Source organism: Ctenopharyngodon idella, chromosome 19 (assembly GCF_019924925.1).
Source record: "Ctenopharyngodon idella isolate HZGC_01 chromosome 19, HZGC01, whole genome shotgun sequence".
NCBI lineage: Eukaryota > Metazoa > Chordata > Actinopteri > Cypriniformes > Xenocyprididae > Ctenopharyngodon > Ctenopharyngodon idella.
In genome coordinates this window covers 26,548,386-26,611,952 of record NC_067238.1, presented here as the reverse complement: position 1 = coordinate 26,611,952, position 63,567 = coordinate 26,548,386, and the positions used below count along the sequence as shown (strand labels likewise).

The following is a 63,567-nucleotide window of genomic DNA, read 5'->3' as shown; positions in this document are numbered from 1 at the left end:
AAAATTTGAGTTAATACAATGAAGGCGATTGATTTAATCAACAGAAACTCAAAATATTATGTTATCTGAACCACATTAATTATCTAAGTTGATTTGACAAAAGAAAAAAGAAAAAATGTTGTGATAAATCTAATCTAATTTTTTGCAGTGTAAATAACACCAACAAAGAGAAAACACTTATTTTAAGGTCAACAGTTAAACAATTATATAAATTTAATGGTTTTATTTTTTTCCTCATCCTAGTCATTCATTAAAACACAGAAAACTAATTACTGTACCTAATTTTATGTTTTCAGCCTTGTGGTTCTATAGTGTGTGTCACTAAAACAGTGTCACCATCCATTTAATATTCCAAAAAACTGAATATCACGCTTTGGGGGGTTCTTTTTTTTTTTTTTTTTATCTGGCTCAGACACCGTTTTGGCAGCGATGAGTGTTATTTTCACAGCCTCTGGTGTCAACTCAGACTCTGTGCAAATGAATGCAGCGTAACTTTGCAGACTTTGCACACACATTAGCAAGCAGGCCTGCGGGAATATGACTTCTTCAAAAACTGCATAAAACATGCATGCCTCTCCAAATCAAAGACTGAAGTAATAAACGGCTACATATCCATGGAAACAATTACACAAAGGAGGACACTATAGATGTAAATTCCTGTTTCTGAAGCATGAGATTTAATTATGTTCAGCACCTTGGCCAGCGACAACAAAAAACGATTACAAAGCAACTGTGCTGCAGTGTATCTCAGATCATCTTGAGCAACCTCATTACAGAGCAAGTTCCACTGACGTATACACTGATAAAACACTGCAAATCTGACAGCCAACAATGATGTCATTGTAATGTTTGCATACTAAATAGTGATTGGTAGATTAAACATTCAGATGACATGGTTCTTATCAACTGTAATTGGAGTCTCTCTCTCTCTCTCTCTCTCTCTCTCTCTCGTCAAAATTTACCACATACAGTAAATATATTCACTGTGGTCAATAAGATTTTTGATGTCTTTTTGAAGAAGTTTGTCTAATCAAAAATACAATGAAACAATAATATTGTGAAATATTATTACACACACACACACACACACACACACACATATATATATATATATATATATATATATATACACATATATATATATATATATATATATATATATATATATATGTATGTATGTTTCATATTTTAATATAAAACAGTTGTGCTGCTTAATATTTTTTTGTCAACTGTGACACTTTTTTTCTGGATTTTTTGATGAATATAAAGTTCAAAAGAACATTTAATTGAAAAAAATTTTGTAACAATGTAAATGTCTTTACTGTCATTTTTGATCAATATGTCAATATTAATATGCATCCTTGCTGAATAAAAGTATTAATTTCTTTAAAAACGAAGGAAAATTTGTTTTGAACAGTAGTGTGTGTGTGTGTGAGTATTTAAAAAAAAAAAAAAAAAAAAAATTACATTTTATAATTACAAATACAGACCCAGCTGACGAGGCGCAAATGACTAGTGCACTAAACCAATAATAAAAATTATATTATATTATAATTTCATATATCCACTAAACGGAATCTCAACATTATAATGCCAGTGAACCACTTAAAATCTACTCTGATAAATACTTTCATTTATGTCATTGACGAATAAGGTTTTTAAAAAACATAATGAAGATAATAATAATAATAACTTAAAATTAATTATAAGTTTTATTAAGTGTTAACAATGAGACTGTGTGTGGTTTAAAAAAAAAAAAAAAAAAAAAATCAATTAACACTGCTTTTGTCATTTTTTACAAGATGGACAAAATTTGTCACCAAAAAAGTTATTCGGTTTAACCAAAATTTCGGTTTTACCGAATGACGATATTTTCAAACAATGCTAACAGGCTTATATCAAGATAGCTAGCTAATTAGCTTGCTTGCTAGCTAGCAAAAGGACAATCAAACATTTTGAGTACAAGTTTTTAAAATATTACAACATTTTCCATGTTTTATAGCGGCTGTACCGAATGACCTGATGTTTCGGGACATGCGTATGAGCAAGTGAAAACATGAATTTTTAAGTTACTTTGCTTCATGACCATGTGATCCTTTGCAAGTGTCTGAATGATGTCCTATCCTGTCACATGATATTGACCGCATGACTGGTCCCTTTATATTGGTTACTCCGAATGACATCAATGAAATTCATTTTTCCGGATATTCTTTCTCATAACAAAACAATGACTTTTACACATAATTTTAATACCATTTTGCATATGTTGATATATGATGTCATAAAATCATGCCAGAATAAAAAAAAATATACATTTATTACATTTTAAGATATTTTAATCACAAATGAAATGGCTGTATTTGGACGGTTAAACCGAATGGCCTTTTGACACTTCAGAATCTTTAAAATACCTTTATATGTAGCAAAATATAATTAAAACCTTTTGGATTCAATAAAAGAGATCTAGTTGTACTACCTTACATACTTTGGATGTCATATCTTTGTTTTTTTATTATTATTAAGGCCTTCGGACAAAAAAAAAAGACCAGTCACGTCATTGACCTTTATACATTTACAAGAATCTTGCAAAAAAATATATAATTTCCCATTGTAAAAACTTCATTAAGCATGCTTCCCATATGAATCTCTGATGTAAGTTTCAGCAACAGTGCTGGAAGCAGTGCAGCACGGTAACATTTTTGCATCATTCATTCTGTACAGATTCAATTAAGCACCTGAGAGACTGTCCCCCGCCACTATACACTATAATTGCAGATGACAGTGATATAAGCTATGCATGAAAGTTTGATTTGTGATGGGCACAACACATCTGGTGGAGGGTAATTTTAGTAAGTAAATGATCATTTAGAAAGGTATTGTGTGGTATTGACTTTAATTTCTCCTTTAGACACGAGTTTGTAGTTCAATATGATAGAGAGTGGATAGAGCAGCCCTATAATTACAGAAGAAGCCACATTTACCATTACATGCTTGAGTAATGACTACTTAGTGTCTGATGCGGTAATAACATAAAGAGGCTTCAACCTCACACAAGGCTCCACACCTTCATAATGCAAATTTCATCAATCATCACAGTTTAGAGCACATCTCATAGAGTTACTTCTAAATCACAGTCAGGCTTGTATTGCACTGGTAAGCTCAAAGCTATTTCATGATTCATAAACTTGGTTATATTTTCATATCATGCTCGCATGTTTGTTTCATGCGTTCATAATTCACACACTCTGGGACAGGCAGCAGGGACATTGATATTTACTCAAGCTATCACATGGCCTTGTGATACACAAGGCACATCACAACACGTCCTGGCAATAGCAGGACTGAACAAAACCGAAATCAAATTTCCACTGAGGCTTGTGTCAAATCACAGCTAAAGGTCACCTCTGAATTTAGTGTGCGGTCACAGCCTCCACCTCCCATGTGTAGTCTGAATCAGAGGACAGGAAAAATGTGCTAGCTATTGAATCCCGGAAATGTGCCCCCACACAGCTGTCCTCTGCCTCTCTCGCCTCAGCCTAAACGATTCTCCAAAATGATTGGTTAATTATATAATGCTTACAGCATTAGTAGTTAATGCATTAGTTCACCCAAGTCATCATCTACTCATGTTGTTCTAAACCTGCTTGACTTTTTTTATAGTGCACAAAAGAACAAATACGGATCATTCTTGTCCACACAATTAGAAGTCAAGGATATAAACGCATCATTTGTATTATTAAAATATTATTATAAAACTGGTTCATATGAATTGTGCACTAGATAAGTCATTTTAATCAAACAATTTTGTGTGAGGAACACAAAAAAAACAAATAGAATTAGTTTTAAGTGAGCTGTCTTTTTGTGACTGAGGCCCTGTCCCAGATGGCACACTTCATGTGCACTTACAGTCTTGTGGACTTACAATGGTCACTACGTATGTGTGATCTCAAAGTCCGCGAGACTGTAGGGTGTTCCATTTGTCATTTTAGGTTTCGGAAGAGTGCTCATGAGCGCCCCCTTGTGGCCAATGTGCGCCCTCGATGCACACTTTTCTGAAGAGAGCTCCGCAGCTTACTTCTTCCACACAATTACGGCATTACGTCACGAAAGTGTGGACTTAGAGGAAGACCGCAAGGGCTTAGTGTTCCATTTGGGACAGGGCCCAAATCATTCTCTGCGTCCAAATTTGAATACTTCCCTTCTATATAGTATGCAAAAAACAGTAGGCGAAAAGTACCTGGATGACCTATTACTGGCCAAGATTCTGAAGAAGCGCGTTCGACGGACACTTTACTATCCCTGTGTCCCAATGTCCATACTATCCATCCTAAATAGTATGTGAGATTAGAATAAGTGTGTCCCAAAGCATAGTATGTTGAAAATAGTATGCCAAAAGTCCCCGGATGGTCTGCTATTCCCGGTAGATTTTCAAAGTGTGGATCCGTGCAACCCATTGTGGACAATATTCGGATCAGAACTACCCACGACTGGCAGATTGAAGTGCTACTTCTTTTCTCCATGGTAGGAAATGAAATTATATGAAACGTGGAGGATGTTAACTGTGACAAGATGATTGACAGGCAAGTTTACGGTGACAGGATGCGTGTCAGGATGCAACAGAGAGCACCCGTTAAAGGCGCAATTGTATGACATGATAGTATGTCCCAAAGCTTGCCTATTCTTCTTCCACACACTCAAAAGTATGTACTTTTTGTTCACAAAAAGAGTACATACTTTTAGGGTGTAGAATAAGTAGGCATACAAGTAGTATAAGTCATGTGAGAGTAACAGTATGTAGTACGTCCAAATTTCATTCATACCACCCATATTCATACTATAGCTCTGTCCCAAATGGAACCATAAGTCCTTGCAAACTTCCTCAAAGTCCACACTTTTGTGACATAATGCTGCTTTGACTGATGCGTAGAAGTTTGCTGCATTGCTTGCGTATTTGCAGGCTTTGCAAAAGTGCGCATCAAGGGTGCATATTGGCCGCAAAGGGGACGCTCACAAGCACGCTTCTGAAACCTAAAATGACAAATGGGACAACCTACAGTCTCACCTTATACATGGCGGCCATTGTAAGTCCACAAGACCGGAACGGTCACAAAGTAAATTCAAATTCAAACGTAGTACCTCAGACAGTATGCGATTTTGGATGCAGATATTTGCGACTACCACTTTGACGATTCAAAAAGTTCCGAAAGAAATTGTAAAACGAATCCATATGAACTGAGCGGTTTAGTCCAAATTTTCTAAAGAGACTCGATCACTTTATATGTTGAACAGATTTAATTTAGGCTTTCATTCACATATAAACATTCATCAATGTACACATCAGTTATAGTAAACAGAAGCTCTCTTTAGAAAATTTGGACTAAACTGGTCAATTGATATGGATTAGTTTTATGATCTCTTTATGAACTTTTTGAATCGTCAAAATGATATTTGTGTAGCTGTCTATGAGGGACAGAAAGCTCTCAGATTTTATCAAAAAGATCTTCATTTGTGTTCCAAAGATGAACAAAAGTCTTACGTGTTTGGAACGACATAAGGGTGAGTAATTACTTTCCATGGGTGAACTATCCCTTTAAGAATCTGATTTGTAAACAAATAAATGAATGTTTTGAAAAATAAAATAAAATAAAATAACGAAGTAAATTTCAGGCTTCAGAAAAATGAAGTTATGAACCATGTAGACCACTTTTATGATTCTTATCATCATATTGATACTTGACAGCCCCAGCTCTCATTCACTTTCATTATATTGGAAAAAAATGGAAAGAAAATCAGATAAATTTGGAACAAAATGAGGGCCAATGAAAAATTATTACAGAATGCTATGTTAACAATAAGTTTATATTATAAAATAATATTTATGTAACCATTAAATGTATTATTAAGCATTATTAATGAATATTCTTCATGACAGTGTTAATGCCTAATGGTAGATAAATAATGTGTTCCAGCATAATTGTTGGGTATCATAAATGTTAGTAGCTTTTACTGCTCGAAGCAAACATTTATGAGCTTGTCAGGGTGATTCACTGTCAGTTTAACCAGCTTTTAGAAATGCTTTCTTGCCTGTAACCTGCCGGCAGATTAAACAGAAGTCTTTATGTCAGTAACCTATCAGCATATTGACAGTTTTTATGGTGCAGCACTGATTGGAATGGTTCACTAGAAAACTGTTTCCTCTTTCTGCGATGCTGAGTACAAGGAAAAGACGACCGTGGGGAATAAACACTCAGGTCGTTAGCTCATATAAAAAATGGAGGGACTCAAGAATAAGAAATAATGTGCCAATATTTCACATGGTTATCTAGGAATTACCAAAGGAGTTCATCAAGTTTTAGATTTCCCCGCTACGCCCTATACTAACTGTAGCCAACTAAAATGTTTTCAAAATGCAGTAAACAAAGGAAGAGGATGAAAAGCATTATAAGAATGAATATTTCATATGTGCATGAATTATTAATATTATTCCTCCAAAAATGTAGGCTCACAACAAGCTCTTCGCTTTAAATTAAATAATCACTTTAAACAGATTGTTTATTCCCAGAGCTATAAACTTAAGGATTTAGTCGAGAAAAAACTAAATCCGTGGGGGCATGATAGTTACCTCAGTAAAAGGATAAACTGTTCTTTTATAACTAAATGCACTGTGTATTAAGAACAGTGGAACGTGGATTCAGCTTACTGTTGATATGAGATTGTCAACTTTATGTCAACCATCTGAAACACTCCATTTATTATGCCTTTTCAGGCTAAGGATGCGCAACATCCCATTTCAAATTGATCTTTAGCCTGCGTGGGGAAGGATGAAGATCAGTTCATGCTAAAATTAACAATTACAGTACAGTAGTGGCCAAAAGTGATGTCCGACTGACATCTTCACACTTCATTCAAATATTATTAAATGTTTGACATGATAAAGAAATGATGAACACATGCAAAAACAAGAGAACCAACAAAATATTAACAACTGCTTATGTTTAGTTAATGTATGCTTTTTTTTTTTTTTTGCATAGTAAAATAAAACCTGTAGTTGCCAAATAATGTTATCAGAAAAATACCTTAACCTATTTCATTTTGTTCTTCTCTCATATTTAAAATATACAAAATATATCAAAATATGAGGAATATAGGGTACAACGGGGCTAAAGGTGCACTGGAGTAAAAGGCGCATTTGATTTTATTTTCCTCTAAACCACTAGATAGCACAAAAAACTTTCCGCAGGACTTTCCAAAACATCCGCATTTCAAGATGCACATGGAAATTTGGCTGATCATGGGCAGCACAGTTGCGCTAATTTGATCTATTTATTTATTTATTTACTTATTTAAATGTTGTAGATTTAAGTAGCAAATGAAAATCGCTAAAATTATTGAATACATTTTGAGACAAAAGTCTTGTTAATGATTTTCAGTTAAGTTAATTAAAGCAACAGTTTTTCAATAATGGAAGAATGTGTAAAAGTATGGTATTTGGGGTAAAAAGCGCCCCTGCTATTGGGGCAAAACTACACTCTAAAAAATGCTGGGTTGTTTCAACCCAAATTTGGGTCAAAAATGGACAAACTCAACTGTTGGGTTAAATTTTTTAATTAAATATTTGACCCAAATTTGGGTTGAAACAACCCAGCGTTTTTTAGAGTGTAAATGTACAATAATTAACATGTAAATTATTAGCTGGCTGACTTTTCCATTTATTGACATGACATGGTTAAATTCAGATGGTAAATATCATATATTAAGTTGGGTGTCTACCTTAGAGATAATCTCCATATTTATAATATTTAAAAATATGATATTAATCATATCATATAGTAAAATATGCATTATAATATCAAAATAAACATTAGTATTAACTTATTCAAAACATATTATTAGCTAAAGTATTTGTGTAAATACTTTGTGCCTTTTGCCCCATGCTGTTGAGGCCCACCTTGCCACCTCATACATTTATAAGATATTTAAACAAACAAACCACTTTAATGATTTATTTTCACACAAAATCTGTTGCGCCATCAATATTCAATAAAAACATTTTTTTTCTCCCTTACAATCATACACTATGCGAGTAGTGAAAAGCACCTTTTTCTTAAGGTGTGCCTTTAGCCCTTTTGTACCCTACATATTTTGATATATTTTGTACCTCATATATCCCCTCTGGACATCACTTTTGGCCACTACTGTAATGAATAAATTTAAACACCTTTAGTGTTTATATTCCACTACGCGGCCATCAACCACTTTATGGCTAGTCTATAGGGCCTCCCTGTGGTAAATGCAGAGAATACACAGACCTAATTCTCCATAAATTTTGCTGTCAGTCTCCTAGAAATTAAATTAAGGTTAAATGGAGTAGCAGAGTTACACACCAATTACATCATTGCTTATTTAATTATTTTAAACCGTGATGTTGGCTTCTGACACACACACACACACAAAAAAGTTTTTTAGGTGCCAATTAAAAACAATCTTTTGTCTTTTGTAAGCTTAGAGATATATGTATATAAATATATAATACAAGTTTGAAATAGGCCAGACTGCATTATGCATGTTCAAACACTGTAATTCTCCATGACGAAATTGGCCTTTGAAAGGCTCAGCACAGAAAATCTATTTTTGAATCCATCCATTCCTTTTCCTGCACAGAGTTCCTGTGGGAGGGCCACTATAAGGCATGGGAAAGTTTCCTTTCCCTCACTTGTTTCTTTTTTTCTGATTAAGTGGCTGTGTTTCGACCACAAGTGCTTTTAAAACTCTCAGCGGCAAAATCTCCTCACACGGATAACAGAAGATAAACATAAAACAGGGTTGACAGGTAAGACAGCTCATATACGATGAACTGTGTTTTAGAGTTTACTGTGACTATGTAATGAGATATAAGCTACTTAATATTAAATTCTAATACAACAATATATTTTACCTGCGCTTCCACAATATAACTTTTTTTAATAACCTAATTACATCACACGCTAATTGTTGACATATCTGTGTGTATCCATATGAAATATTTAGAAATGTTAAGTTTGAAAATGTTATTTCTAAACATATTCATATTTGAATATACATGAACTTCTGAACTGTTGTATAAAATTTGTGAATTATAAATATAAAAAGTGAATTTCAACACTTTTTGTGACAGTTTTAGCTCTAATTTTAGAAGCGACAATTTTTTTTTTGTACATTGTCTCCTACTATGAAAAAGAAAGAGAAAGAAAGAAAGAAAGAAAGAAAGAAAGTATGTTTAGTGCTGTTTGATAAAGATGAATACTGATAACCAGATTTCTGGCAGTGTTCTTTCTGTGAATTCATATTTCTTTATTATAAAAGACATAACAGCTTCAGACAGTTCCTTGGGCTAAAAAGTAAAAGAGCAAAATCTATTTAAAATAACCCCTCAGCCAGGACACAGAAGAATTACTTTTTAGAACAATTTTAAAAGTTTAGAAAAGATCTGACTGGTGTGCATGTAAGCAAAGGCAAACAAACCAGGCCTCCAGCCAAAAGAAATTAGAAAATAAATAAGATAACAGATAAGAAGTTTGCTAACTAGCAATGGGATGTTTACACAAATGCGAATCATTTCAAGAGGGAATGCTGTGGCCAGAGTCCCATGGGCTTTCTGTGGAAAGAGACGGGCTTTCTGGTTAGAAGTACATGCTTGATTACACATTATTAAACTCTCTGTCCATGATAATTCTCATTGCACAGAGGCCAGAGCTGGTCATCCATGCTTCATTCTCGCTAGCATTGTTTTGAGGTTCATTTAGCCTCTATTGCTGGTGTAGCTGGAGTGTAAAACACACACACACACACACACACACACACACACACACACACACACACACACACACATTATATATATTCAAAAGTTTTGTTTACAAATGTTTACTTATAGTCCACAAGACAAAATAAAAGTTGAATTTATAAAAATGACCCCGTTCAAAAGTTTACATACACTTGATTCTTACTGTGTAAACTTGTTGAATTTGAAGTATAATTGTATAATTACAGTGTAACAAGGACACCTTAAAATAAAGTGTAACCGTGAATTCTATAAATTCTATATGTAGGGCGGCCTATGTTAAAATTTCCTCACTAACAATTATAATATATATATATATATATATATATATATATACACACACACACATAGGGCCTAAAAGTAACTTTTTGCCACGCCAATGGCTGATGACTTAAGAAAATTTACCAGCCATAAATATTTTTTACCAACCATGAAACTTTTTTTGCAAAAACAGGCAGTTATGACACCAAAATTTTAGATACCAGTGAAAATTCAGAATTTTCAGGTACAGAAATTTAATAATCAAATGTTAAGTAACACTGCATAGTCTTTACTGAAAAAATTAAACAGATTAATCCTTATTAAAGTTACAAAAGTTACTCAGTCAAGAGCAGTGAGTGATTTTCTTTGTCTTTTGTTGTTTGATTAACAGGACACAGACGGCAGCAGGTATATATTATGCTGCTGTCACTTTAAGAGCTAATGCACAGATCCAATAATACTAATACGCATGTTTTCTTTCTCAACTTTATGTTGACTTGAGACATAACTGACTATGTTTATGAGGATACTCACCAATACAGGCTTTTTCAACCACAAGAAATGAGTTCAATTAAGTATTTGTCTTGAGACGTGGCTTTCTGGGCGTGCTTCAGATGTTTGCGCTCAAAACTTCCCACACAGCAATTAACGAGTAACGAATTGAGTTCCCTTTCGTGTCTGCTTGCATTCGAATATTTAAATTGGCAAAGCTTAAAGGGTTAGTTCACCCAAAAATAAAACTTCTGTCATTAATTACTCACCCTCATGTCGTTCCAAACCTGCAAGACCTTCGTTCATCTTTGGAACACAAATTAAGATTTTTTGATGAAATTCGAGAGGGTTTTTTTTATTTTTATCTCTAATAGAAAGCAACGAAATTACCATTTTCAAGGTCCAGAAAAGTAGTAAAGACATTGTTAAAATAGTCCATGTGACTACAGTGGTTCAACCTTAATGTTATGAAGCGACGAGAATACTTCTTGTGCAAAAACAAAACAAAAATAACGACTTTATTTAACAATTTTTCCTCTTCAATGTCAGTCTTCTACGCAGTTGACGCAGTGAACACAGAGCTTCCGTGTTTACATCCGAACGCCAGCTCAGTATTGGCTGACGCTGTACACGTGAACACAGCGACGCATGCGTGTGATGCTGACACAGGAGCCGGTCAATAATGAGTCAGCATTCTGATGTAGAAGACGGAAGCTCTGCACTGTGTTCACTGCATCAACTGCGTAGAAGACTGACACGGAAGAGGAAAAATCGTTGAATAAAGTTGTTATTTTTGTTTTGCTTTTGCGCACAAAAAGTATTCTCATCGCTTCACAACATTAAGGTTGGATGGGTTTGGAACGACATGAGGGTGAGTACTTAATGACAGAAATTTCATTTTTGGGTGAACTAACCATTTAAACTTTCGTGATGATGCAGCACTGGCCTGTCAACTGTCCTCGGGAACTCACTTAGTTACTTCTTACTCGCTGTGTGGGAGGAAGAATACGGAATTGAACTCTTGTCTTGTGCTTGAAAATGCCCATATTGGCGAGTTCACGTGAACATGAACAAACGTTTACATTTGTTCATGTTCTCAAAACATTGCATTGCTAGAATTTATAAAAATATTACCAGCCAATGGCAATTAACACCGTTTCACATACTCACCAACACCAATTTTTACTTGCATTCGGTGCTTGGCGAATGTTAATTTTAGGCCCTGTATATGTATGTATGTATGTATGTATATATATTTATATGAAAAGCTCATTAATGATTACAGCTTGTTATAAAAAGGTTATACTAACAATGTGTGAGGAAATTTTAGCATGGGCCACACTTCTCAATGGCTTTTGGAATTAGTTTACAACTGATCATTAAATTGTCTCACCTCACCAAATGTACAAATTACCCATGCAAAATAAAAATAAATAAATAAATAAAAAGACTAAATAGCTCAAGTTTGTTGCCAGATGCAACCTGCTATATTTACTGCAGGAAAAACAGTCTGTAACCCATTAAATCTGGACAACCTGAATGATCAGAGACATTATTCTATGAGGTGGTCTTAAGAGTGACTCATGCTGTTTACTGATGTCTATCTGGATAATTTAGAGGAAAACCACCATGTGTTTCTATATATGGTGCACATACTCAAGCCTGTATTTCTGCCTGTGCAGAGGATGTCCAGAGCTGATTGGGGTTTTCTGGAGCACCTGCTAGAGGAAGGTCAGGAGTACTCAACGGGCGTGGGGCGTGTGTGGCTCACCGTGCTCTTCCTCTTCCGCATGCTTGTGCTTGGCACGGCGGTGGAATCTGCATGGGACGACGAACAGTCTGACTTCGTCTGCAACACCAAACAGCCTGGCTGTGAGTCCGTCTGCTATGACAAGGCCTTCCCCATCTCCCACTTCCGTTACTTCGTTCTGCAAGTCATCTTCGTCTCAACACCGACCATTTTTTACTTTGGCTATGTGGCCTTGAGGACTAGAAATGAGAACAGGCAAGAGGAGAAGCCGGAGGAGGAGGGCAGAAAACAAAGACATAGAAAAAACAACGAGTGCAAGTTGGAGGTAATAAAGGAGGAAGATGAAGGGGGCGAGGAGAAAGACACGCATAAGAACCGCAAAGCTCCAGGACCTCTAAAACTCAAAGGGAAACTGCTGTGCGCTTACGCGACTAGCATAGTGATAAAGGTTCTCATTGAAGTTAGCTTCATTTTAGGTCTATGGTTCTTTTATGGGTTTGTAATCCAGGCCAGGTATGAGTGCAAGAGGTTTCCCTGTCCTCACACAGTGGACTGTTTTGTCTCACGGCCCACAGAAAAAACTATCTTCACCATATACACGCAGGCCATCGCCGCAGTGTCGGTTATCCTCAACGTTGTGGAGCTTTTCCATCTCCTTCAGCTAGCGATAACACATCGACTAAAGAAGAGATATCAGGCAGAGGAGGAGATTAATAAACTTATTAGATTGACTTCTTCTAGAACAGCACCAGCTAAAGAGCAACTACCACCATTTGAGGAAAAAAAACATCTCTTTCTTCCTGTAGCACAGGACGGTTACCCTGCATCAGAGATGGACTGGAACAAAAGAGCTCCTCCTTTAGCAGAGGACATGCTCCCTAGTTACTCAAATTGCATAAGCGGTGTGAAACCTGCTGTAAACAAAAAACATCATAAAAAACACAACAAGACAGAAGACAAACCAAGACATTATGTATGAAGAGCACAAAATGAGAACCAGGGCTCCATTTTGAGGAACAGACATGTGTAAATGAACATTAGGGGTTTACTGTGCATTCGAGAGCCATTTCCTTTGTTTAGATAGGCAGGGAAATGGGCTGTGCTTTGGGATGAACTGTCTTTTGTGATCTGTGGCCAGATACGGGAGCCTCTCAAGTAGTGATTAGTTTTGAGAGGCTCAAGGTCAGAAAATACTCAAACCACTGAGCCTAAGAGAAACAAGCACAATGTCTAAAAATGCCAAGGCGAAGGGTGGGTTTAAGTCAAGTGCTGAACTGAATGATTGATATGGTACAGTTAAGGTAGTACATGATTTTCTGTACTTGAGACCAAAATCAAAGTCAAACTATACCAACCAACTGTATTGTACAATATTTAAAATGTATTTAAGAATTATTTTATATTTCATTTAATATTTATTTTCATTACTTTCATTAAAGGATTTGTGGTTTTTAATCCACTTTTTGACTACTAAAAATGATTAGCTCTTTGCTAAAAAGGTCGATATATATGCTGTTGTATTATATGCTATATATGACGCCAATTCCACTTGGAACCATTCATGACATCGGACTCTTCTCTATGTCAACACTATAACAAAAAAATGACTGTAATTCGAGTAATCTTATTTCTCAACAGGAAGTAAGATATTTCCTGTGAATGTACGAGACTTCCGATTACTCACTAAATAACTAGAAGCACAAAGTGCGGTAAACGGTAAAACTCTTTGTGCTAAAATCCAGTGTGATTATGATTAGATAACATCAAGCAGTGTGTTTTTGTACAGCTAAAATAACTGGAAAATGGTACGTTATGTTAAAAATAAGGTTGATAGACAAAACCATAATATAATTCAAATACCTTATTAGATAGGGAGTAGGGACATTAGTTAGCCTATTCTACGCTATAGCCTACTTGAAATTGAATTGTATGCCTTTCATTTATTTTCATAGGCTATTATTATTTATTATTAAGACTAAAGGGTTAGTTCAACTCAAAAATGAAAATTATGTCATTAATTACTCACCCTCATATAGTTCCAAACCTGTAAGACTTTCGTTCATCTTCAAAATATTAAACTCCAACGCGCATTCACGCAAAAACGCCTGCTCTCACGTCAACACAACAGGCATGCGTTGTGGTGCTCTGGTGAACCCGAGTTGAAGACAAAAGTTGCGTCCCAAATTACACACTACACTATGCACTTATGCACTATGTACACATCCATGTAGTGTATGAATTTTATACGTTTATTTTGTCATTAAACATCAGTCTGATACCCCCTCCGCAACGTAATTAAAGCTGCGACAGCTGAGTGCATGAAGTGTCCAACATTCCACACTTAATTTTTTCTGTTAATTTAGTGCATCATCCGGGTATTTAAAGTGCACTTTTTCTTTTTTGAATTTTCTGTGTCTACTCACACTATTTGTACTTAAAAACGTCATAGAATAGTGCATAAGTACGCAAATTGGGACGCATCTATACACTATAGATATAGAAAGACTGTTCAGTCCTATTAATTACGAATGGGAGAAATTGCAACGCGCAATATGGCGGAATATGTCCCGCCTTCTAAGTAAAAGAGCCAATCGCTAATTGATAAAGTCCCTGTGTCACTGAAGCTGCCGTTTGAGGCTCCGGTTCCCATAGAAACCTGAGACTCGCGCTTAGGACTGCACATGCACATTGGCTCGTCTAGCCTGAAAAATAAGCTTTTTTAACGCTATTTGAGCATAAGAAACAACATTTATGGTACAGTTCATGTCAAATTTTGCAATTTTATTATTTGCATTGCAAATATGGCTGCTGAGTGAACAGACTTTCCTGGAAAGGGACTTCGTTGGAGATTAATATTTTGTAGCTAAATAAAGTGGTAAATTATGTTTTTTCAAAGGAGGGACAGAAAGCTCTCAGATTTCATCAAAAATATCTTCATTTGTGTTCCAAAGATGAACGAAAGTCTTACGGGTTTGGAACTACATGAGGGTGAGCAATTAATAACAGAATTTTTCATTTTTGGGCAAACTAACCCTTCAGCAATAGTCAATGATAAGAATTATTAAACAGAAATATTACAAAATAAAGGTGCATTCACGCCACCTCGTAATTCCTGTAGTTACGAGATTCTAGCTTGTAAAAAGCGTTCACGTCCTCGTAGAGCTCGTAATTACAGCTTGTTTTCTGAAAGCTCCCAGGTGTACCAGATGGCCGCTATACCACCTGACCGCTGTAGATTCATTTCGCCTTTGATAGTGGTGCCATGGAAATGCATAAATTCCCAGTCCGAGGACGTGAACAGCTCCGAATATAACGTCATGTGTTATCATCTCAAGATTCCAGTAAATACGAGGTGGCGTGAACGCAGCATAACTGCATGACTACATTTTGCTGCTGGAGCCACTGCCATTTTAAGTGTCCGCATGACGTTGCAGTGGTCAAGTGGTACAAGTCAAAGAAAATTCAGAGTTTACAAGTTGTAATTACAAGTTCTACCAGGTCATGGACACTTTTGTTGGAATCTTGTAATTACGGTAATTTCCGACATGATACGAACGTATCTATATAACCAAGATAAGCTTATTGGAAAAAACATGCCTCTACATTTTTGCAAAACTCCAAAAATGTATACGCATGTACATACAACCAACGTAATAAACAGTTAACAGATTCATGTTCATCAGTTTGGATAAAACTGAACATGCTTGTAAGTGCAACTCACTAGATATTTCACTTTGAAAGTGTCGCAAAATGTACAAGAAGAGTAACAAAAAATTCACCCCAATGAGCCTGGGTTATATATAACTATATCATATTATATTAGCAGTTTAGCAATCACAAACTGTGCAACTACCTACAAAGTTATATATACAAAGTTAGCAGTTCCCTATTAAACACTTCAAAAATACACTGAAAACATTTGAAAATGCTTAATATTATATGAAAAAACTGCTTCATTACCTCACAGTGAAGTTATTTGTTGGTTGTTTCAAACTATTTCAAAACTTTTTGGAGCAGATAACCTTTCTTTATAATCAAGACCTTCACTTTCCTGTTTGCCATGAGTACAGAACATTCCACAGCAGTAATTTTGAGCAATTTTGATAAGCATTTATCTGTAGCGGGAAAAGGGGAATGATGGGTACTTTACAAGGTGGGACAGCTTCTTCTGGAAAGGGTGGAATCAAAACAATACAATAATAAGAAAAACAAAACAGTGCTCAACAGTGCCTCAAAAGGTATGTTTTGCTGGCTAATGGAAATTGTGTTTTATTAGAGGGTGTTATCTACACTGTTGGGCTCCAGTTTATGAAAGATTAATGAGTCTTGAGCTTGTGGGGTTGCCAACCATAACCTGTAGTCTTTGCCCAATACATAGTTCTCTCTATAACAGCTGGCCTGCACTAACAGTTAGCCTGTCATCTCCTGCCAATACAAGGCATCAGAGGTGCTACACGAGATGTGTGGGTCAGCAAACAGCTGGTGAGGACTGACCTCTCAGTTTCCAAGCAAAAAGAGAAAGACAGCGAACAAGAGACAGATTGATGGACTATCAAAATCTCTCTATTAGGGTGGAAAAAAAAGCCCTTGTTCTGGAGTGTTTCCTTTTGTTTTTCTTCAGCCTACCACCTAAAAGTTGAATCGTAGAGTTTCCAGCTGCACTTTAATATGCCCACACATGCATCAAATAGACCAGCAAACTTATTTAACTAGGCAAACAGATGTCTGTCATTTTAGATTTCAAAAGTCATGGGCCTGCTCTCTTCAAACCATTAGTTTGCTGAATACACTCTTTTTTTTTTTCAGACAAAGGTCATTCTATTTGTGAAACCCAGCAGGGACACTGCCTGCCAGCTTGCCCTTAGGTGATCTGCACAGAGTAGCGCCAATGAAAATGAGCTGCCACTCTTGCAGGCCGCTTCCTGCATCCTGATATTGTTGTTCCAACCGCTGATGTGTTCCCTTTTCCCTGCTTACCAACCTCACACAGGACATGCAAACAGGATTTAAAGTACTCTATGAACTGTACGTACCTTAGAAGCTGCAGTCTGTGCTGTGTGCCGTGTGTGGGTGTTTTCTGGATGAAAGGTGGCTTCGAGTGGCCAGTCAACCTGCTTCCCATGGGGACTTAAGAATGAGTGCCAACTTCTGTCTGTAGGGGGTCTAAAGGCCGCAGTATCAGGCATATACGCCAGTGTATGCGGTGCAAAGCGGTCACATGTACTTCCTGCCAGCTGAACTGATTAAAAACCATGTCTTCTCAGCGATAGCCATAACAAGAAGTAAAAAAAAATCCACAAAAGGAAAAAGGAGGCTAAAAATAACAAGAATGCCATTGAAAATTAGTGTGCTTGTGATTCCGAAGAATGTAAAGAAATTACACTACCGTTTAAAAGTTTAATGTTGATTCGATTTTTTAAAATGTTTTTGTTAGACGTCTCTTATGCTCACAAAGACTTCATTTAGTTGACCAAAAATACAGTAATAGTGCGAAATATTAAAGGGTTAGTTCACCCAAAAATGAAATTTCTGTTATTAATTACTCACACTCATGTCGTTCCACACCCGTAAGACCTTCGTTCATCTTCGGAACACAAATTAAGATATTTTTGATGAAATCCAAGGTTGTTGTTTTTTTATCCCCCACAGAAAGCAACATAATTACTATCATTCAAGGTCCAGAAAGGTAGTAAAGTTATTGTTAAAATAGTCAATGTGACTACAGTGGTTCAAACTTAATGTTATGAAGCGACGAGAATACTTTTGTGCGCAAAAACAAAACAAAAATAACAACTTTATTCAACAATTTCTTCTCTACCCTTAAAAACCTCTTGGATTTCATCAAAAATATCTTAATTCATGTTCCGAAGATGAACGAAGGTCTTACGGGTTTGGAATGACACAAGGGTCAGTAATTAATGACGGAATTTCATTTTTGGGTGAACTAACCTATATATTTTTAAAAACGTGATTTATTCCTATGAAGGCAAAGCTGAATTTTCAGCAGCCATTATTCAAGACTTCAGTGTCACATGATGCTTCAGAAAGCAAAAAAAAAAATAATTAATATTAATATTTTTGTAAAAACTGTGATACATTTTTTTTTCAGGATTCTTTGATGAATAGAAAGTTCATATAACACTTATTTGAAATAGAATTTTTTTTGGGGACTTTTGATAAATTTAATGCTTTAGTTACTGCTGAACATTTTAAAATAAATAAATATACTACTACAAGCTTTTGAACATAATATAGATTAAAGGGATAGTTCACCCAAAAATGAAAATTCTGTCATCATTTACTCACCCTCAAGTTGTTCCAAACCTGTATACATTTTTTTGTGCTGCTGAACACAAAGGAAGATATTTGGAAGAATGTTTGTAAATTGACTACCCCATTGAGTACCATAGTAGGAAAAAAAAAAGGTAGTCAATGGGGGGCGAGATCTGCTTGGTTACAAATATTCTTCCAAATATCTTCCTTTGTGTACAGCAGAACAAAGAAATTTATACAGGTTTGAAACCACTTGGGTGAGTAAATGATGACAGAATTTTTATTTCTGGGTGAACTATCCCTTTAAAGTGTCTTTTAAAACATGGTAAAAGTTCAGTTGGGTTCAACATTAGTTAAAGGGATAGTTCACCCAAAAATGAAAATTCTGTCATTATTTGCTCACCTTCATGTTGACAAACCTGTATGACATTCATTATTCCATGGAAGATTTTTTTTAAAGAATACACACAATGAAAGTCAGACTGACTTTCAATGATTTTCTGTCTTTCCCAGAAAAAATAAAGTCATATGGGTTTGGGACAGCATGACGGTGAATAATGAATGACATGCTAATAATAAGCAAACTGTTAAGTCAGAAAAATAAAAATTAAAAGTCTACAGCATATTGGTTTATAGAACAAATGCGCAGCTGTCAGGTGGCCAAATAAACTCCTAGTTAACTGGATCTGGCAATGGCTAAAAGGCTTGTTCACCCTTACAATGGACCAGCGGTGGGCATTGTTACATTGTTTTTGGTGAAATCCCACCTGCAGCGTTCCAGGATGTCATCATGACCAGCTCCTCAAACTGCGAATTATACACAAGAACAATACTAAATGAAAGAATCTGACACCGATTTTTTCTCTCTATACAACAGGAATATTTACCCCGAAAAAATTGCCAATACAACATGTTGCCAAGGTGCATTGCTTTGCTATACGGGTGCTAGGGTGGTCTAAGCAGCCTTCAACCAGTCTCGATTTTTATTTTTTTACCCAATCTATTACCATATGAACAGCTCATCTCAAAGAGAGAAACAGATGAGTCAGAGTACATTGCTTCTTAATTTAGATAAGGAGCTGATCAGATTGTACAGTCACACAGGAGAGACGTGAGTCATTGTTAAAATAACATTTTGACTATAAACCATGACTAAGTTTTCAAGCTTAAAGGGTTAGTTCAACCAAAACTGAAATTTCTGTAATTAATTACTCACCCTTGTGTCGTTCCACACCTGTAAGGCCTTCGTTCATCTTCAGAACACAAATTAAGATATTTTTGATAAAAAATGAATGCGACGAGAATACTTTTTGTGCGCCAAAAAATAAAAAAATAAAAAAGTAACGACTTTATTCAACAATATCTAGTGATGGGTGATTTAAAAAAAAAAACACTGCTTCATGAAGCTTTACGAATCTTTTGTTTCGAATCAGTGGTTCGGAGCGTTTATCAAACTGCCAAAGTCACGCCCCCCAGTGGTGAACCACTGAAATTTCAAAACACTTATGACGTAACGAAGCCTCATTTACTGAAATCACGTGACTTTGGCAGTTTGATACACGCTCCGAACCACTGATTCAAAACAAAAGATTCGTAAAGCTTCGAAGCTTCATGAAGCAGTGTTTTGAAATCACCCATTACTAGATATTGTTGAATAAAGTCATTATTTTGTTTTTTTGGTGTACATAAAGTATTCTCGTCGCTTCATGACATTAAGGTTAAACAACTTTAGTCACATGAACTGATTTAAATATGTCTTTAGTAGCTTTCTGGCCATCTGAAAGTGTTAATTATCTTGCTGGCAATGGAGGCCTCACTGAGCGATTAGATTTTTTTTCCAACCTTCAATATGCCATTCTTTTATTAAAATTGACAATGTTGTAATTAATTCTACAAATGTAAGTATCAGTATTAATAATCAATATTTGAACTTCATGATTATTTTTTGAAAATAATAAGTGCCATAATATCTCTGGGATGAGAATTTTTTCTTACAAATTCGCCAAAGTAAGTGGTATCAATTTCACTTCTCACAGCGTAACATACAGCACATTTTCTGGAATGGGACAATGGGGTATTGATAAGACTCTAGGGACCCATACTGAGGGAAATGGAAGTCGGTCTTGAAACTTTCTTGAAAAAGGTTCAAAGGGGGACAGAGCAAACTGGTTGTGGGAACTGAACAGTTGAGCCCATGGGAAAGGGGAGGATTTTGAGTGTCTCTCCATTGTTTTTGTCGCTGATTGGAATCTACAGTGAATAATTATGCCGTAATTGTGCAGAGAGGCTGTACACATCCTGACTGAAGGGCTGAGAGAGGCCGGCAGGCGTCGTTCCTTCTTCCTATCACTCAGGAACAATAGGGCTGTTTGTCCTCTGGGACAAACTAGCACCTTTCCAGCACCAAACCCACAGTCTCCTACCTGGTTAGGCACAAACAAACCGGACAACACATCCTCTCTCACACAACTACTGGACGTACAGGAATAGGAGTACTCGTGCAAATACAGCAGGGCATGACCTACATAGGCATGACATTCTCATAAGGCTGCATATTAAAATTAACCTCAGAGAGGTTTCGAATGCAGTCTGAGCAATCACAAAGATTGCTTTCGTTGGCCAAAGGAAAACTAAACATTTCAGAACAGAATGACATAAAGTATTCTGGTCGCTTCATGACATTAAGGTTAAACAACTTTAGTCACATGAACTGATTTAAATATGTCTTTAGTAGCTTTCTGGCCATCTGAAAGTGTTAATTATCTTGCTGGCAATGGAGGCCTCACTGAGCGATTAGATTTTTTTTTCCAACTTTCAATATGCCATTCTTTTTTTAAAATTGACAATGTTGTAATTAATTAGACAAATGTAAGTATCAGTATTAATAATCAATATTTGAACTTCATGATTATTTTTCTGCAGTCTGAGCAATCACAAAGATTGCTTTCGTTGGCCAAAGGAAAACTAAACATTTCAGAACAGAATGACCCGAACAGTCCTCTCTAGTTTTGTCCAATTAGCTTACTTCGCTTACATAGGTCAAAAGTTTTTTTGCCAAAGGTTCTGTTAGATAGAATGCCATGTTTGACAAATAAAGCAGTGGTTTTCAACCAAGGATCTGGGGCCCACTAGGGAGTCTCGGAAAACTTCCAAGGGGGCTTTGTGATGACTTAACATGATTTACAAAAAGACAAAACAAGAATTAAAATAGAAAATAAAAATGGTTTTAACGCACTGGAACAAAAAAAAAAAAAAAAAAAAAAAATTATGAATATGCATATTTTTTCCTCTCAGATAAAGATCTAAAATAATTTATCGGGTAGAAATTGTGAGTAAAAAAAATACTTTTAAAAGTTCTTAAAGTCCCCCTGTGGTGAAAATTAAGCTTTTAATGTTGTTTATATGTCTATGTGGTGTTATTAATATGCTTTAAGACAATCCATGTGCAAATTCATAAGTCAACACCATTGCGGAGTATTTTCTCCTTAAAACTGCAGTGTACCAAAGACAGTCTCAAAAACGAGGTTTGAAATCACTGGTGTTTCTGATGTCACAAACTACCTTGTAACCAATCATGTCAAAGTGTGATCGTCAATGAGTGGATCTATGAACTGGTGTGAGTGAGAGGAGGTGGGGCTAATTTGCATATTCATAGAACTGCGTATACTAAATGAGGCAATGGTGTAGAGTTAGTACATTCTAGCTATTTTAAGGCATGATGATTTTTTTTTCCCGAGGAAAAAACGTTTAAATATGTCATTTTGGTGATCAAATATGAGTTTCAAGGAATAAAATTATTGACTACAGAGGGACTTTAATTATGAACAACCTATGGATATATCCTATGGATATTGTTGTGGGGCCTTGGAGTTAAAAAAAATTTGAGAACCACTGCTTTGAAGTGACACACAATTTTTCCCAAAATCAGCAGAAAATAACACCGAACCTGTTAAATGTGGAATCAAAACTTGCATTAAGTTTATGGTTATGTAAATGTTTAGGGACGACTTGAAGCCATTTACTGAGTTCAACTGCAATATTTCTTCAAATATATAACCTTTTATAGAAAAATGTTTTGGGCAGACAAGCTGACGGTGCCTGGTATCAGCATTTATGCTGATGTAAATCTAGATCAGCACTCATAAAGTTTCACTAGCTTGTTGGCAGCATTGAAGCAAAACGTCTGCTGGAAAATGTTAGGGTTACCTCTATTAAGTACACTCTGGGGATTTGTGAAGTCTTGCTCTTCTGGTTTCTATTAATCAAGCTGCGTGCTGAAAGAAAGAGAAAGTGCAGCACAGCAAACAGACAATGCATCAGTCCTATGGAATCATAAAAATTTAAATCAATCTAAATCTGTAATTTTGTTTGGTGTCACAAGGGGTGCACCAATTACACATTCGATTTTAATTATTGAAATTACTGCTCTGATTATGCATCATAAATATAAAAGTTAAAGTATTTAATGATTAGGGGCTTGGTAAAAATACTTATTTAATCTTAATTTTAATAATACTGAATTCAATCCTAATAATACTTCAATTCCAAAGGGATAGTTCACCCAAAAATGAAATTTCCATCATTAATTACTCATCCTCATGTTGTTCCAAACCCGTAAGACCTTCATTAATCTTCAGAACACAAATTAAGATTGGCCGGCTCCTGCGTCAGCGTCACACGCTTGTGTCATGCTGTTCACCTGAACAGCGTCGGCCAATACTGAGCCGGCGTTCTGACGTAGAACCTGTAAGTCTGCACTTTCTATACAATGTAAACAGCGTAGGAGAATGAAAGGAAAGAGATGAAAGAGATGTAATTTGTAGTTTTTTTGCGCACAAAAAGTTTTCTCGTTGCTTCATAACATTAAGGTTGAACCACTGTAGTCACAGACTATTTTAACGATGCCTTTACTACTTTTCGGGACCTAGAATGTGGTAATTACATTGCTTTTAATGGGGGATATAAAAAAAAAAAAAACCTCTCGGATTTCATCAAAAATATCTTAATTTATGTTCTGAAGATGAACTAAGGTCTTATGGATTTGGAAAACAACATGAGAGTGAGATGACAGACATTTAATTTTTGGGTGAACTAAACCCTTTAAACGATTTTAATAAATCCTGAATACTGAAGAATGATCAGCAGCCTCTCTCTTAATATGAATCTAATTTTGCCACATTAGTAAGGTCAGGTTGTAGCTTGTAATGCAATGCAATAAAAAGGCTGTGTACCACAAAATAAATGTATGATATGTCTATTGGGTAATCTAATTCACAAACAACTCTTATGACCCGAAAACATAAACATCCAGCACAGTCAGTTTAGTTTGATTCATATAAAAATGACTCTTATGAGCCGGCTCTTTTATAGCGAGTCAAAAACATACATGACCATTTTTTTTTTCATGACCGAGGAGAGGATGAGTTGAATAGTTTAAAAACAGAAGAGTTACTGGTCTGAATAAATGAAACTGACCTGTGCAGAGAATTTGAATTTTTTTCCCACATGTAAGCAACATAGACATAATAACAGAAATATAGCTAAATGATTTGGAATCAAGGCATTGTGAATAGGAAACTGAAACGGATCAATAAATCTATATCAACACCCAGCCGTATGTATTATTTCTGGCATAAACCTTAGTCAGGGTAGTCCCATATTTAATTTTTGACTGGAATGAAAATGATGCTGAGAGGGAAAGAAGTACAAGTGTGTTCAACAGATTGTACTGTTGTTTATCAACAATTCAATTGTTCAGCTAACGAAACATCTTTCTGTGAAAAAAAAAAAAAAAAAACATACTGACCCTACAAACTCTATGAAACAGTTTTAAAAAACGTGAGTTGTGAAAATTATGAGATCTAGGACATTTATACAGTGCATGCCATTGTAAAGTCTATAGTCTGTCCCACAGCCTTGTTTTCATCTGCATTAAATTCAATATGGCATCTGGTCTATTGTGCAATGTAATGTGCAAAATTTATTTTAGCTGGAAAGATCATCCGACAAACAGTACCAAAAGTAAGGTATATCTTTACATTTATTATGAACACAAGGCAGCCTCCCACACAGCACAAAAGTTAGCAGTGCAATTATCACTGACATTTAATGACGCTTAGGAAAGCACTGCATGCGTAATGAGCCGCAATAGTACAAGTTCACTGTACTGTACATGTAAATGGACTCAAAATGTACAGATAATTTGTTTAAAATATGAGATCAGTCTTCTTACATGAACCGAAAAGATGAGGCAAAACTTCGCTTTCATTCCTCACTATTCACTGTGTCCATGATTATTAATTAGCTGAAGTCACAGTGACGGAGCTTATATGCAATTCTAAGCGTTCTGAATCCAAATCACTTCAGCCAGCCAAAGTTTAAGCATCTCAAGCATTGTCTAGTCCAACTCAAGTGTTGCCTTGCATAGATGCAATTTTATTCACGCAGACAAACTTAACAAAGGTGGTCTTTCTTTGAGCTTCAGTCTCATGAGCATATGACAGGGAGCACGAATGGAAAACTTATTAAAGCTTTCCAAGTTAGGACTTATAGTCATGTGTCTGCATGCCTAAGGGCAGAAGATGAATATTAAGTCTCAAAGAATGAAAGTTGTAAAAAATTCTCTCAGCAGTCAAGTTCCACCAGCAGGCCTGGTAAATATTACAGCTAGACTCCATGTAATTAGGGTGGCATACTGTAGGATAAAGTTCTCGTCCCTGGGGCCGTGGAGGGTGACAAATGAGTCCAAAGTTTGAGAAGTTGTACATCATTATATAGTAATCTTGCAGGACTTCATGACATTTAATAAAACTTAGTTCTTCTCCGGTCGGTTTCTTTCCAGCACTGCCCTCGGTGTGAATTCCAGTTTGTCCTTCAGGCTAAGGACCTGTGTGCTGTCCTTCCCGGTCAGTTCCTCTAATTTTCTATCCTCCCGTAGCTCTGCAATGCCCCTCTCTTCTCCTGGGGCATTTGGGGTGCCCCTGATAAACCACTCAAGGTGGTATCCAACAGCTCCCACCACAAAGGCCACTGGGAAGGTCACATAGGGTGCATAAGTGCGCATGGCAGTCAGGATCACTGGCCACATGATTGCAGACTCAGAAATACACCTGAAAAAAAGTAAGTTCTAGAAGGTTATTTACCCTCGGCAAGCTGACAGTGTATCATTACTCTGGTAACCGGTGCAAAATAAAAAGATTAAACACAGGCTTTCATACAACCAAGGAAACAATATTGTAAATATCTTTTTTTATAGGGTAGAAGGAATCTAATCACATGAATATAATGTTAACGTGTCCAACTACACACACATACAAACATTACACTTATATCACAAACAATTTGAAGAAATAGTATTTTCTCGCAAAGCGTACTTCAATAATCTTTGTTTTATCTACAAACCCGGGGGGAAAATCGTGTTTTATAATGTACGTGTGTAAGAACCTGATTATAAAGTCATGTAACTGTTACAAGGGTACTGGTGTCAAAGCATGAGGTGAGAAATGGCGCAATAAAAATACAATAATACGACATATCTTTAATTGTAGAGGTTCCTGAAAACACAATGAGCGTCCCTCTGGCGATTTAGTGCGTAATATTTCATACATTCGTTAAATCATTCGCGCGTGAGTTAATAAAGTCTCATGACTGTACATACCTCTTATCTCTAGGCGATTTCACTTCCTGGCTCGTTGCGTCAAAGTAAGCAACAATGTGATTGGTTATTTGTGTACGTCAGAATGACGTTTTTAAGTCTCATTCGTTCAGGGAGGGAAAAAAGGTTTTATACATGATGTCCTGGTAAAGCAATGCTGACACCCAGTGACCAATGCTGAAAGACGTTTGTCTTGACAAACAGCTTATGAACAAGTACGAATCAGCGATCAATTTAAACTATATACAGGTGCTGGTCATATACTTAGAATATCAACAAAAAGTTCATTTTTTTATTATAAATTATTTTTAAAAATGAAACTTTCATATATTCTAGATTCCCTACATGTAAAGTAAAACATTTCAAAAGTTTTTTTTTTTTTAAATTTTGATGATTAGAGCGTACAGCTCATGAAAGTCCAAAATCCAGTATTTCAAAATATTAGAATATTTCCTAAGATCAATCAAAAAATGGATTTGCAAAACAGTAAAGTTCAAGTATTTTAAAGTATGTTCTTTTGTGCACTCAATACTTGATCGGCAGGACATATTACAGCAAATGACTTGCTCCTAGCACAAATTACAGCATCAGTGAAGTGTGGCATGAAAGTGATCAGCCTGTGGCACTGCTGAGGCACTATTGAGCCTTCAGATCATCTGTATATTGTTGGATCGACTGTTTCTCATCTTTCTCTTGAAAATATCCCATAGATTCAGGTCAGGCATATTGGCTGGCCAATAAAGCACAGTAATATCATGGTCAGCAAACCACTTGGAAGTGGTTTTTGCACTGTGGGCAGGTGCTAAAGTCCTGCTGGAAAAGGAAATCAGCATCTCCATAAAGCTTGTCAGCAGATGGAAGCATAAAGTGCTCCAAAATCTCCTGGAAGATGGCTGCATTGACTTTGCACTTGATAACACACAATGGACCAACACCAGCAGACGTCACGGCCCCCCCAAATCATTACTGACTTCAGAAACTTCACACTAGACTTCAAGCAGCTTGGATTCTGTGCCCCTCCAGTCTTCCTTCAGACTCTGGGACCATGATTTCAACATGAAATGCAAAATTTACTTTTATCTGAAAAGAGGACTTTCGACCATTGTTCACTGTCCAGTTCTTTTTCTCCTTAGCCCAGGTAAGATGCTTCTGACGTTGTCTCTGGTTCAGAAGTGGCTTGGTAGTCCTTTTCCTGAAGATGTCTAAGTGTGGTGACTCTTGGTGCGCTGACTCCGGCTTCATTCTACTCATTGTGAAGCTCTCCCAAGTGTTTGAATCGGCTTTACTTGACAGTATTCTCAAGCTTGCGGTCATCCCTGTTGCTTGTGCACCTTTGCCTACCCAATTTCTTCCTTCCAGTCAACTTTGCATTTAATATGCTTTGATACATCACTCTGTAAACAGCCACCCCATTCAGTAATGACCTTCTGTGACTTACTCTCTTTGTGGAGGGTGTCAATGATTGTCTCCTGGACCATTGCCAAGTCAGCAGTCTTCCCCATTAGTGTGGTTTCAAAAAACAAAAGATACCCGGAATTTATACTGTAGGGATGGTCATTTAATGAAACTCAAATGTAAATATTCTAATATTTTGAAATACTGGATTTTGGACTTTCATTAGCTGTACGCTCTAATCAACAAATTAAAAAAAAAAAACTTTTGAAATGTTTTACTTTACATGTAGGGAATCTAGAATATATGAAAGTTTCATTTTTTAAAATAATTTACAATAAAAAAATGAACTTTTTCACGATATTCTAATTATATGACCAGCACCTGTGTGTATATATATATATATATATATATATATAAAAAAAATTTTTAATTTAACAACAAAAAAGTAAAAAAGACAAATGACAAAATACTTCACAAATACAACAAAATGCATTTTTTATTATAAGTCTGTTTTTTATTGTAAGCAAAATAACGAAAAATCAATATTCACCTTTTGTCATCTTATAGGAAATAAAAGGCAGTTAAGTAGTGAGCATAAATATTATCATACAAAAAAAAAAAAAAAAGCTTTGGGGAGGGAGAGCTAAACAAATTTCAATTTCAAGCATTCATAATCATAAGCTTTCATATTTTTTGCTAACATTCAAAAAGCACAGAAATGTTCATTTTTAACAAAAAGAAAATCAAATGTATTCATACTTTCATGATATACTACCATTAATTAGTAAATAGTGCTTGTTGCATAGCTAATGGCATTTTGTTCACATGTACCGCTGATATTTTGGCATTAGGTTATCCTTGAATAACTGCATTACATATTTTTCTAAAGCAGACAATCATATCACAATGGTAAAGTCTTGCGATGAGTGCAATATTTGGCTAGTTGGCAATGTTTAATGAACATAGTTTTCAGCTCATTGTGGTGAAATCAGGGTGAGCTGCAGTGAAAGGCACTGTTGAGAGGGTGAAGTGTCGTGCCACACATTCAGAGTCAGGTCATCTTCTGAATTGCTGCTGCAGTTCTTTACATCAGTCTGGTAATGGCACCAGACAGGAAGTCTTCGTAACTCAGCCTCACGTTGCCAGTCATGCTGGTGTCTTTCTCGCGGAAGGCTTGGGTCATGCTCTGGAGCTGAGTGCACACCTGAATGAAGCGGTCCAGCTGGAGAACCCCGTTCACACCGCCTTTAGAGTAACGATTCACCAGTTCCTGAATAAACTGAGGACTCAGATTGTAGCCCATCTGAGATAATGCTGGAAAACAAGAACGTGGGTAAATAAAAATATTACATTTACACTATAACCAGTTAAAAAATTTGGGGTCTATAAGATTTTTTTTGTGTGTTTTTGAAAGAAGTCCCTTATGCTCATCAAGGCAGCATTTATTTAATCAAAAATACAGTAAAAACAGAAATATTGTGAAATATTATTAGAATTTAAAACAACTCTTTTATACTTTAATATACATTAAAATGTAATTTATTCCTGTGATGGCAAAGCTGAATTTTCAGCGTCATTATTCCAGTCTTCAGTGTCACATGAATTGCAACTTTTTATCTCAAATTTCTAACTTATCTCGCAATTGCGAGTTTGCATCTCACAATTCTGGCTTTTTTCTCAGAATTGCGAGATTTAAACTTGCAAATGCGAGTTATAAAGTCAGAATTGCGTGATATAAAAAAATTCTGACTTTTTTCTCAGAATTGCGTAATATAAACAACTGCAGATTATGAAGTCAAAATTGCATGAGATAAATTCGCAATTGCATCTTATAAAGTCAGAATTGCAAGATATAAAGTCGAAATTCTGACTTTTTCTCGAGTTTTTAATCACGCAATTCTGACTTTATAACTCGCAATTCTGGCTTTACAACTCACAATTGTGAGTTTATATCTTGAATTGCGAGATAGAAACAATTGCGCGTTACAAGGTCAAAATTACATGATATAAACTCGCAATTGCATCTAATAAAGTCAGAATTGTGAGAAATAAACTTGCAATTCTGACTTTTTTTGTGAGTTTCTAAGATGCAATTGTGACTTTATCACACAATTCTGACTTTATAACTCACAATTGTGAGTTTACATCTTGCAATTCTGAGAAAAAAAAAAAGTCAGAATTGTGAGATAAAAAGTCGCAATTAGTTTCATGGCGGAAATAAGCTTCCATAATTTAATGCATCCTTGCTCAATAAAAGGATTAATTTCTTTAAAAAAAAATAAAATAATAATAATAAAATAAAAATGTTACTGCACCAAACTTGAACAGTAGTGTACATAAAACAGGGAATTCTTACATTGCTAATCTCTGGTTTGACACAAAAGTTTATGCTTTTTATTGAGCTAGCAACAAAAAAAGTAGAGGAGTTTTGAAAATGAACAATGTTAGAAGGATTTTTGCCCAACAAAACCTCCAAGAGTCCCAAAATCCCAAATTTTCTCTCCACAAGCCCCATTAAACAGTTCTTCTGTTGTTTTTGTATCTATCATATTTTCAACACACTGTCACTCAACAGTAATCAAATGCACTTTCAGACCTATTCACATCTTTGTAATAGCTCCAACTATATAGTTAGCCTGAGGAGCTGACTCGGCTAACTATAGAACAGTCTTCTACATACAGTACAAAATCAATAAGTATAAAAAAGACACTGCAAGATAACGGCTACAATTTTGAGGTTATTTTAAGAGCAATTTTTCATGACGTCTCAACAATGAAATCAGCCCAACAAATAATGCTGCATTCAATCGCACAGGATTAGATGGAAAAAAAAATGGTTTATAGCAGACCAGCTCAGCAACTGTCTTTTCCTTACAAACTTGGTTCTGTGACTGCCACATCTTGTGTGTGTGTGGTCCTGGTAAACTCTACGTTATAGGGACAGAATGTCCCCACAGACATGGCAATAACAAAAATTCTTGTCGGGATATTTTTGGTCCCCATGAGGAAATAGCCAACAAATCATACTAAGTGCTGTTTTTTTTTTTTTTTTTTGAAAATCTAATAATGCAGAATGTGTTCTGAGTAGGTTTAGGGGTAGGGTTAAAGTTAGGGAATAAAATATACGGTTTGTACAGTATAAAAATCATTATGTCTGTGGAAAGTCCCCATAAAACATGAAATTCCAACGTGTGTGTGTTTGAGTTTGTAGTTCAGCTATACCGATATATGTTATAACGATAAAATGTCCCCACAAAGACGGCAATATCTGAAAATCATTGTCTCTGTGGGGATATTTTTTGCTCCCTGTGAGAAAACGGGTCATAAATCATACTAAGAGAAGTTTTTTGAAAATCTAAAAATGCAGAATGGTTAATAGGGTTAGGGGATAGAAAATATAGGCCATAGAAAATATCAATAACTGATATAAAATCAATGTCCTCTCTAATATATTAAAACAAACGTACGTGTGTGTGTGTGTGTGTGTGTGTGTGGTTCAGGAACACCCTACATTATAGCAATAAAATGTCCCCACAAAGATGTCAAACCCTTATGTATTTAACTGTCCATAATACCAGTACTTTACTAAGTGCCAAATGTGAGTAAAAATGAATTTTCACAAGTAAATAAAACTACTGGCAACTGGCTGGCAGGTTTATTTAGAACTACAACAATATATGTGGTCCATGTCAAATTGTTAGGATGATTTTTTGTTGTTGTTGTTATAAAGAACTTTATACTTTTATTCTAAATTTTTTATTCTAATCTGTGCCCTTAACTGCAAACGTGTTATCTTGAGTCCTTTTTGACCTCTAATTTACTCACCCTGGTGCATCTCAGTGCTGTTAATTGATCCCGATCGGTCCCGGTCGAACTGTTGGAACATTGCCCTCCACTGCTGCAGAAACACCCACAGTGCAGAGAAACCAAATACATCTACGCGTCCGGATTTGGTTTTGTCAAACATATCTGGAAATGAAGACAAAGCACTGATTCCTGCGTCAATTTCCTTTGGCACTGGATATGTCATCAGATGACTTCTATTTCTGTATTGTTTTTTGACATTGCAGCATTCTGAATTTAGTTATATGGTGATACAAGCATCCATTTAATCATTTACCCGCTGTCAGGAGGGTTATAGTAACAATGGCAGCACTCACTGAGCATCATAATGCAGGTTTCGTCATTGAAAGCGGAGTTGTTGGAATTCATGAGTGCTTGCTTCAGCTCTTTTGCGTTAATGTAGCCACTATGATCTGTATCCACAGAAGAAAACCACTGGTAGGCCTCAGGGTTCACACCGGGAGGAATGTTACCTAGAACATGAAAACGGCCGACATTAGTGAGTTAGATGCAAATGAATTTCCAACATATTGCAATATAAGATAATTAAATCAGTTAAAAACAGATCACTTAACCACAGGTCAAAATAATATTTAGGAATTAAACTATAACTCAAAAAAGACGACACTTCAAAAAAAAAAAAAAAAAGTGTAAGACACTACTGCATTGTTCAGACAGGCAGAAAACTTATTAGTTTTATTTAAGTATTATTTTTTTGTATACTCAAATCCCTTTAGTTGTTTTTAGTCTGACAATAAATAAATAAAGTTATGTTTTTGTCATTTGTCGTATATTTTTACATCAACTTAAAACTAAATGAAAATGAAAAATGTTGCCTATATATACATTTTTATGGTTTCAGTTTTAGTTAACAATAATAACCTTTGTTTATACAGCTGGGACTGAATTAGCTCATTTATATTCACATGTGGCATCCGCTATTTACTGAATGGAGCATTTTCAAGTGCAGCATATGCATAAATGTGCAAAAAATTGTTCATTACTTGCAAAATGACAGTAGGACGATGATAAGAACAAGCAGTCCTATAGGTCGGATTTGAAAAACATATTGGAAATGGGCTCAGTTTGAAAAAGCCTAGGTTGTCAGTGATATGTCATCTTGATCCCAAGAGGGACAAGAATAAGTTGTGCAATTTGGTGAAGCACAGACGGTCACCGTATCCCTCGGGAGGGATAAGCACTGTTCAGAGGACAGTCTTTGAATCTGACAGCCTTTCCCACAGGACATCATAGAATACTTACCGACATAAACGCAGACGGACACATACACACGAACCCCTTCGCTCAGAATTACCACACTCATCACTCTAATTCTCCTGTGGGCACATTCTGTACTAGATCAGTACAAGCTGCTTCTGCCATCCTGCAGTGTAACAGCATCAGTCATTCAGTGAGGGGCATATGACACAGCTGCAGTGCAGGAGGATCAAGGACCTTGTCTGCAGCACCTTCATAAATTCCTATCTTTCGTATTTTATTCACAGCCCTCGGCCACGGCATGCCTGATGGAACGGCAGCGGCTCGCGCTGTCTTAGCTGCCAACCCTGACACTCAGACATCATCAGTCAAATCAGCCTGGAGCTGCTGCCTACTACTCCTGAGACCATGTTGAAAAATTCACCTGCTGGACCAACATCTATTACGGTGTATTTGCAGATGTATGAAGCTGTGGAAAAAATTCTGATAAAAAGTAATGTATTCCAAACTACATTCATATTTCTCCACAGTCTATTAACCAAAAGGTGAGAAATTGACATGATGTGCCCTACCATTTAAAAGTTCGGGGTCGGTAAGTCTGTGCTCACCAAAGCTGCATTTATTTAATTAAAAATACAGCAAAACAGTAATATTGAGAATATTATTACAATTTTAAAAAGTGTTCATTTAAAATATACTAAATAACTTTTGATATTAATATTGACACTTTTAATTTTATAAATGTAAATAATATACATTTTTATTTGTACTATATTTTAAAATGTAATTTATTCCTGTGATGGTAAAGCTGAATTTTCAGCATCATTACTGTAGTCTTCAATGTCACATGATCCTTCAGAAATCATTCTAATATTCTGATTTGCTGCCCAAGAAACGTTCCTTTTTATTATCAATGTTGTAAATAGGGATGCAAAGGGGTGGAAAATTTCCAGTAAATTTCCAGAAACTTTCCAAAATTTCCCCAAAGTTTCCAAAAATCCTGGAAAGTTTTCGGAAATTCTTCCGCTAAAATGGATCATGTATTTTTTAATGACATCACCTGCGGACTTCAGCTTTTCATCAAATCTTCTGTCCAGTCAAATGCCCTCTAGAATCTAAAGTCCCGCCTCCTCCTTCACTATAAACAGACGCTGGAGCTGCAGCTGAAATCTAAACTAAACTAGTTTCTATATGGTGAATGGCACATAGTGCACTATATAGAGGACAGGAAATGATTCAGACAGTGTAAATATGCTTTCCATTGTGGCAAATGAAGTTAGGGTTATTATTTTCAAGTAATATAAAAAGACTATTGGCTATTTTGAAAAAAGGTGGAGGAGCTTCTAGATATTTCCTGCCCTGTCTTCCTGTTTCATTGGAAATAACATCAACACAATGAATAAAGAACACACACACACACAAAAATGCATAAACATTTAATTTAGTAACATATTTATATATGCTCCTAATATGATACTCTGCCCAACTAAAATGAAATAGAGTTATAGGTCTCTAACCTGCAGGAGCCTGCTGACTATATGGTCCACTCTGGGGTTGTCCATAACCTCCATATGGACCACCTGGAGCTTGGCCCCCACCGTACGGTGCTCCTGGTCTGGGTTGACCATAAGACCCATATGGAACCCCTCCACCATACTGTTGCCCTGGAGGGGCACCACCATAAGGTGAACCATACTGTCCAGCAGCAGGACCTCCTCCATAAGGTGCCCCTGGAGGCGGGTGGCGTTGGGGAGCGTTACCACCTGGTCCTGGATAACCCTTCAAAAAACAAACAAAGAAAAGTTTGTATGAAACATCAACAGAGAATCAGCTGTGGTCCATAACAAAGGCAACTATGTCACAAAAACAATAAATAAAGGATTATACTCAAAATAAAATGAATGTTTAGGTAAATATGCCGATTCTGTAATCATTTACTCACCCTCCAGTTGTTTTGTATGACTAAAATTTACATTATTATTATACTGATATTTATCATATTAATATAGGAACTATTTTAGGAAGAATGACATATTCAGTCACCATTCACTTTCACTGCATTCGCTTCCATGCAATGAAAGTGAATGGTGACTGAGACTGTCGAACATCTCTTGTGTTACGGAAGAAAGCATACAAGTTCGGACCATAACATGGTACTGAGTCATACTGGTAACCTCATATTCTTTTACTGTGATTTTACACCAGTAACAATAACTGTAAAAACTACGTTATATTGGTGGATGGTGGTATTAAAGGGTACAGTGGCTAGACCCAAAAGTGACATTTCTATTTTGCATCTTTGTTGTATGACATTAATTAAGAAAAAGATGTAAAATATATGTCATTTCATGTAATGTGATAAACGACTGACCAGCACGCGATAAACAGACACAAAAACATAATTTTAATGTACTTCACATCAGAGTAGCTACAGGCTAAATGACTAGCCTGTAAAAGGCTGTTTTTACAAAGTTTAGGCGATTACGCGATCACAGTTATGAATAATGTTGCCTGTACACCAACACTAAGAGTTTAGACCGTAAGACAAATATGTAAGAATCATATAAACATAAAACATACATAAAAATGTAAAACGGCTAAACCCGGAAGACAGACTTTACCTGTCCGTATTGATAACTCATTCCGCAGAGGATCTTTAGCAAATGGAGCGATCGGGCTGTATTTAATAAGACCCGCCTCTTGAAGCTGATTGGTTGGTTATGACGTTTGTCAAAGGAGCAGCCTCATATTTTCCATCGGATTGGTTAAAACAATGGAAAACTGCTCATTGTAGGAACTTTGAGTCACTGTTTACATGGTGTGAAATTTTGTTTTAGTAACGATATTTATGGAGGCGGGTGGATAGAGTTGCTATACTGAGCTAAGAGTGTGATTTATGTGGCCATTCGTAATATATGATTAAGGATGTACATGATATTTCGTGACTTTGAGCAAATGTTTGTCTCCATATTAGAGACCGGGGCTAGTTGTCATAATCTTTACTCGTGTGAATATTCCTTTATTTCTGTCAGTTTCTGTACAAACATATACAAATAGGATACAAAAAAAATGTCCAATATTGGACAGAGAGAGGAATAAACATTTGATAAATATATTATTATACTCAAATGTAGATAGGCTAATGCTGAATTTTAATTATTAATTTCATTAAAGTAAACTTATTACACGATTTCTGTATAATAATAATAACCATCATTATTATCCTTATATTTTTTTTCTCTCAGTATTTTCCCTTCGATATGCTTGTTCAAATGCTATTTCAGTTGGTTAGTTGTTCTAAACTATTTTCTGTGTCGTTTTAATGGTGATGCAAAATGTACATTTGCCATGCTAATCAATCTGTTTGAATTGAATTGAGAGAGAGAGAGAGAGAGAGAGAGAGAGAGAGAGAGAGAAGAGAGAGAGAGACAACATGCCACAACAGTCAAATGTGGGGTTAATATTGTCATAGTGGAACCTGCCATTAAAAGGGGAATTATTATGCAAAAATCACTTTTATATCGTTTTTGAACATATTTATGTGCACAGAGTGTATGTACACAACCACCCTATTTGTTATTGAAACTGTCTCAAAATGAGCTGTTCAGGAATGTATACTCCTATTTGACGTCACATGTTGAAACAGGCCCCGCCCACGACTGGCGACGGAATCTGCTTGAAAGTCTTTGCAATGTTTCAAAATAAAGCTTAACTTTATTCATCAACTATATTGGGTTTCCTTTCAGACCACTTGTATTAAATTTGCCACGTAACATGAGAACACTTAATATAAAATATGACTCTGCTCCATGCCATTTTTCCAACAGTAAAATAAATGTAAAAAATTAAAAACTGTCATGGTTTGTCTTTTTTATTGCAGAACAAGAATGTCGCATCACAGAAATATACAGAGAATATAAACAGTATACTCACAATTAGTCATAGCAGTATCAAATTAAATAAACCTAATAAATTCTCAGAGAATAACACTAAATGAATGAATATGTATTCTATACTTTCGTTTTTTTCTATTTCTTACATATTTTAGAATCGTAATATAATGCATCAGTGCAGTTCAAAATAGAATGGTATGTAAAATGATCTAAAATCTTGACACATTAATCATTCTGAGTATATGTGGATACTTTCAGCTGTCCATTACACTTAAATAACTCTCACCAGTCCAATACCGTTATCATGAAAATAATCAATAATGTTACCAAAAGAACCTGACTGTGTATATACGTAAACATTATTAGTATAATTCTTAACTTATATCTTTCGTATTTCAAGTTGTTACTGCATTTTTCCAAGAAGTCTCCGGTGCAAAGGTATGAGGGAAGATGGAACTAAAGATACTATTTGCATTTAAACATACATGAACGAAAACAGCATGATTTTTTCACTCAAAAAAAGGGCATTTACAACATGGAATAATAAATTGTCAGTCAGTGTGGTATTTTGAGCTGAAACTTCACAGTCTGGGACACCTGAGACTTATCTTGTAAAAAGGGACATAATAGGTCCCCTTTAAATAACCTATGCTTTTCAGCCATTAGTTTAAACAGTGAAATAATTACACAAGACAATTGACATACAGCAGCAACACTAACCTGACATTATATATATATATATATATATATATATATATATATAGTAGCCTAATTAAGTACTCATACACTCTCCAAATTAAGAGTCATAACTGATTTTACTAAGTCAAACCACCATGATATGGGCACCATGATAGTTGTTGGCTATTTAGTAGTGCTTTACTTTGAAGTATGTGCAGCTACAATAAAGAGTGTAGTTGAATTGGGATATTTGAAAGTATGATTTCTTTTAACATTATTTAAACACAGAGAATGTAGGCTAAATTAAGTATGTTTCTGAGCAAATCATGAAGGTACTCATGTGTAGCCTATAAAGTATAGATTTCCCAATGTGCCTGGCTTTTAAGGGTGTCTAAGTTTAAGTGTGCTGTAATGCCAGTGTTTTGTAGACGATCTCAGACTTAAATTTACTGTATTAGGCCAGGGACAGGATGCTTGTGGTCAACTCCCACCATGTTCTTCTCTAAAGGGGTTATATTTCTGTACACTAGGGGGCAGTGTGCTCCTCTAGTGAATGAGACTCAAGAATATCTATCTAAATCATTACATACAAAAAGGACACTCGGAATTAGTCATAGATAAGTCATTGTTACAGGAAAAAGTCCTTAAACTATTTTAAATGCAATATTCCTTCGGTGTATTGGTGTGATTGGATTATCTGCAATATTGGCCAAGGTCCAGCGTGTCTTATACTGTTTATCATGCTTGTTTTTTTTTTCAGAATCAGACCACAATTAGGTTGGCTCTGACTCCTTTTCCTCTGCTGCGGCTTTTGCTTTTTCCAAGTTGCTGAGGTTCTGGGTGGATGAGGCTGTTGGATCCACCCATCTGTAGTTGGAGTCTGTAATCCGGTCTCTCCGTTTGCGGAGGAATTTGCGAACTTTGTTGTTAATCAAGTAGAATATCTCACAGATACACATGAAGATGCAAAGGGGATATATTTTCTGTATACTAGGGGGCAGTGTGCTCCTCTAGTGAATGAGACTCAAGAATATCTATCTAAATCATTACATACAAAAAGGACACTCGGAATTAGTCATAGATAAGTCATTGTTACAGGAAAAAGTCCTTAAACTATTTTAAATGCAATATTCCTTTGGTGTATTGGTGTGATTGGATTATCTGCAATATTGGCCAAGGTCCAACGTGTCTTATACTGTTTATCATGCTTGTTTTTTTCAGAATCAGACCACAATTAGGTTGGCTCTGACTCCTTTTCCTCTGCTGCGGCCTTTGCTTTTTCCAAGTTGCTGAGGTTCTGGGTTGATGAGGCTGTTGGATCCACCCGTCTGTAGTTGGAGTCTGTAATCCGGTCTCTCCGTTTGCGCAGGAATTTGCGAACTTTGTTGTTAATCAGGTAGAATATCTCACAGATACACATGAAGATGCACACAGAAGAGGAGACCACCATAAAGAGGGTGAAGATTTTCTTCTCTGTAGGACGGGAGATGTAGCAGTCAACTGTATTTGGACAAGGTTCTTCTGTGCATTTGGTAACATTTGGCATGTCGAAATGATAAAGGAAGTACAAAATATAGAGGAATCCTGCATCGAAGCCAGCTTTGAACATCAGGCTGAGTATGTAGGTGTACCACAGGCCTCCACGCTTCTTCCCTGGGTTGACATACAGATGATCACCCTTGTGGAGAGTGATGTACTTCTCATCCTTCATTTCACGATACTTGACGTGAGCCACCACCATGAGAGATGGGCAAGTGACAAAAATGATCTGCAGAGCCCATAGACGGACATGGGAGATGGGGAAAAATTTGTTGTAGCAGACGTTAGCACAGCCCGGCTGGGCGGTGTTGCAGATGAAGTCTTTCTGTTCATCATTCCACACCTGTTGAATAGCCACCACAAACACCAGGACTCGGAAGACGAACACCACAGATAGCCAGACACGGCCAAACGCAGTGGAGTATTGGCTGACCCCGCCGAGCAGGACTTGTAGAGACATCCAATTCATGTCTGCCACCACAAATAGCAGGAGTTACTCATACCAGGATATTAGTCCTACAAAAAATAATATCAGTGCATCAATAACCTGAGACCAGGTTGACTGATTTAATGCAGTATATAAAATACAATTTAATAAAAGCTAATTTGATGATGCAAAGTTGCCTAAGTTAAATGAATGCTTGTTTTTACACAATACATTTCAGAGAAGCTAGCAATAGCGAGCTAGCTTTGAAAGCATAAGATGACACACATGAAAGAGTACCGCAAGGAGCAAACAAAAGCATCACGAGAGTCAGCGTTAAACTACCTCATGTCTCAAAGCACATAACATTACAAAAATAATGAGCATAAACATCTTAAAGGTGGCCTGTACCACCTGACTGCTGCAGATTCATTTCAGCGTTGATAGTGTTGCCTATGAAACGCATAAATTCTGGTCACAAACCACTCCGAGTATAATGTCACGGGTTTCCATCTCTCCCAAATTATGGTAGTTATGGTGTGAATGGGTTATAGGTAGGTCATTTATACAAATTCATATGAATTTGGCAACTTGTACAATACGTACGATTTAACAAAAAACGTACTAATTCATACGAGTGAGGTCATACGAATTCGTACAAATTAGCCACCTCGTAAAATACGTAAGAATTTCCGTGAGATCGGGTTGGAAAATACATACATTGACAGGCAGGTATGACATCATATCATTCGAAACGAATGCAATGATTGGACGAACATTTTATGGTCCTACGCTTTCCACAGACGATATATAGGCTATATACATTTAGATCACTTAACTTAATGATTGCTAGCATAACAAAAAAAAAAAAAAAAAAAGTTTCAGGAACAAATCTCCTAACCCTGCGGAGCCCCGGACATGACATGCAGGAAAAAAATAGTAGGCTAAATTGTGCGCATGATTTACTAATTCGTTCCCTCGATTTACTAAAAGGTGCGCACGATTTACTATTTCGTTCCCTCTATTTATTTATAAATCGAGGGAACGAATTAGTAAATCGTGCGAACGATTTAATTTTTTTTCTTGCATGTCATGTGCGGGGCTCTGTACTACATGGCTAAATACTTAAAAAAAATTATAAGCAACATTTTTTTCAGCTTTTTGAGGATTAACTTGAAGGAGCTGTAAATTAGGGAGCTAATATTTAACGACCCGTTCTCACTCCAGAGGCGTCAACGACTGAAGCATGGTCAAGCGCCCCCAGCGTCACTTGGAATACGCCAACGGTGCCCCTTGGCGTCACTCTTTGGACAAACTGGGAACTCCATTGCTTTCAATGGGAAATCTTTAGCGTCAAAAACAGACGCGAATTTTATTGGTATGAAATCACGCTGAAGAAGTCTCATTCAGAACACATCGCGATATTTGGCATCAGTTCACGTGTGCCAGATGTTGGTAAGTAGTCGTAAATACGCTGTTCTAATGTTTGATATAATGTCTTTTCTGTTTGCCGATATTAATCAGATTAACATTAGCTCCCTCATGTTCAGTCACCGCATTATATCTGTCACCTCCGCTGAGGTTTTGCTTTTCATTGCTTTCTAAATTAAAGCACCTCAGTAAACTAGGGTGATTAAACACTGTCACGTGACGTGCTATAGACCTTCAACCAGTTAATCATATTCATATCAGGTTCAAAGTAGTACAAGTGTAGTTTCAAAATGGTATTTGTAGTAGAAGCATGGTAAAAACAACACTTACCATGCTTTTACCACAGTATTGGTAGTTTTAATGTGATATTTGTTGTAAATGCAGAGTAACCTCAACACTTACCATGCTTTTACCACAGTATTGGTAGTTTTAATGTGATATTGTTGTAAATGCAGAGTAACCTCATAAATTTTAATATTTATAGCTATTGTTCTCCAGCAGCCAATACTAAGCTGTTTTTTTCACAAAAACAGTTATATTTGTTTAATTGTACTTTAGTTAATTATCATTATTTAGTGTGTTCAAAACACTAATTGGTTAGACATTAAAACAGTTGACATCGTTTGGATACTTTGCTGTTCTCTTGATACATAATGTTACTTCAGGAAATGCCGTAGCATGAGTCTTATCATTTAGCAGATATTCCAGTCTAGAGCGACAAACGAAAATGCACTTTAGTTTAACTTAAAGTTTAAAAACTTACTAATACAAATAAGCAAGCCATCTTTTTTTTTAAACAATTAGTTTGAGCAGATATAAATTGTATATGTCCTTACCTTTTAGTGGTCAGGAGTTACTGTATGCGGTGTTTGTACACTGGAATCAAAAGTAAAAGTTCTGTTGACAATCTAGACAGACTTGATTTTGGCTGTGCCCAGTAATACCCATGACTGGCTGTACACTCACCTGAGTTCACTTCAGATGAAACCCAATAAAACATCATTGTGCCAATTTCACTCTACACTGAAGGATTTGCTATTGTAATTTTGTTAAACACCAGGGGCATTTAATAAAGTTTCTCAGTCCGGTTTAACAGCTAGTCATGGTTGTTTAAAACTAAACAAACTTTTAAGCAGTACTTTGGATGGAAAATCTTTTGTTTACTTATAGGTGTGTGTGGGTGGGTGTGTATATGGTGGTGTGTGTTTTTGCTAACTACTGTATAAGGAGTGCTTCTTTCCATGAAATAACGTTGTTCTAGCATAAAAATGTAGAGTCATCATCATATAATTGCTGCAATAACTAAACTCATAAAGCTAGACAACATTTTCAATATATTTTATTGGATATTTGACATGCCACATTTATGGTGCATCTTCAATAAAGTTGGTTATTCTTGCTTTATAATGTCACACATAAAATACCCATGGTGTAAAAAGCACAACAAAATTATGAACACTGAAGTTCAAAACAATAGGAGTCAAACTGAAAGTATGTTGTTAGCTTGTGGTTTATCTAGAAACCTAAAAGCAACATTCCATCTAAGGGTGGATCGGATCACTTTATGTTTGTCATGTGTTTTCGTGCGACAAGATATGACACTCAATGGCCTGGTTTCACAGACAGGGTTTAGATTAAGGCAAGATTAGGGCTTAGTTCAATTAGGAGATGTAAGTAGCTTTTATAAATGTGCCTTAGAAAAAAAGAAACATTACTGGTGTGTATCTTGAGACAAAACAATGGGACTGACATATTTTAAGATATGTCAGTGCAAGTTGCTTTCAGTTAGAACTAAGACTAGCATAAGCCTTGTCTGTGAAACCATATGAATATCATACAGATTAAGTGCAGATATACAGGTAGATAGAAGATGGGAGCAGGAAAAAGAATTTTGTATCTACTTCAAAGACTGAAAATGGACATGAGGACAAAGTAGCTGAGGGTGCAGTGGGCTGAACCGCCATTTCCTCCTTTAAGCAGGTTGTGTTACAGCCTAGTGTATCAGTGGGTGAATATGCACGGATATTTGTTTCTGCGAGGCTCTCAGAGAGTAATTGGATACAACTTTCACCTCCATGCTGTCAAAAGGAGTTTGTTTTCAAATATAATGCCTCGAGCTGTCAGCTTGTATTACGCCGTACCCATCTTTGAGAGTTTGCATGCAGATGTGCAGTATTGCAAGTTTGTTTACCTATAACACATAACGGCTTATGCAGAACATGTTTCTGGAGGTCCTCACTGATTTGGCATGTTTCTACTGTGTGTAATTTCAAACTAGCCCGGCCTGATCTCCTCTAGCCTTCTTCCTGCCACAAATTTGCCCTCAACAGTTGCATTCAAATCAATATCCTTGCACAGATTTTTTTTTTTTTTTTTTTGCCAGGCGGTAGGATAGTCCCAAGACCTATAAAATGTGAAGTATTTTAGATTAAACTTCTAACATTTTGAATACAGAGCAGGATTTGCCATGACTTTTTCATAACCCAGGTATAAACATTGTTAGCAAGTGCCCCTATTGCTTGTTTCTCACAGTGATACATAAAACATGTTATTACAAAAGCTGTACAACACTTTGTCCTACTTTGCCCTCGCTTTCTGTAAACCTGTCACTCATTCTCTCTGCTTGACAGAAATCTTAAAAGGCGAATCTCACGAAAACATGTCCTCCAGGTCGTATTTCACCCCAGAGTTAAAAGGAAGAAAAAACATTTTTTTAAAATGATAATTAAGCACATTCCCTAACCACCATTTCCCATTACTAAATATGTTTAGGCATTTAAGTAATCTTTTTTATTGCTAATTCCTGTTATGTTCTAATTCCCACTATTCTCAGTAGTGATTCTCTTTAGATTCTCATTACAATACTACAGAAAGCAGTTAAAAAAGTATTACATATACTGTTCAAAAGTTTGGGGATTTATGTTTTCAAAAGAAGATGTCTCTTATGTTTGCCATTTAGTTAAAATACAGTAAAACAGTAATATTGTGAAATATTATTACATTTAAAAATAACTGTTTTAGATTTTAAAAGATTTTAAAATGTGATGCCAAAGACTAAAGCAACGACTGCTGAAAAATCTGTGCTGAGCTGAATTTTTGAGCCATCTAGTGGTTTAAAAGAGAATAAAGGCTGATTTATACTTCTGCGTCCAGTGTACACCGTAGTTACGGCGTAGGCTGTGTGTAGCATGCGTAGCCTACGACGTGGCCTGAACATAGACTGTAAAAAAAGATGGACGACGCACCTTCACTCTTTTCCATTGTAGTAACTGAAGCCGCCAGTGTGCCAATATGGCGCTGACAACTTGAGTCTCGAGTCTGTGCATAGTGAACTTGGAGCCTAAGTCTGCGCAGTAGTGGAGCTGCGATATCAATGTCCCACCCAGCTCAGAACAACTCATTATGTTGGTGTGAAATAAACAGTTATGGAAATGTAGAAATAAAAGTTAAAGCTCCAGTCACCTCGCAAAGATACAGAAAAAAAGTCCGTTGGTGCCTCAGTGACTACTTCACTCAGTGAAGCTGTCAACCTCAGCTGTCAATCATGACATGACAGCATCAAATAACTAACTAAAACCAATCTTTTTTAAAGAACGAACACTTGAACTAACACCAGCATGATAAAAACTGCCTAAAATTACAGAAATTGTCTTTGGAAAAAAAATATTTGAAGTGTAATTTAATTGTTTAGTTTGTCTCGTCCCTTTGGAATACAAGGAGTGGACGGGGTTTATGACCTATACTGCTTCCAGCCACCTGAGGGCGATCGAGACGCTTTGGCTTCACTTTTCAGGACTCGTGTGGCACGCTTGAGCCTGACGTGCACCTCTTCAAAAATGTAACAACGTGTCAATTCTACGCGGACTGCAAACGCTATGATTAATTAACTTAACTTCCATAGAAATGAAAAATCGCTCTGTTTCAGGGGACACACGCCGTCTAACTGCAACAAAATTCATTGCCTATTTGCCGCCATCACTGACAAGCTGCTGCTTCTTCGGCTTTTGCCTTGATATTGAACATGACCGTTGACACTGCCTACTAGTGGTCTGCATGCACGTCGACACGGACAATGACGCAGAAGTATAAATGAAAACAGATGCATAGCCTATGGCGCAGAGGCTCCGGCGTAGTTCTGACGCAGAAGTATAAATCAGCCTTAAAGTCAAATGCGCCTTTTACCCCGGTGTGCCTTTAGCCCCGTTGTACCCTACTACACAATAATGCCACAATAAAATCAATTCTGAAGGGTTATAAAAGATTTTTTTCTTCTTCTGATACTTTGGTAAAACATACAGTAATCTGAAAATGTTCTTGATTGGTTTCATAAGATACTCATGAAAAGGGCATGCCACTATAGAGTCTATCTTCATCATGGAGATCATGGTACTGGTTAAATAAGTAACGAGAGAAAGATGGAAACACAGTGGCCACAGAACAAAGAGCGTCTTTGATCATTTCACTAAGCCACCACTAGAGAGGGCTGAAGCTCCACTATCCTCCATCAACATTTTCTCAGAAGCCAGCAGGTTATTGCTGAAGCTTTGGAAAAAAAGCTTTACAACTCTGCTCATGCTGAGAAGAGAAGCAACACAGCTGCAGAGTAATTCTATATTTGTGACTCTGTTTTTAATTAAACTGTCAACTAGACGTAAATATTAATAATCTAAACCACGTCGTCTGAACTAAACCTAAACTATTACCTGTTCGGCTTTATCTTCCCAGTGTTTCATTAGCACCATGTGACTTCTAGCCTTTACTTCCTGCTGAACTGCCCACACTAGAACATGCTGTACTTTGTATAAGAAGCTTTGGGTAGGAAAGCAGCTTCAAGGAACATAAATATAAACATGAATGCAGTAAAAGATCTCTGGAGAGGCAGCACATTGCAGACCATGCTCACTATTTCAAAATTTGTCTATATATACCGAATCCTCCATCCCTGTCTGCATAACCCAGGAAATTTACCAGAGGTCGCCAAGACAAAATGTAGCTGTGGGAGAAAAAGTTAAGACCTTGAGACCAGGATGGACAAGAATAAGAGAAAAGGACTAGATATGAAGGGAGACATGGCAAACAGGCTGTGAGAGAGAGACGGTGACTTAGCAGTCAAGACTTGTGCTCTTCTGAACCGGGGGAAGGATAGGGTTGTATCGAGGGGGCGAGGAAAGGAGAGCTGTCACGAAGCGTCTCAGCCAGACTTCGGGTGAATGTAGATGTGTCCTGCTCAAGCAGAGCTTCCGCTTGTCATACCTGGCAACTCAAATGCCAGCTGGAACACAGAGCTGTTCTTGAACCGCTATGACAAAGGGGTAATGTCTCTGCAGACCTGTGTTGTGACAGATCTGTGGCTCACTTTTGCAGGAGGCATGGACTGTGAGAGTGTGTTTTGCTCTAGCCTTCAGGACATCACCTAGACAGAACAGTGTTTGGGCTCGACTCCAGTTACTGGAGTTTTTGTTTTTACTCTGAGATAGTTTTGGTAGTTGAAGCTGAAGCACCATCTTTTGATTCTGCTGTTTTCAGTATCTTGAACATCTTTTTAACAGTGCTTGCAATGAGTCCCTGTATTGATATTCCTCAGATATTCTGGTTACGGTTTGTTCTGAACCTCTAAACCCAAGTATTACACTTCTGCAATGAATTCAGCCCAAACCGCTCAATGTGCAGACTCTGTTAGATAACTTTTATGTGGTTGATTTAAAGTTTGACAGACATAGATTGACTGACATAGATTTTTTTTTGTTAGATGCAGCATTTATTTAGAACTTTAGCTCTGTTTTGCTGTTGCCTCACCCTTTTACCTTTATATCTCATAATTATTCCTTAATATATCATAATTTTGACTTTTTATTTCATAATCAGGACTATATCATAATTTTGACTTGGTTTTTGAGAAAAGTCAAAATGATGACATAACTCACAATTATGAGTTACAGATTTATGAGATTATAACTAAAAGTGAAAATTATGAGATAAAAAGCTCATAATTGTGACAAAAAGTAAACTTAAATTTTATAAGTTTTACTTTGTATATCATAATTATGCTTTAATACATCATAATTTATACTATGATTATCTCATAATGTTGACGTCATAATTATGAGGAAAAAAAAGTAAATTATGAAATACTAACCAAATTATGAAATAAGAAGTCCAAATTGGGTGTCATAATTATGGCATTATTAAACTCAATTTCAACTTAACATTCAACTTAACAACTTAAATTTCATAATTTTGACTTTATATCTCATAAATATGACTTACTGTATATCATATTTTGACATTTTTTAACTTTTTATGTCATACTTAAATCTCTTAAAAATTAAGACTTTTTTTTAAATCTGTAAAGCAATAAGTGTCCCACCATCTAACATGGTTTATATTTTGCTATTTTAGTAATTGTGCATACACTATATTGCCGAAAGTTTTGGGACGCCTGCCTTTATGTGCACATGAACTTTAATGACATCCCATTCTTAATCCGTAGGGTTTAATATGGAGTTGGCCCACCCTTTGCAGCTATAACAGCTTCAACTCTTCTGGGAAGGCTTTCCACAAGGTTTAGGAATGTGTTTATGGGAATTTTTGACCATTCTTCTAGAAGCGCATTTGTGAGGTCAGGCACTGATGTTGGACGAGAAGGCTCACAGTCTCCGCTCTAATTCATCCCAAAGGTGTTCTTTCGGGTTGAGGTCAGGACTCTGTGCAGGCCAGTCAAATTCCTCCACACCAAACTCGCTCATCCATGTTTTTATGGACCTTCTTTGTGCACTAGTGCGCAGTCATGTTGGAACAGGAAGGGGCCATCCCCAAACTGTTCCCACAAAGTTTGGAGCATGAAATTGTCCAAAAAGTCTTGGTATGCTGAAGCATTAAGAGTTCCTTTCACTAGAACTAGCCCAGCCAAGCCCAACCCCTGAAAAACAACCCCACACCATAATCCCCCCTCCACCAAACTTTACACTTGGTATAATGCAGTCAGGCAAGTACTGTTCTCTTGGCAACTGCCAAACCTATCTTGTCCATCATATTGCCAGACAGAGATGCGTTATTCGTCACTCCAGAGAACACATCTCCACTGCTCTAGAGTCCAGTGGCAGCGTGCTTTACACCACTGCATCCGACACTTTGCATTGCACTTGGTGATGTAAGGCTTGGATGCAGCTGCTCGGTCATGGAAACACATTCCATGAAGCTCTCTATGCACTGTTCTTGAGCTAATCTGAAGGCCACACGAAGTTTGGAGGTCTGTAGCTATTGACTCTACAGAAAGTTGGCGACTTCTGCGCACTGTGTGCCTCAGCATGCGCTGACACCGCTCTGTGATTTTATGTGGTCTACCACTTCGTGGCTGAGTTGCTGTTGTTCCCAATTGCTTCCACTTTGTTATGATACCACTAACAGTTGACCGTGGAATATTTAGTAGTGAGGAAATTTCACAAATGGACTTATTGCACAGGTGGCAACCTATCACTGGTACCACGCTTGAATTCACTGAGCGGAAGTGATTGGAACACCTGAATTCAATGATTTGGAGGGGTGTCCCAATACTTTTAGCAATATAGTGTATATATGTAAAATCATATATATATATATATATATATATATATATATATATATATATAGAGAGAGAGAGAGAGAGAGAGAGAGACGAGACACAAGATTGAGTTCACAAGAATGAGACGAGACAAGATTTTTTTTTTTTTTGTATTTTTAAGACATTCTCAATGATGAAATACATGACTAGAAAAATAGTCATTTGAAATGGTTTAACTAATCATCTTCTAATGAATGTTATTTCAGTTCTGCTTTCTGAGTATGAATTATCATATGCAGTAAAAGACAACAATACTCAAGGACTGTAAAAGGTTTTGCCATAAACTCAACTGACTGGCTTCTCTCCTGTATGATTTCATATGAGTCTCTTCAAACCTTAGAATTGTACATTATTTAAGAGCTTCTCCAACTTTTGGCCTCTTAACTGAACTCCTTTCCACAAATTGATCATAGAAATAAAACCAGTATAAATAAAAATGAATAACAGTTGTCTCTTAGTCTTATTAAGTGCAAAGAATACTGTAAGTGCAACCATAATCAGTAGTACTCTCTCAATACTAAAAGTGCAAATAGAGACCAAATTTTTCTTCTAGCATGATACAGAGCTAAGAGACGGTTACAACTACACAGCCCAGCCTAAGATAGCTTTTATATTGGGAGATATTTGCATGCATCAGGGAGCCGCTTTCAAAATGTGGGGTATTGAAATCGTGTTTGAATGAGTGCTCGCGTTTTACTTTCGTTTTCACAGTCGTGCGTACTCTGTGAATAGGGAGCGCCTGTGCTGAGCACGCATTCTGTGAGATCAGACATTTGTCAGACGCTTTTAGGCTCTGTTGCGCAACGAATCCTCCGCCATGGTCTTGTCAGTCATCTCGTCACGTGATCAGTGAACTCTGATTCCTGCTGCACTACGTACGACTCTGCTGCTCGTGTTGGATGAGCTGGATGGAATTGAAGCGACCATTATCCAAATTAATTAAATGGTTTTTATTTCTATAAAAAGCAAAATGACAGTGGAGGCATAATGTAAACATAGCAGTGGCATATTCTATCCTAATTTCATCCTCGCACTCCGTCATGGCAATATCTCGATATATACACAGCAAAATCCCCAGAGTTAAATCAACTTTGCTCAGAGAACATATGGTCCCTCTCTACATAGAGTTAAAATAACACTGAAGCAGAGTTAAAGTTAATGAGATAATATGCTGTTTGTGGAGTTGTTTAATCAGATCTTGAGAGATTTAATGTCTTTTATCTTCAGTTGATTTCATCTAAGGCTGTGGCTGGAAGTCATTTGTAGTTATTGTGTTTCTCTTCAGTAATGCTTGTTAACAGCAGGTGTTCATCACTAATGCTCAATCATAACTTAATTAATCTCTTTAATTTTAACTCTGCTTCAGTGTTACTTTAACACTATATAGAGAGGGACCATATGTAATCTGAGCAGAGTTGATTTAACTCTGGGGATTTTGCTGTGTATATATGTACACACACACACACACACACACACACACATTTAAATTACAAAACATGCTCATAATCATCCCAAGTAAACCATTGTCTTTATTATGTGTTAAAAAAATAGTAATAAACAATCTCGTTTTTTTTTTTATATATTTTTTTATACTTGACAAGCATCTCTGAGGTGGTTTGTTATTGCTGTGTGATTTGGTGTGTAATCCCTATAATCTATAGCTTGTATATCTCTCTTCTATCCTTCTTTTTGGTCTGGCCTCAGCCAGCAGACAGCAATATGTGGCCAGACTTCTAATTGCCGAGGCAATCAGAGCGACACGGTCAGCCAAGTCAGCTGATTAGAGAACTTCAGTATGTCTGTAGCCTTCGAGGCTCAGCTGTCAAAGTAAGGACACAGATAGAGAGTGACAAATGCGTATGTGTGTTTGTGAGAGTATGAACTTATAGGTTTTCTCTCCTCATATCAGCACACTGATTACTGAGACATGAAGCAAAACAGGCTGCAAATGATTTCCAAAAAAGTTTCCCATGCAAGGAATTAGTTTAGATCAATGGTAGACATGTTCAAAATGATTCTTTTACGGTTTGGCAGAACGTCCTGCAAAATTATTGTTTTTCATTGTCTGTCTGTCAATATGGAACATATCAGATATGAAAAGAAGGCATAGTAATGTCAAACATTTATTATAAATATTGTTTATTGTCATTCCTTTCAGCTCCATTTTTTGAAATGTCACCACTATCAGACAAAAAAAATCTGTTGGTTTGACGGCTTATGGTGTTGACAAAATAATCATATTTTGCATTACGTGTGTGTGTGTGTGTGGTCCTGGTAAACCCTACGCAGAGCTGGGTAAATTACTTATAAATTGTAATCAGTTACTGATTACAAATTACATGACAAAATTTGTAATCAGTAATATAATCTCTTAGATTACACATTTTTGGTAACATAATCTGACTACTTTTGGATTACATTCAGATTACTTTTGTGCTAACCCTTATTTGATGTCACATATATTGTAGGAAAATCTTGTACTATTTTGACAGATACAAAAAAATATATATATATTCCAGAAAAAGAAATATTCTATTCACCAACAAGAGCCTCAACATATTCTTTTTAAAGTGCAGTATGGACAGTTAATACTTTAAAATTCTAACACTAATGTACCACACCCCTCCCCCTTACTGCTGGAAAAACTCGAAGAATCACGAATGTATATAAGCGGCAGGTTTATTATGAAAAAAAAAAAAAAAATGTTAAAAAAAATGAAAAATTAAGAGAATCAATGAATTGTGAACAATTTATTGCCACTGTGTAAATAATATGTAATCATGTAATCCATAAAAAAAGTAACTGTAGTCTGATTATGAGTATTTTAAAAAGTAGTTTACTCTAATTACAAGTACTTGATTTTTGGAATCTGATTACGTAATCCAGATTACATGTAATCTGTTACTACCTACCTCTGTCCCTACATTATGGGGGCAAAATGTTCCTACAAAGATGGCAATATCTGAAATCTTTGTCCTTGTGGGGACATTTTTGGTCCCAATGAGGAAAACAGCTTATAAATCATGCCAAGTGATGTTTTTTGAAGTCTTCTGTGATGGTTTAGGGGTTTAGGGGTTAGATGTTTTTTTTGGGGTTTTTTTTTTTTTTTTTTTCAGTTGACATATCATAGCTGTGACATAGAAACTATAATGTAACAAAAATGATGAAAAAAGTCTGTAAAGATTTATAATGTTACAAAAGATTTCACATACAGTAGATGCTAAATCACACTTTTCACAAAAATATTAAGCAGTAAATCTGTTTTCAACATTGATAATAATAAGAAATGTTTCTTGAACATCAAATCAGCATATTAGAATGATTTCTGAAGGATCATGTAACTGGAGACTGGAGTAATGATGCTAAAAATTCAGCTTTGTCATCACAGAAATAAATTACATTTTAAAATATATTAAAATAGAAAACAGTTATTTTAAATTATAATAATATTTCACAATATTACTGTATTTTTTATCAAATAAATTCAGCCATCATGTGCATAAGATATTTTATTTTTTTTTTTAAATGTTTGTATGTGTGTGTATAAAGTTGAAATGTTATTTTTTTTAATGACTGCTTCTAATGGGGCTCAATGTCTCCAAAAACAATGAACAGTCTAGGTTGAGTAATTTAAATTCATTTCAAAGAAATTTCTGTCCTCTGCACCTGATTACCCCCCACCTGCTAACATACTGCCTGATGCAACCTGTAGAAAATCCCTGACATGTACTAACTATGGCCCTTAGAGAGTTCTCATTGTTTCTGACCTGTTTTTTTTTTTACATGCCCTTCAATGCATACATTACAGCTAGCATACCAGATAATAGACTCCATAGCCAGACAATGGTCCTCACTTAGGAGTTGGTGCCATTGATTCCAGAATAAGACACATTTGGACACACACAACGTGTGTAGGTTCGTGGCATTGAAACACATAAAAACTCAACGTATTAACTTGGATCTCAAGTAATGGCAAAAGCATAGGAAGTGCAAATTTAAGAATCTGAACCACTAAGCCGTATTGGGATTTTGCAAGTTGGTATTAAGCCAAGTGGATTCTTTCTAGGGTCTAGTAAAGAAAATTAGTTTTATGTTCAAAAAGATCTCAGACCTCTTGAGCAGCTCAAAATGTCTGAAGAAATGAAAATAATTAGTGGTCAAACGCTATGGATTTGTTTTGATGGCTGATGCAGATGCCAATATCTTAGATTCTTAGAGAGCAGGGTGGCCGATGGCTGATATATATACCAGTCATTAGAGTATTAGTAACTGTCTGCTTAATATCTGCTAACACTTTATTTTGATGCTCCCCAACAGGCATTCTATTGACTAGCTTTGCAACTGCACGTCAACTTATTCTACTAACCCAAACCCCAAACAACTAACCTAACAGTCTACTACAGTCTGCTAATACTCTAATGAGAGTTAGTTGACATGTAGTTGCAAAGTTACTACTTAGTAGAATGTCTAAAGTGGACCATCAAAATAAAGTGTAACCAAATTTATATATTAGTCTTGGCAATATATAACGGCCAACCACTAAAAATAATGCTATACTACTCCACTGTACTAAATGTCAATTAATGCAGTGCTGCCTTACTTCACCACATCCATTCACATCATCCATTCACATATGTCTGCTTACTTTTCCTATCTGAGAGGCGTTTTTGACCTGTGTCGAGTTGCCCTCAGGCTTTATTAGCATTGCTGGATGATTCACAGTCTTGAAACATCAGAAAGGTGATTACAAAGTCCAGGGAAGGACAGGAAAGTCTTTTGTCTCCGTACTCGACTTTATGCCAGTGTGCAATCAATGACGGGCCGGCAACAATTGAGTTACAATCATTCTGTGTTTTCCGGTACGGCTTTGATGCGGCACACTCTTAAGCACTCTTTGATGGGACATGGGAGGGAATTGAATTAGCCTTACTCGGTGAGAAAGAGTGGCACCTTAGAGCTTTGCCATTCAATAAACTGCTCTCATTTACTTGCTGTGCCTTCTGTTTATCACACACTCTTTTAACTGCCCTTTTTATTTCACCTTGTGCATTCACAGCTGCAGTTTTGAGATGGGAGAGAGGGGAGGAAATAACTTGCAGCCTCAGTCGTGGACTAATATAAAGATGCTGTGGACTAGTTTATCATCAATTATTAGCTGCAAGTCATCATAATTTTATCAGGGTCTCCAGGTGCCACATGCAAGTATCATTCATGCTATCATATGGGTAATGCTGCCAACCAAATCACGTTGTGTTGGTTCTTTGGCAATACATCATGTCTTGATACAACTATAAGGTCATCTTTGAACTTGTGGGGGTCCAGTGTATTGAATGAACGTTGAAAGAAGGAATGAGTGTGATAATCCAGACAGTCATGGCTCACTAAGCAAGATTTATGTGCAGGACGATCTCATATTTGGCTCACCGTGTGAATGCATAAATAATTTCACATATTGAAAGTCACCTTGTCGACATGGTAATACCTCGGAGACACCCTATTTTCATCACTCCAGTGGCATGGTAAAATGTATTAATCAAACTGAGTTTAAAAATAAAACTTTTGCACTATTTACAAAAAGTTGGGTATACTGTAAAAAATCTAAACACAAAAAATCAATGTTTTTTTTGTTTGTTTTTTTATTTACTTTCACAAAGTACATTACAGTGCTTTATATGTATATATATATATATATATATGTATATATATATATATATACATATATGTGTGTGTGTGTGTGTGTGTTTGCTTGTATTATATTATATTATATTATATTAACCTTTAAATGTCTTTAGCAACCCGGATCTACACATGAGCATCAGAACTGGACCACGGATCAATGGAAGAAGGAGGCCTGGTCTGATGAATCACGTTTTCTTTTACATCATGTGGATGGCCGGATGCGTGTGTGTTGCTTACCTGGGGAACACATGGCACCAGGATGCACTATGGGAAGAAGGCAAGCTGGCGGAGGCAGTGTGATGCTTTGGGTAATGTTCTGCTGGGAAACCTTGGGTCCTGCCATCCATGTGGATGTTACTTCACGTACCTCCTACCTAAGCATTGTTGCAGACCATGTACACCCTTTCATGGAAATGGTATTCCCTGGTGGCTGTGGCCTCTTTCAACAGGATAATGCACCCTGCCACAAAGCAAAAATGGTTCAGGAATGGTTTGAGGAGCACAACAATGAGTTTGAGGTGTTGACTTGGCCTCCAAATTCCCCAGATCTCAATTCAATCGAGCATCTGTGGGATGTGCTAAACAAACTAGTCTGATTCACGAAGGCCCCACCTTACAACTTACAGGACTTAATGGAACTTCTGCTAACATCTTGGTGCCAGATACCACAGCACACCTTCAGGGGTCTAGTGGAGTCCATGCCTTGATGGGTCAGGGCTGTTTTGGCAGCAAAAGGGGGGCCAACACAATATTAGGATGGTGGTCATAATGTTATGCCTGATGAATAAAACATCATGTCATCATTGTGTATCAGACATTGCCACCTTGAGGAATAAAGATAACTTGTATTGATTAAGTCATCGGAGATTCAATTATTGTTGCACAGAGAAAAATAAAATACTTACATTATTACATACCTCGGGTCTCTAGTGACCCTATATTGAAGAAAACTGGAAAACTGGAAGGTTGATGTTTAACTGTAAAAAAAAAAAAAAAAAAAAAATGAATGAATGAGGGGGAGAATTGTGAATGTTGTCCCTGGTCGATATGCGTTTAAGGGTTAAATTATTTTGTATTATATAATGAGTATTTGATATTTCCCACCAAATATTAAGTCTTATTAAGGCAGAAACACACCAAGCCGACGCCGATGAACTAGTGGAGATGAAAGCAAACTGCGGGGTTGGCTCACGTCGCCAGCATCTGGTTGCCCTGACACACCAAACTGACGCTCGACAGCCGACGGCCAAGTAGCATGTCCGTTCTGCGCCTGCGTAAGATGAAATGCCTTTCCGTGCCACCAGGTGGCAGTAGCTGAACAGCCAATCAGAATGATCAGATGGCCCGACTGACCGAAGAGCTCAGACGCCGATTCAACATGTCGAATTGGCAGAAAAAAAGCAGACGAGGACCATCTTCAGCCGACGGTGCAGAACACACTGAGAAAACTTAGTCGGCCGATGAACAAAAACTGCCCAACGGCCGACCGTTGGCTTGGTGTGTTCCTGCCTTTAGATATTATATAACATATCTACCTTTTAGCTTCCTTCAAAGTTTTGTGTTTTCTTCCTAAGTTTACTTTTTTAATGTAACATATAAAATGTGGCACACATAGACTAAAAGTGTTTATTTATTTATTTATTTACATGTGTGTCGCATTTTGTGAACTTGGATACAGGGCAGTAAGTCATTATTAGCCAAATCGAAAAATGTAATGTAAACTTTTCTAAGATTATCTCTAGATGATAAATACAGCAAATATCACCCAAATTAGACAGTGTAACCATCTGATCGAACACTATGGACACAGTGGGATGGACACAGTGGGCTGGTTTGCAGTGGCTGGTCAGGGTTTGGAAAAGGCAGCGGGGGCCTGTGGAAGTAATGAAGATCAATAGGAGTTAGGATGGAAGGGGGCTGTGATCCAGGAACTGTCTCACAGTTGCAGGCCAAGGCGTTATCGATCCCACCTGCACTGGCAGTATCAGATAAAAGGGCTTCTGGCTTCAGCCACCGGGATTATATGAAAATGCAGAGGAAGGGCGCTAAGCATGGATCAAAGCTTCTCTTCCCTCTCTTCTACAAGAACCCCAAGAAAAAGCCAAAGGGAACACATAGCACATTGGTAACAGCCTGTAAAAGACTGTTTTCTCTCAAAATGTTTTGATATGATGTGTCTACGTTTTTGTAAAATATATTTAGCAAGCTGCTCACAGTCTTTAAACAAGATTAATTCATTCACAAGTTCTCTCTTGATACTAAAAGTTGAGACTTCATTCATGTACTCTTCTTCTTTTTAACAGTTAAAGGGTTAGTTCACCCAAAAATGAAATTTCTGTCATTAATTACTCACCCTCATGTCCTTTCAAACCTGTAAAACGTTCATCTTCGGAACACAAATTAAGATATTTTTGATGAAATCCGAGAGCTTTCTGGCCTCCCTATAGACAGCAACGTCATAACCAATTTCAAGGCCTAGAAAGGTAGTAAAGACATTGTTAAAATAGTTCATGTGACAACAGTGGCTCAACCTTAATGTTATGAAGCAACAAGAATACTTTTTGTGAGTGTAGCAAAGTTCAGTATTCAGGAAGGAAGAGGACAGGGTCGGCTTGACTACTGACTGCTTTTTATTTGCAATAATTCTCACAATTCAAAACAAAAGGGGTGCAGACAGGCACAAAGCGGTCACAAATCATTCAGAAGTCTCTCACTCGTAGATCACCAGCGGGGCAGCAGTCAGTAGTCCGTCTCTCTCTCCCCGACTCCTGTTTCTCCTGGTGTTATATACTCTCTCCACACCAATTACTGAAACAAGAGACAGGTGTTCGTCATTTGCATTTAACCCACTCACTCACCGTTCGTCTCCTGACTCTCTCTCCCGCTGCCGACTCCGCTGAACCACGCCCCCCTCGCCACAGTGAGCAAAAACAAAAATAACTTTATTCAACAATTTCTTCTCTTCCATGTCAAATGTTGACAGTTAACGCAGTGCAGAGCTTACTTTTTTTTTTACGTCAGAACGGCGTTGAATAAAGTTATTTTTGTTTTGTTTTTGCGCACAAAAAGTATTCTCGTCGCTTCATAACATTAAGGTTGAACCACTGTAGTCACATGGACTGTTTTAACAATGTCTTTAATACCTTTCTGGACCTCAAAAGGTGCAATGACATTGCTGCCTATGTGTGATTCAGAAACCCTCGGATTTCATCAAAAATATCTTATTGAATGAAGGTCTTACGAGTTTGGGAAGACATGAAGGTGAGTACTTAATGACAGAAATTTAATTTTTGGGTGAACTAACCCTTTAACACTCAGGACCCGCTGATTGTTGATCTTCCTCCTGAGGTTTTGAGCCACGGATGAGTGGATCTTGTCTTTAAAGCCTAAAAAGACTGCTTACCATGTGGATTGATTAGTTGAGACAGAAGCCCACGGTGTGGATCCTGAGGCGCTGTCTTCATGGCTGGAGGGACCGAAGGGGTGAGAATGGCACAGTCCTTACGGCTGATTTCCAGTTGAATGTTTACGAGTTGTTTGGAAGTGATTGTTCTTGTAGCATTGGCTGGGAGGCATTAAATATCATCTACTCTGTGTGTCAAAAACTTCTTTAAGCAATTGACGTGTAGTTTATGTAATCTATTTCTCTCTCTCTCTCTCTCTCTCTCCTGATTTTTCATCCTCCCAAGTCATCAAACGCAAAGAGGTCAGAAAAGAGACTTCAAGAATGTATAGGACACCAAGGTCAACCGCTTCCGTTAATTAGCAAGTTCTCCTCAAAGTCACATTTTGTTGATGTTTTAATGAGTGGTTTGATGTGAGGGCCAATGTTTTAAGAAATTCAGCTATTTCTCAGTGGCTTAGACCTGCCAAAAAGCCTGTATAGGGGAACATTTTTACACATGCAACTAATACTTTTATTTAATTGCTTTAGTAGCTATTTGTTTGATTTAATGTTAGTGATAGCTTTTTTGCATTTGATTCCCTAAGTCTAAAGCTGTTTACATATATTGGAAGCCCTCAAACATTTTTTTTGGCATCTTGAGGTACAGCATGCAATATGTTTTTTTTTGTTACACTTTATTTCGATAGTTCACTTTAGACATTCTACTAACTATAAGTAACTTTGCAACTACGTGCCAGCTAACTCTCATTAGAGTATTAGCAGACTGTTAGGTTAAGTTAGGGTAAGGGTAAGTAGAATAAGTTGACATGTAGTTGAAAAGTTACTTATAGTTAGTAGAATGTCTAAATAAAGTGTTGCCGCTTTTTTTCCTTCTCTCATCGAATGCTCTGTTGTTAATGTACATTTGGATTTTGTCAATTATTTTGTGGGAAAAAAAGAATGAGACTCCAATGTGGAGATGGGTAGCACCACATACCCAACTATAAGTATGTTTAGCTCTCCTGGGTTAATGCCTTGGAGGATGATAAGCAGGTCTCTGGTGCTTGTTGTTTGTCTGTTTACCAACCTGGCTCAGATCATTAGCATGTGGATCCTTAGGCATCAGCGGTGTTGTGTTTGCCTTCTAGGTGCTTGTTGAGACTTGTTGCTATGTTCTTAGTGGTTGATACTGTAGGTAGTTCTTCCCACAGGACAAAATGCAGTTTACTGATATATTCCTGTCATGTTCCCTGAAAAATTCACAGTAATGATATATTCATGTGTAATGATGTACTCCAAATATGCTAAGTGTGGAGGCCTAGCAGGGGAGCTAGTAGTGTTTTGTTGTTGTCGCTTGTTTTGACCCATAGCGGAAAATGTGTAGCCTGGACAAAGAGGGATATTTTGATTTTTAAGGTATAATCTTATCTGGTAATAAGGAACTAGGTTATGTAAGTTCAATTTTACATTTTTACAAAAGGCTACTGTTTTACATGGTAAAGATGTGTCAAATGAGAGCGTAATCAAACATCTCCTCTTTGAGAAGATGAACTTTTATAAAAGAATGTATTCTTCAGTCTCCCTGTTCTCACCTAACAATAAAAAGTCATTATTTTGTTCATTGCCTTTTTATTTCCTGCTGTTGTTTAATTATTTCAACATAAAGGTGGTTTAAAAGAATTGATGTTTCTGTTAATCCAATGGGATACAGTGAAATCACACATCCAAAAAAGTCAACAACACTCCATGTTTTATCACATTCTTCACAAAGTAATAAAATAATTGATCTGCTCCTTGAAAGTTAAATAATATTGTTGGTTTCAGAGACAGAATTAAAATTTGTACAAATCCATCTCCTAAGGGTGATGTGTATTTTTCTTTTTTTGATGATAAAGCACTTTCTCCTATTCTTGTGTAGTATTATTTAATCAAATTGTTTTTATCGATCTTGCTATCAGGACATGTATACATGTAATCACAATTATAACCAATGGGAAAATACCAGAGTCCCATGACTAACTTAAAGGGTTAGTTCACCCAAAAATGAAAATTCTGTCATTAATTACTCACCCTCACGTCGTTCCACACCCATAAGACCTCGGAACACAAATTAGGATATTTTCAGTTGAGCCTCCATTGCCAGCAAGATAATTAACACTTTCAGATGCCCAGAAAGCTACTAAAGACATATTTAAAACAGTTCATGTGACTACGGTGGTTCAACCTTAAAGTTATTAAGTGATGAGAATACTTTTTTGTGCGCCAAAAAAAAACAAAATAAAGACTATATTCAACAATATCTAGTAATGGGCGATTTCAAAACACTGCTTCATGAAGCTTCGAAGCTTTACGAATCTTTTGTTTTGAATCAGTGGTTCGGAGCGAGTATCAAACTGCCAAAGTCACATGATTTCAGTAAACAAGGCTTCGTTATGTCATAAGTGTTTCAAAATTTCAATGGTTCACCACTGGGGGCCGTGATTTTGACGAACATGAACGAAGGTCTTACGGTTGTGGAATGACATGAGGGCGAGTAATTAATGATAGAATTTTCATTTTTGGGTAAACTAACCCTTTAAGTCTCAGATTTCAAGTATTGTAACAATGTGAAATTCAAGGAACTATGCATTTATTCTTGGGTTTTTCATTTCTTTCTTCCAAGAGATTGCTTGCTAGTAAAACATATTGTTTGTCACATGGTCCTTCAGAAATCGTTCTAATATGCTGATTTGCTGCTCAAGGAACATTTCTTATTATTATCAATGTTAGAAATCTTTTGTAACATTATAAATGGCTTTTACTGTCATTTTCAATCAATTTAACGCATCCCTGATGAATAAAAAAAAATAAAAAATCTTACTGACCCCAAATTTTTGAACTTTTAGAAAAGGAATACAGTTTGTTTCATTGACTTTTCTAAGAAGAAAACATGTGCACTCACTTAACGGAATAATTTGATATTAAATATACAAAGACAACTAAAAGTAAGCCATTCATTTGTCTATTATTCTTCTAAAAAGTGTAAACACACTGTGACATCCGTCGATAACTTGCATCACCTTTAAAACATAGTTCAATACATTTTTTATGACCAGGTCCCTTTTCTTTCAGCGATATTAGCACTAATACCATTCACTCCTATTTATATTTGCAAGTAGCCATACTTCAATTCAGTGCGAATGCCATTGTCTTTGCGCAATTGATCTCTTCTGCACTGTTTGTCTTTAACATTGTGGTCTAAAGATTTAGTTGCCTTACTGGTGGTGCGATGCTGTTCTCATCTGACTTGTTTTTGAAGAGAAAGGGTGCTGAATGGCAATTGCACTTCAGGGGCAGAATTATCAGCGCTGGCAGCCTTTGTGCCTGGAAGTTAGAGTTGTTTGGCACGTACACCACTTTCTTTTCTAACTCTCTGTGAGAAGCAGAGAAGATGGAGAACTTGTGGGCATAGATGAGCAGAGGCGTCTAAGCCACAACCCCCATCTCAATGCTTAAACATCTTCCCCCAGGGCGAGAGGGTTTGCAGCCTTGATATTCAGCTTGGATGAGAAAAGACAAGGCACTTAACGTTGCGGTGTATCTGGCGTCTCAGGAACATTTCGGCCAAAACTGCCATCCGAGCTCAAATATGTGACTCACGTGCTCCCAGGCACTGTCGAGAGTCATTACAGCCCTTAATCTGTTTAGCCTAAAGAGACATTAATGTCAGAAATGCCTGTAATCCAGGAAAGAAAAAGAGAAAAGAGAACAGGGACAGAAAGGAAGACCTACATAATAAAATAAAGTACTAAAATGAGATGGATTCATGAACATGATTATCCTTCGCCATGTCTGTTGCACCAAATTACTGTGACACAGCTTGATATCTGTTGCTCTTCTGTGCTGCCCGACAATCAGGATGGTACACGCGAGACCGTGGCACGTCATGCATTTTTATACTCCTCCTCGGCCTTGCTCTAACTAGGGGTGTCACGGATGTTGGGCATGGTAACCTTTCTTTATATTGTTTCTAAGGCTTGAAAATGGGTTTTATTCTGGGTTGAAGATGAGATAAGCAAGGAGTCTCACTACCGAGAGTCAGAGGTGGGTTATTATAATGGAAGAGATTCGCATTTCTAGCCTCTATCCTTTTTGTCTCCTCCATCTGAGACTCTCCATTTCTCTCCCTCCAAATCTCGTTACCTACACCATATCTGTTCCCTTTAGCAGTTTTCATGTTTCACGAAATCCCATTCTCTCATCGCCTCTCTTCCCGTTCCCTTGTCTATCTCTAGCTATCTTTTCAGCCAAATGTCCCCACGTCCTCCTCTCCCAGTGTCTCTGATGTCCAGGACCCCGCACGCCTCTCCTCGGCCGTGGTCTATTGGGAGCACGAGGCGTCAAAACCCTTCGGGGATGGCTTTTTCAAAAGTGAAACCACGCAAACATCCACGCAAAGGTCTTGGAATAGCAACCTCTCTTTTAAAACCAGGATACGGCTTCATTTCACACTTCTCAAACCGCTTTCCTCCTCTCCTCTTGTTGCGTGCGAGTATTTTTGAAATGCCGCCCAAACCGCTTCTCGTCATCATCATCGAGCTTGATTTCTTGGCCGTTCCCTGGGATGATGAGTCTCCGACATAACACTGCGAGACGGCAATCATCGGAACGTGCATCATCGCACGGGGTCGATTCCTCATGACTTGTCCTGTCTGTCTCCACTCACCTGCATTTCCCTCCTCCGGGGTCAGCCCTAGGGATGTGGGCCCGTTCTCATAAATCCAGCTGTGGATAAATATGGTCGCAGCTGTTAAGCAGAGATGACACTTTACCTCCAAGTGCCCCCTACTGCCACACTGGCCTCTCATAAATCCACCAGGCTTGAGATCTTTGGATCCACTCGATAAGAAGCAGAGAGCATGTAATTACACGGCAGCAGGGTCTTATTGGGATCTCAGCCCTCCCCTGTCTCAATTCATCTTAATTGCTGGCCCTCACAAATCTATATCCACCCCCTCTCATTTCCACTCTTGAGACATTTGATGGTTCGCCTGTGATGTCTCCTGTCTTCTAGCTGCTCGAATGCAGCAAATACTGGCACAAATCTGCAGAAAACGTAGGTTTGAAAGAGTAGTTTGCCCAAAATGAAATATTGTCATTGTTTACTCCCCCTCATGTCATTCCAAACCTGTATGAGTTTTATCTGCGGATATGTGCAATACAAAAGAAGGTATTTTGAAGATTATTTTTTATTCATGCAATGAAAGTAAATGGGTCGTAAAAAATTGTTCCAATTGATGTTCATTATATGGCCAAAAATACATTTTCTTTTTTGTTCCACAGAAGAAACTCTCAACTCTCAACAACATGAGGGGGAGTAAATTATGTCAATTTTGTTCCTTTAACATGTATTTTGAGGATATTAGATCATTTTTATTAAACATATCTTGCTCTCATTTATATAATTGCATTATGGATTGAAATACTACTGGAAATACCACTGCAGTTGTCTTGGTTCATAACCTATTTTGCAGGGCAGAGGAAAAGTGATGTAATTTAAGCTAACATTCAAAAACTTATGACCACCAATGACTTTGGCGCTGACGACAAGCAAAAAATCCTCAGAAATGTTCATGCTTCATAAATATGTTCTGGCTAAATTAAATGAGCGTAAGGTCATAACTAAAGCGAAGAATGATATCGAACCGGCCAGCCCCGAGCACCGACAACGCACATCATCCCTCAAGCCATGTACAAGGGAAATTTTTACAAGTTCATCGGGGCAAAAGTGTCATTGTTTTAATTACCTTCGCAGGCTTTCTGCGAAACAAATTAATCATGTGTCCCTTTTAAAAGAGAGCCCTCTTAATTATGTGGCTCAGAAATGGTTTTCATTATGAACTAAATGATTTCCCATTTTCAGACACATATTTTGTGAGACGTGACTCAACAGCGGCACAGGGTTTCGAGAAACGAGACGGGGTGGTGGAGTTGTAAGAGCTGTAATGAGCTTTTAAAACCTGGAAGAGGAAAAGCCTGAATTTTTGTGCAACAGTGCTAATTTGATATTAGATGCATAGTGTTTTTTTTAGGGCTGCCAGTCTATTAAAATAGTAATTATTATTCTACAATTTTTGTAGTTAATGTGTTAACACATTTTGATTTTTTAAGGAAAGCAAACAAAATAATATGAAATAGTTTCAGAGTAACACTTTACAATAAGATTTTAAATGTTAATGCGCCACCCTTCAAAAGT

At 36.8% G+C, this 63,567-nt stretch overlaps 4 protein-coding genes across 5 annotated transcripts; 1 reads left to right on the top strand and 3 right to left on the bottom strand.

Moving 5' to 3' along the window:
• Positions 1-8,658: 8,658 nt before the first annotated feature.
• gja4 (gap junction protein alpha 4) lies at positions 8,659-13,797 on the top strand. Of its 2 annotated transcripts, XM_051873529.1 has the most exons (3): positions 8,715-8,830; positions 10,470-10,486; positions 12,253-13,797. In XM_051873529.1, exon 3 carries the CDS (start codon positions 12,256-12,258, stop codon positions 13,297-13,299), a length of 1,044 nt encoding a protein of 347 aa, XP_051729489.1. In that variant the 5' UTR covers positions 8,715-8,830; positions 10,470-10,486; positions 12,253-12,255; the 3' UTR covers positions 13,300-13,797. The 2 variants fall into 2 exon arrangements, with proteins under 2 accessions (XP_051729488.1, XP_051729489.1); XM_051873528.1 differs by lacking the exon at positions 10,470-10,486 and having other exon boundaries at positions 8,659-8,830.
• Positions 13,798-24,615: 10,818 nt separating this feature from the next.
• Positions 24,616-26,412, bottom strand: smim12 (small integral membrane protein 12). The gene is made up of 2 exons (XM_051873513.1): positions 26,251-26,412; positions 24,616-25,702 (listed from the first exon to the last, which is right to left on the bottom strand). Exon 2 carries the CDS (start codon positions 25,678-25,680, stop codon positions 25,405-25,407), a length of 276 nt encoding a protein of 91 aa, XP_051729473.1. The 5' UTR covers positions 25,681-25,702; positions 26,251-26,412; the 3' UTR covers positions 24,616-25,404.
• Positions 26,413-28,130: 1,718 nt separating this feature from the next.
• pef1 (penta-EF-hand domain containing 1) lies at positions 28,131-35,429 on the bottom strand. The gene is made up of 5 exons (XM_051873347.1): positions 35,325-35,429; positions 34,221-34,482; positions 31,803-31,958; positions 31,468-31,611; positions 28,131-28,956 (listed from the first exon to the last, which is right to left on the bottom strand). Exons 1-5 carry the CDS (start codon positions 35,343-35,345, stop codon positions 28,727-28,729), a joined length of 813 nt encoding a protein of 270 aa, XP_051729307.1. The 5' UTR covers positions 35,346-35,429; the 3' UTR covers positions 28,131-28,726.
• Positions 35,430-36,558: 1,129 nt separating this feature from the next.
• Positions 36,559-41,746, bottom strand: gjb9b (gap junction protein beta 9b). The gene is made up of 2 exons (XM_051873821.1): positions 41,505-41,746; positions 36,559-39,329 (listed from the first exon to the last, which is right to left on the bottom strand). Exon 2 carries the CDS (start codon positions 39,280-39,282, stop codon positions 38,509-38,511), a length of 774 nt encoding a protein of 257 aa, XP_051729781.1. The 5' UTR covers positions 39,283-39,329; positions 41,505-41,746; the 3' UTR covers positions 36,559-38,508.
• Between the last annotated feature and the right edge of the window lie 21,821 nt (positions 41,747-63,567).

Bases quoted from the DNA above. Each gene is read 5' to 3' on its own strand.
- pef1 (XM_051873347.1), bottom strand. From the start codon at position 35,345: ATGAGTTATCAATACGGACAG. The intron at 31,959-34,220 runs GTTAGAGACCTA...TTCATGTTCTAG, and splicing joins TAGTCAGCAGGCTCCTGCAG to GTAACATTCCTCCCGGTGTG. The intron at 31,612-31,802 runs GTGAGTGCTGCC...CTTCATTTCCAG, and splicing joins AACCTGCATTATGATGCTCA to ATATGTTTGACAAAACCAAA.
- smim12 (XM_051873513.1), bottom strand. From the start codon at position 25,680: ATGTGGCCAGTGATCCTGACTGCCATGCGCACTTATGCACCCTATGTG.
- gjb9b (XM_051873821.1), bottom strand. From the start codon at position 39,282: ATGAATTGGATGTCTCTACAAGTCCTGCTCGGCGGGGTCAGCCAATAC.
- gja4 (XM_051873528.1), top strand. From the start codon at position 12,256: ATGTCCAGAGCTGATTGGGGTTTTCTGGAGCACCTGCTAGAGGAAGGT.